At 43.9% G+C, this 72,089-nt stretch overlaps 1 protein-coding gene and 2 long non-coding RNA genes across 7 annotated transcripts; 1 reads left to right on the forward strand and 2 right to left on the reverse strand.

The window, feature by feature from the left end:
• The first annotated feature begins 2,450 nt into the window (after nucleotides 1-2,450).
• rbm45 (RNA binding motif protein 45) lies at nucleotides 2,451-6,485 on the forward strand. Of its 4 annotated transcripts, none has more exons than XR_002840339.2 (11): nucleotides 2,451-2,808; nucleotides 2,917-3,039; nucleotides 3,140-3,266; nucleotides 4,264-4,383; nucleotides 4,507-4,677; nucleotides 4,766-4,895; nucleotides 4,988-5,084; nucleotides 5,173-5,336; nucleotides 5,420-5,629; nucleotides 5,765-5,825; nucleotides 6,071-6,485. XR_002840339.2 is itself a non-coding variant. In XM_023829239.2 (10 exons), exons 1-9 carry the CDS (start codon nucleotides 2,533-2,535, stop codon nucleotides 5,610-5,612), a joined length of 1,401 nt encoding a protein of 466 aa, XP_023685007.1. In that variant the 5' UTR covers nucleotides 2,451-2,532; the 3' UTR covers nucleotides 5,613-5,629; nucleotides 5,765-6,485. The 4 variants fall into 4 exon arrangements, 2 of the variants coding, with proteins under 2 accessions (XP_023685007.1, XP_023685024.1); XR_002840340.2 differs by having other exon boundaries at nucleotides 6,215-6,485; XM_023829239.2 differs by having other exon boundaries at nucleotides 5,765-6,485.
• Nucleotides 6,486-11,227: 4,742 nt separating this feature from the next.
• Nucleotides 11,228-13,523, reverse strand: LOC111852898 (uncharacterized). Its single transcript, XR_011992998.1, has 3 exons — nucleotides 13,363-13,523; nucleotides 12,791-12,875; nucleotides 11,228-11,779 (listed from the first exon to the last, which is right to left on the reverse strand). It is a non-coding gene; the product is annotated as an uncharacterized lncRNA (long non-coding RNA).
• A 49,701-nt stretch (nucleotides 13,524-63,224) lies between these two features.
• Nucleotides 63,225-66,331, reverse strand: LOC111846229 (uncharacterized). 2 transcript variants are annotated; one of them, XR_011983096.1, is made up of 4 exons: nucleotides 65,276-66,331; nucleotides 65,110-65,177; nucleotides 64,717-64,894; nucleotides 63,225-64,012 (listed from the first exon to the last, which is right to left on the reverse strand). It is a non-coding gene; the product is annotated as an uncharacterized lncRNA (long non-coding RNA). The 2 variants fall into 2 exon arrangements; XR_002838844.2 differs by having other exon boundaries at nucleotides 63,225-64,894; nucleotides 65,276-66,106.
• Nucleotides 66,332-72,089: the final 5,758 nt, after the last annotated feature.

Consider the following 72,089-nt stretch of genomic DNA (forward strand, 5'->3'; position numbering starts at 1 on the left):
TGGTGCCAGACGGGCCGGTCTGAGTATTTCACAATCTGCTCAGTTACTGGGATTTTCACGCACAACCATTTCTAGGGTTTACAAAGAATGGTGTGCAAAGGGAAAAACATCCAGTATGCGGCAGTCCTGTGGGCGAAAATGCCTTGTTGCTAGAGGTCAGAGGAGAATGGGCCGACTGATTCAAGCTGATAGAACAGCAACTTTGACTGAAATAACCACTCGTTACAACCGAGGTATGCAGCAAAGCATTTGTGAAGCCACAACATGCACAACCTTGAGGCAGATGGGCTACAACAGCAGAAGACCCCACCGGGTACCACTCATCTCCACTACAAATAGGAAAAAGAGGCTACAATTTGCACGAGCTCACCAAAATTTGACAGTTGAAGACTGGAAAAATGTTGCCTGGTTTGATGAGTCTCGATTTCTGTTGAGACATTCAAATGGTAGAGTCAGAATTTGGCGTAAACAGAATGAGAACATGGATACATCATGCCTTGTAACCACTGTGCAGGCTGGTGGTGGTGGTGTAATGGTGTGGGGGATGTTTTCTTGGCACATTTTAGGCCCCTTAGTGCCAATTGGGCATTGTTTAAATGCCACGGCCTACCTGAGCATTGTTTCTGACCATGTCCATCCCTTTATGACCACCATGTACCCATCCTCTGATGGCTACTTCCAGCAGGATAATGCACCATGTCACAAAGCTTGAATCATTTCAAATTGGTTTCTTGAACATGACAATGAGTTCACTGTACTAAAATGGCCCGCACAGTCACCAGATCTCAACCCAATAGAGCATCTTTGGGATGTGGTGGAACGGGAGCTTCGTGCCCTAGATGTGCATCCCACAAATCTCCATCAACTGCAAGATGCTATCCTATCAATATGGGCCAACATTTCTAAAGAATGCTTTCAGCACCTTGTTGAATCAATGCCACGTAGAATTAAGGCAGTTCTGAAGGCGAAAGGGGGTCAAACACCGTATTAGTATGGTGTTCCTAATAATCCTTTAGGTGAGTGTATCTTGGAAAGCTGTATGGTCTCTAAGAAGATTTTTTTGTGACCAAGTCAAAGAAGTTACTTTCTAATTAATCCTTAAAATCTACCCCTACAATTTCTTTTCTAGATTTATTAAGTATATGGACACCAGCTTTTTGTAGGTTGAGTGTGATACTAATTTGCATTTATTTTGACTTGTCACACTGTAAAATTTTGGTCTGACATGCTTAATTTTATTCATACATATTTTGTACAGTACTTTTTCCTTTACCTGTAAAGATCTTTTTTGGAGTGTTTGTTTTTGAAAGAAAAGATGCAAATACATATTTTAACTCTATATTTAACTCTATTTTTTTTTTAACTCTATATGTTGGCAAATTTTTTACATTCACAAATGTAGGCTTTCTTTTGTTTTTTTTTCACAGTGTATTGTTAAATTATCCCAAGGCTATTAAAACTGTGCTCTTATTTAAAAAAACACTTGTATTTGAATACATTTTGAAAGTGCCTGTAATTCTTTATTTTATTTTTTTAAATCCCCTTGACCCTTTACATGCTGTTTTTGCCCATAATTGTATCTTGCCATTATTTGAAAGTAATAAAAAACTAATTTATAATTATTGTTGTTATTATTATTTTTATGCATATAGTTAATCAATATGGAATACTGAGTCAACACACCTTTTTTTCTTGTTTAGGGTGACCAGATTATCAATGTCAATGAGGACACTTTCAGCTAGGATAGGATTTGTAATCTACTAGTTCAATTAAAAGGACCTGGATTTCACTTAAGCACTGAGTTCTTGCTGTGTGCCGATTGGTCAGTCTCCTAAAATCATGCATGTGTCACTAATGTTGATGTGAAACAGCTGGATGAGTCTTTCAGTCAAGGAAACTATTAAGTACAAGGACATCACAATTATTTAGCCAAGCACAGGAACCTTTCGGTTTTAAAAGTAGTTCATAAAACTGGAAGTAGCTCAAAGTGTCCTCTCTGACATAGATTATCCAATCACCCTAATTAAACCTAACTTTGTGAATAACCTGTTAGGCCTATATCAGGTGACCATATGTCCTCTTCTTTGATGCCTGGAATGTGCAGGGTTTCACTTTGTTTCATGTTGATATCTGCATGTCTGTTACCACTGGGTTTTACAGTTTTTGATAGCTTTTACCAAAATATCCATCCATTCATACAATAACACAATGACTGAATGCGCTATTCCCCAACTCTAAATGTTTAAAGTATGCGTTCCTTCACTGCATGCATAGGAATCAAAGGCAAGAGTGGTATTCGCAGTTGTGACAGCGAAACCACTATTCGTTCTACACAAATAATATTTCACATACACTGGAAAAGGTTTATTTTAGAAATCTATACACATGCCAATGTGTGTACGACCGCCTCGCCGATAGGTGGTGCGCTTGAAATGCAGACGCACTTGCTTTGATGATTCTGGAAGCCATTTCCTCTCTGCGCCCGCGGTTGTTCTGCTTCGGGAACAGCAAGCGTCGGCTGAGCCTGACGCTATGGAAGAGTACACGTTTAGGCCGTCCACCGATAGCCTGGACGACCCGCCGAATAGCCGCTTGTTCCTGGTAACAAGCAAGTCGATCGCGGAGGATGTGATCCGGGAGCATTTCAGCATCTACGGGGAGATCCAGGACATTTGGGTGGTGAAAGACAAACAAACGAAGGAGTCCAAGGGCGTTTCCTTTGTCAAGTTCGCCAAGTCTTCACAGGCATGCAGAGCCATGGAGGAAATGCACGGGAAGTGCCTCGCCGAGGGAACCAAGCCCATCAAGGTGGGAGCGTACCTAACCCGGCGTGGTGCGGCAGAGGTGCCGGTGCGCGACGCCGGTGCGGATGCGCTGATATCCCTCTTCCGTCCATCTGCTGTCTCGCTCCTTCAGGTGTTCATCGCGCAGTCCAGGGCGTCGGGGAGCCACCGGGACGTGGAAGACGAGGAGCTCACTCGTATATTTGTCATGATTCCCAAGAGCTTTACGGAGGAGGACCTGAAGGAGACGTTTAAGGTGACTCACGTTAAAAGCTCCCGTGACTGCTGCGAAGCCGTGTTTGTCAGACGCGGACAATCCGTCTTTTCTGTTACCCGTCTGTCCCTACCTACTACAGGAGTTTGGTGACATAGAATACTGCATCATCATCAAGAACAAAACCACCGGGGAGAGCAAAGGCTTGGGCTACGTCAGATACCAGCGGCCATCACAAGCCGCCACGGCCATTGAGAATTGTGACAAGAGTAAGTGTCTGTCATAGAGATCCATGAAGACACTGCACTCTGGGCCACAGCTGTAACGATGAATGTCATTATACCTGAGTGCCACTTTGTAGTGCATGTGTTCAGCCCTGTGCTGCCATTTCCTGAGGTTTAAACTTTTCGGCCTGTATCCAGCCTCTGACGCACATGATGGTGCTGCTTCTTGCTGAAGCGAAGGGCTGTTACCTTTGAGATGTAGAATAAAGCCAAAATTTCCTGTGGGTCATTCCATGTCAAATCATCACACTTTCAGACCTCATCGTCATGGATTTCAACAGAACTTGGCATGCTGATTTGGTCACATGAGTAACTCATGAAACTGAAATTGGCCGTGTCTGGGATCAATATTGAGGGAGATTTAAGCGAACAAAGTTATAATTTTCTTTTTGGCGGGGGGCTGTGACTTTAACTGGCTATATTTACCTTAATGTAAGCTGCACAGAAGTGGTCCTTATATTGTTTTAAAGCTATTGTCCAGCTCTGTAGATTGAACAAATAATATGCCATCCCCATATGAATAATTACTATGTAATAACCGATTAAATTATTTTAAAAAAATATTAAAGGTTGATCACTAACAGCATTGTAAGGTATTGTGGTTCTGATACACACTTCAGATCTCAGCAACAACTCAAAAATCAAAGACCACATTTTCTGAAGCTCAGTATCAACTCTCCTGTGCTGGGCATAGTTTCGTCAACACATCCTAGCCACCAATTATCATCATATGCAGCCACGACATAACCTTTGATGCTTGCAAAGTCGAGTGATTCCCTAAGTGTGCACTTACACTGAACCGATTTGCACACCTCACCTCTGATGAATGCAGGGCATTTATTAGCCATATTTACTAGCCATGTGGGCCTTTCCAATAGTATGGCAAGTACAGTTGTCTACAATGACATTAATGAAGCTTCCATAAACTTTATTGTTCATTGTGTCTCCTGTTTATCATTTTATGTCCCCCCCTCCCCCCCAGCATTTAGGGCAATCCTTGCAGAGCCTAGAAACAAAAATGTATCTTCAGAAAACGAGTACTTTGGTAATTCTCGAGCAGACCACGGGGTAAATGATCCGGGAATGAGTGCCTACCCCTTTGGTGAGTTTCCACATACCCTGCATGGGGGGGGATGGTGGTGGTGGTGGGGGGGGTGGGATGCCATCCGGCCACTTGCATGTCAGCTGTGCCTGTTTCTGCACCCACCCCTGTTCTCCAAGGCAGATGGCAGTAACTACTCCATGGGTGATGTGCGTGGTGCTGACATCATCACACGGTGCCTCATGGTGTCCTCCAGAGCGAGCATCACACAGGAGCAATTATATGGCCTTTTTGACCTGATCCCCGGCATGGAATACTGCGAGGTGCAGAGGGACCCCTATGGCTTCAGCAAAGGTAAGCATGAGCTGGCGGGGATGGCGGTACCCACCATTTTTTGAGGAGGGGGGGGGGGTTAGCAGAGTAACGTCTTCCTTGCTCTCAGGTCAGGCCATGATCCGCTACAATAACCTGGGCTCGGCCATTTACGCCAAGGAGAAACTGCACGGCTTTGAGTACCCCCCCGGGAACCGGCTAGCAGTGTCCTATGTGGATGACGGGGAGGACCGCTCCAGGTAGGTCCCGTGAAAGATTTCAGGGTACCCAGTCTGCGCTGCCTGACCATGCGGGTGCTTCTCATAGCCTGCTGGGCTCTTTCCACCTACAGCCCGGTGGGGAAGATGGCCATGCAGCTGGTGGCAGCACAGATGATGTCAATGGTGTGGAGCGGCCCAGCTGGGGCCCAACTGATGAAGACTGGCGCGGTGAGGAAGGCCAGGGGTGGGGGCCAGATGTGATAAGTGCAGCCCTCCCTTCCTGTGGCATGTGCCTGACCCCACCTCCTCCCTGCAGGGCTACCCACCCCCTGCCATCCCGCAGATTCCCCGTGTGCAGACTGATGTGGCCCTGCCCCCCCCTAAGAAGATGGCACCCTCCGATAGCCGGGTGAAGGAGCGGCTCTTTGTGGTGTTCAACCCGGCACCACTGCCTGTCGATGTGTTGGAGGATGTGTTCTGGTAGGTTCCCTGCAAGCCAGCCAGCGTCGGGGGTTAGGGTGCTCTGCCACCCTGGCAGCTGCCACATTTGTCCTCCCCCGCAGTCGCTTTGGTGCCCTCCTGGAGGTGTACCTGGTCCCAGGGCGTAACGTGGGCTACATGAAGTTTGCTGAGCGCAAGAGTGCCACTGAGGCCATGGCGGCGCTGCACGGCAAGGTGGTCAATGGCGTGAAGATGAAGGTCATGCTGGCTGACCCACCCAAGGAGGAATCCCATAAGCGACAGAGAACCTACTGATGAGGCTCCACTGAACGGTGAGTATGGCGTCATGTGCTGGTAAGCTGGCTGGGTGTTACCTCACCCTGTTCTTCCTCCTCCTCTTTGTACAGCTCAACCCCTCACCCCACCCCTCCACACCCCACCCCACCTCACCTTCCCCTCCCCCCCAGGTGCAGGGGAGCTGCAGTGCCACCCGGTGGTGTCTTGTGTCTGAATGGACAGCTGTGACAGGTGCCCTGTAATTTCATCATGTTCATTATTATGGTGGACAGATATGGCTGCAGTTGTTTGTGCATGTGGAATTCAATGTCTTGGCTGTGGTGAAATATTTCTCAAGGTAAGGCTAATCATTTAGAAGAATATTTCTTTGTAGCTCTGTTCGAGTGAGATGAGAAGTACAGTTTGCTGGTGGGTGTGTGTATTATACACAGGGAATCAAGCTAAAGGGTAATGTTAAGTGCTGCTTTCCCCCTCAGAGCTGTGCTGCGTGCCTGTACTTTCATCACAGTGTGTGGGGTCTTCCTCCAGCAGGGGGCGCCTGCGTGCCCCTTGGCTCATGAGTGAGCAACAGAGACGAGCTTGCTGCGTGCATCTTTACGGTTTTGTTCTTGTTTCTGCAGAGAGATAAGTGACATGACCCTCAGCATGACTGGACATAGAGACGGTGACGCAACCGGCTAGCGACCGACAGTGACTGCATATCTTTGTGTAACGCTGCTGCTGACTGCAGCCATTTGTTTGCTATGAAAGTTTCTCTCCCTCTTTTTTGGAGTCACCAGCAGTATCCCAACAAGATGGAAAGTGGTTCTTTAAAATAATTTTGGGGACAAACAAGTTATTTTGTTATGTATGTTTTCTTGATTTTCTGCAATTAAAATATGCTTAAAGATCTTGCTGTGGTGGGTGGGTATCTGTTCATTCACCGTCCACATGGTGGCCCACTGAGCCTCCTCTGCGCCTGACTGAGTGATATTTCCCAGAATCCTTGGCACTCATTTCCTGTGCTTGGGTTCTGGCTGTAAATGGACACTGGTGATGTGTAGGGTCATGTGTGTTGCCTCCTGTCCTGCATGCCCCTCTTCCACACTCTGTTTGTGGGGTTTTATGCCCCTACATTTAACTGGGGGCATGGGGCGGTTTGAATTTTGCTAAGACCTTTTTACTTTGTTTCAGGAAACAAAACTTGGCAAGCTTTGCAATTTTAATGATTTTTTTGCTTTTCAAGATTGATTAGATGATGTTTAGAAAATCAGCTGGTTTATCGCCACTGCTTTTGCATGAGCTCTATGCATTCTCTGAGCCACTCATAATCATTTTTATCCATGCTGTTTAAATCATTCCTAGATGGGAAAATTTATTTTTAACATTTTTGTTATAAGTATCTCAGTATTTAATGGAACAAAATCACAATGCAATATTTGATTTTTTTTCCAGTATTGTGTATCCCTATTATATTATAGCAAATACTTTATTTCTTTTCATGCTGTCTACATCTTGTTGAATCTGTTATTCCAACCAGATCACATGTAAGACTTGGGCTGCTTCATTTGTCCAACCATCCATTATTACTACTTAGAGTTTTTTTTTTTAACTTTGTTTTCCGAGTTTGTAACTATGCTTTTTCAGGATAGTGGATGTATTTTCTGTTTGTGAGGCAGATTATTTGCATAACCAATGGCAGTAAACACGTTTGCAAGTCCCACCACAAAGAACAAAAAAGTACCCCAGCTGTACTGGTACTTTTCAGTGTTCAGTGGAAAAGGGAAAGTACATTATTTGCAGTATCAAAGTTATTGGACAGGTTTTTGTGGTCTAGAGATGCACCAATCCCATATTCAGGATTGGTATTGGTGCTTATCCATACCTATTTGACGGATCGGGTATCGGCCTCATGACAACTCTGTCCCATTTTTGTTGTGTTTTGCGTGGCATTCTAGCTGAGTGTTAATGCTGCCATTCAGTGTATTGGGTGTGTGCAGTAACTTGCACCTACTGTGCAATGTCTGTTTTATTTTGTGCAGTATAGTGCATTTTCACAACATTACATGTGCATACCCTTTGTAGTAGGAGGAGAACATCAGATAAGTGGGTAACGATCTGGAAGTATTTTAAGCTTGGAACAACAACTAGTAACAGTGATTTGCAATCTTTGTAAAAACAAAATTTTGAGAGGTGAAAGTACTTGCACTCGCTCTCCCTCTCTCATGCACAGCAATGTGCAGCACACACTTGGAGACTCTGCTTTTTAGTGATGGTGGGGGGGAGAACTAAACGTTGAAAAGTGTAATATTTCAATAGAGTTGATGCTGGCTATGCCTTTTGCATGTAAGGGCAGAAGCACCAGCAATCTGTCAAAACATCTAGCAGAAGTCCATAACGGGCATATGGAGAAATGCAGTTTTTGACTGCCTAGCTCGTAGTTTGTCTGTCGTTACCTCAGGTATGTTACTTTTGCTAGCGGGCTGGAGCCCACACGTGGTGTTAAATTGTACGAATATAGGTTAACGATTAAAAGTAACCATTAGCTGGCTGATTCCTGTGCAATAAAATGTGATGATGCAAAATGAAGAGGAACTGCAAATTAATGGAGAAGAACTGGTATCCAGCATGAATTGTCTACTAAGTTATTAATGAAAGGATGTCTGACCACTAGAGGGCAGTGGGATGCTTTGTAAGACAGATAGAAGACTTTAGACCCAGGCTGCATCGCAACATCTGGGGTCTGGGTAAAGAGTTTGTAGGTCAGTAGTTCGCAATCCTTTTCCTGCCACCCGCCTGCCGGAATATTTTCATTCCAACCCATATTGCGTTCAACCTGCCACATTCATTATTAGCCTATTAAGTACCATATAACCATGAATATGGTACGATTGGAATAAAAACATTCGGGGGGGGGAGGGTTGCCAGGAAAAGGTTGGAAACCACTGTTGTAGGTGAATCTTCAGAGATGTTTTTCAACAGGGTTGAAGTAGAGGTGGGCGATACATCGACTTTATCGATTAATTCGAATTTCCGATTAGCGGAAGATGATGGATGGATGGATGGATAGTTCAGGATGATGTGTTTTTATGAAAATCGATTTTATTACTTATTTTACATGAGAGCGCCAAAAACGGAACTAAAGCGACGCACCATTCTTCACAAGTAAATTAGCACCCAGCGAAATGTAAATAGCCGCAGCACCAGCACAACATCCAAAGTTCAGCAAGCAAGCAACCGTCCCTGACACGTTTTCGAACTGTGTGCCATATGATAAAAATGGGGCATGGTGGAAGGCGATAAACGCTGTCGCGATGTATACTGCAAAAGACATGGTGCCCATACATACGGTACTGTGGAAAAGCCGGGATTCATTAACATGCTAAAAGTTTTTACAAGTTTTTAAAAGTGTTTACAATGACATGGTCTGCTATCTCACTTACAAGCATCTTTTTTGGCTTGTCAGATTGCACTTCAATGTAAAAAAAAAATAAAAAATAAGGTTAAAACTTGTTTTGAACCATTTATTTGTCATCTGTAGTTTGATTTTGAGTAGGGGAGGGGAAAATCGATTAAAATTGAAAATCAGATTTATTGTGAAAAAAACAGAGATTTTATTTTTAGGCCATATCGCCCAGCTCTAGGTTGAAGCCTGGATGTTGAGTACTGTTCCGGTATCTGTAGGCATTGCAAAGCACCTATGCTGGACCTTGCCTATGGAAAATTGATTGAATTAAGCAAGTCGATCAGGGGTCAGGGGTGGAGGGGATGGGTGGTGTATGCTAAATTGACACATTTGAATAGGCTAAGAGTATGTCAATGTGTGGGTCACCTGGGAAACCTCAGGAGAGCCCATGCCATCCCATCACTGGTGATCAGGCCTCCCACATCATGGCAAGTCGTCAAAACCTACAATTGATTTTAAGTTTGTGTGTTTAAATGTTCTAGCTGCAGAAATGAGCATGTGGCTTGTGGTTGGGTCGCCAACATCATCTCTTCATTTAATAACCAAGTGTAATGAAGTGTTTGTGAGATGAATTTTGACCTTGATAAAAGCAAAAGTATTGTACCATTAAAAAGTTTTTGAGCCTGTGAACTATACATGCCTCTGACCCCCTGAAATAATAATAACAATAGTAATAATAATAATAATGACACTTAATTGATCCTTTTGGGGAAATTCTCTTTTTACTTAGGAAAGGTAAGCTACTTGCAGCGGTGCCTGTGGATCTGGGGGTTAGGGTTAGCTCAAGGGCCTGCAGATATGAGTACTCTACTGAGGCCAGGCTCAAACCAGCAACTTTCTAATCACAGTAACAGAGGCTTAGCTAAATTAGGAAGTGAGAAATTGGGCACAGCATTAGGTGAATGAGTGTGAGGTTCAGTGTGCTGTTCATGGACACACTGGCACATTTAAGGTGGTTAAGCACTCGACGAGGTCCCAAAAAATGTGGAATTATATATGAAGGTGCTACTTCATGAAAATTCGTAATTTATGAATTGCATTGACTGGAAGAATAATTAATTGTGTAATACATTTATTTTATAGATGATGGGTGTATGGAATGAGCTTGTTTATGTATGAATGGGTGAAATATATTTTGTATTACAATAACTAAGTGGAAAAAAAACTGGACGTTGGTTTACCTTCTCTTCATTGCAGGTATCAAAAAATGATAATGTTTTTTTTTACTTTTACTATTTTGCTATTTGTTTACTATTACAGCTACCATGCTCAACTATAGCTCACTGGAGAGTACTTTATCAAAGTGAAGTTACTGTAATTTCAGTGTAAGCTTCTAGCCTTGTAACACCTACACCCCTTTCAGTTAATTTAAAACACATTTTTTGTTGTTTGAAAGCAGCTAAAGAGTACTTTCTTCTCAATAAAGTTAAATAACTACCCCTCCCCCATATGCTTGTTTCGAGGCTCGATAATAATAATAATTATTATTTTAAAAATGGTACGCTGGACCAAGTACGCTTTGGACCAAGTAACAGTTCGATGTTTTACATAGATGTAGTATGCATACATATGTATTTCTTCATAAAAAATTGCACTTATAACCAAGAGGGCCTGGCTGCAGACCTCCACCAAGAGGACCAGAAACGCATGATCCTCCACCAGGAGGATCTCCACTAGAGGGCCAGAAACATGCGATCCCCATAAGTGAGTCTGCACATGACGTTATGCAAACCTACGCCATGGAGGCAGTACCAGATATCACATGACCTCCACACACAGCCTGGATTTTAACTCGACCAAACAGTAATCGAGTCCTTTAAAGTATATAGTTCTTATTTCAGTGATCGATTTCAATTAGATTATTAACATTGGAAACGGATATTAATAATGTATTTTAATTCTACAAGAAGGGACGTTAATAGCATATGTTCATTTTAATATTTCTGTGTGAAATTCTCACCATTTTGTAGCTTTCGATATGAAAAATATCTAACTTTTTAATTTAAAAGGAAACAAAGTGCAAACAGACCTTTAAAGCATGGCATGAGACATGACATAAAATGTCCTCATAGCTCATTCAACCACACAAGTAACCTTGTAGAGGTTTTACCAATACCTCTACAGTTGCTTGCATTAAAGTTTTGCCAAAGTTTTTAAAGGTTCTAGCCTAAATATGTATCCATTTGCATAGGGTTGGAAAAGTATCAGCTTTATTATTATATAAACATATAAATATAAACAATTGCATAAATAACTAGAGATGCTTTTCTGCAAAAAAATGTAGTGTCTAAAAAAAGAGTGGAATTCAAAAAATAAGAATAAAACGTATAACAATATGTGATTGCTCATTACAACCACATAATAAACTTAGGAAACCAACAAACAAAACTGGCTCAGTCTACTTTGAACTATTTTATTACAATAATAGAATAATTAATAAAAATAACTTTAAATGAAGACTAGTGATGGGCACTGTGACTCATCTCTAAGGCAATAAACATATAGTGTTGACCCAGAGGTGTCAACACAGTTTTTAAGAAAGTGTTCCATATCTTCTTTGTACTGAAACACAAAAAGAAAGGGACCGAGGTCATCCAGGTCATCATTCTGTTTTAAGTTTGTCAACAGCTTTCTGGAAGTCCTGCACATCCATAGCTAGAAACTGCGGTGCAGTCACATGTTTTTCATTGGACTGCACCCACAGCATGGCAACACGTAGGTTCCTTGCAACTCCTGGCTCCTATAAAATGTAACAAAAATTTTATAAGCAAACCAAGTGAGACCAAAAGGATCAGTCTTTGTCAAATAAATTCTGTACAGCAACTATGTTGTACATCTATTATTTTTTATACTTTTATTGTTATTGTGTTTTCTTTTAATCATACTCTGTATAGTACTCTGGTAAGTGCAAGCTGTGTCTAAATGTGCTTTATAAATAAATCTTATTTACTATATGTTAGTATAGGATCACACATGCACATATCACAGGGCCTAAATTCCAGGTGGCCTGAGACAAGGCCGAGCCTGGTACGAAAGGCACCAAAGGGGGGTTACACACATAAACACACACACACAGATAACAAGGGAGACCAGCACTCCAACTTTTATTGTCCAAAGATTTAGGGACCTACAGACAAGCAGAGTGGACCTAATGGACAGAGGTCCCTTGACTTGGCACACAACCCCCTCCACATACACTCTGCCTTACATATCACTCACCCAACAGACGAATACCCTAAAGGAAATTTCATTTAAGTTTGGCTTTTGTATACCCTGTATATTGATTTACCCACAACTACTAGTCTCAATATACAAATAGGTTATGTTTGTATGTGTCCTTAGACAATCTTAGTGTTTTGTGTGCCACCCTTATAACCATGTTCACGGAGTATCACCTATTTTACCCCTTTGCACTTGAACACATATAAATTTAAATAAATAGATAGGTATAGCTACCATTGTATATATGTTCTCATGGTATACCAGAAGAATCTGGAAAATTAGTGTAACCAATGTGTCCTAACTTTTAGAGAGTCTTCTTTGTTAAACCCCCCCCCTTCTCTTCCAACATTCCTTTGTGGTCCTTATCTGATCTTGGTGGACCGTCACCATTAAGTTTCTTTGTTCTAACATGCTATGTTAAAAGAACTGAATTAAGGTGTATCTTATCCATTCTGGAGAAGATGAATTGGCATAAGCCACACCAAACAAAATATGTTGTTTCCAGATGTGCAACTTATATTGATATTACCTGTAGCATTCCCGGCTGAACATAAGCACTTTACTCTCTAACTGATGTTTGATAAGGGTTTTTAATATCCAAAACACCGTAAGAGCTGAATGAAAACAAAACAAACAATAGACATTTGCCTGTAAATGGTATGAATCATCACCAATGTTAGTAATAAACATATACAATAATGTATACGTATTTACTATAAATTACATTACAATGTCATCCCCTTTTTATATGCATTAAATTATATCCTTGCCTTACCACTGTACAATATTTTAAATAGACTTATTTTAACAATGATAATGTATTTTTAAATGTATATAAAGCATTTATAACGACAACGAAGTATATACGTAATATATTTTAAACATTGACAACCTCTCCTTAGGTGCTACCTGTATGATCTTAATTACAATCTTAACAACCTCCGATTAGAGTGCGATTAAGAAACATAAAATATACCAATGATCGAATAAACCCTGAACTACTGTAAACAATATAACTTATAAGGTAAAACTACAGTGCTGATAAGGCAATATGTTTAAACAATCAAATTTACCACACAATATAATTGCCAAAAACCGTACCTTGTGCCCTTTATCAGCCAGGAGCTGAGAGGTAGGAGAAAGCCTTAAAACATGCAATTTAATATATGTATGCTCCTTTCGCACACCAGCCAGAAGCTTATAACATGAAAGTACATATAAAGTGCGCGAACATTCACAAACAGCGCCACTGCACTTCCTTGTTAACTTTTATAAGCCATCAATGGCAACACTGCCCTCTATCGCTGGAGGTAAAGATGACGTCCCACTTCTGTGCTTGGGGGTTTAATGATCATTTACACTCCCACCAAATCATGAGGGATTTATATGACGTTGAGGAATATAAATTACAAGTGATTTTAAATAAAGCAAGAACAAATAACCTTTATCTCTAAATTGAACAAAAGTGTCCATACTACGGTGATACTAGAATTTAAGTAATATGATAAGGATACACTTGGTTGCTTCCGAAATCAGCTAGATGGCCTCTAGCAACAGGATCAGCTTCTGGACTGGGCGTTCTATGACAGACAGCTTGTTGAGGCGACGACCATCCCTTTCCAGATTCCGGTCACCAAAGCATACCTTGACTCTCCTCACAAGCCCATCTTTATCTGTTGTAGTCTCTGTAACTCTGGCCAGCCGCCACTCACTTCTGGGAAGATCATCAGCCCTTTCCATGACGATATCTCCTACTTTCAGGTTTCTCTTTGCTGTATGCCAGCGCTGTCTGATGGCAATATTAGATAGATATTCCCTTCGCCAACGACTCCAAAACTGCTCTGCGAGGTACTGAACATGACGCCACCTTTTCCTTGCATAGATGTCTTCTCTAACAAATCTGCCTGGTGGTGGTAATGCTGGAGCAGGCTTCATGGTGAGTAAGTTATTAGGGGTGAGAGGTACCAGACTATTGGGGTCGTTTAGGTTGTCAACTGAGAGTGGTCTACTGTTTACAATTGCCATAGCTTCATAAAACAGTGTTCTCAGTGACGCATCATCCAGTCTGTCAGAAGAGAGTGAGAGAGTTGAGCGAAGAACATTCCTCACTGTTCTGATTTGTCTTTCCTATACCCCACCTGCATGACTTGAATGGGGTGCATTTAGGACAAAGTCGCACTGCCTTTCGGCTAAGAACACTAGATTAGATTAGACTTTATTAATCCCACAATGGGGAAATTCTTTGAGAAAACAGCAGCAATAATGAAAAAAGACAGTACAAAAAAAGGACAGGATCCATAGGATCAGCAAAAAAATAACAATACAGATAATAAAAACAATAGAAAACAATTTCTAAAACTGTAAAAATATATAAGTAAAAATGTAAGAAAAAAAGAAACATATACACAATGCTAGGTATATGGATAGCAGCTGCTGAAATATATATATATATATATATATATATATATATATATATATATATATATATATATATATATATATATATACATACATATATACACACACACACAGATATACATATATTACACACATATGTACATATACAGGGATTATATATATATTGATTATGTGGTCACTGCAGTGATGTGTTGTAAAGTCTAATAGCTGTGGGGAGGAATGATCGACGGAAGTGCTCCTTCTTGCACTGAGGGTGTAACAGTCTTGTGCTGAAGGAGCTGCTCAGAGCCTCCACAGTGTGGTGCAGGGGGTGGGAGGGGTTATCCATAATAGATGACAGTTTTAATAGCATCCTTCTGTTCGCCACCTCCTCGATGGTGTCCAGTGTGCAGCCCAGGACAGAGCCAGCTTTCTTAACAAGCTTGTTAAGTGGTAACAAACGATCCGCATCAATTTCCTTGAGAGCATTTGTCAGCTCATTTTTGGCTCCTACAAAGTTGGTGCCTTGATCGCATTTGATTTGGCGTACTGTTCCCCGTAATGCAATGAAACAGCGCAGGCTATTGATGAAGGCATCTGTTGACATGTTATCTAGCATTTCTATATGAATAGCTCTGGAGCTGAAACACGTGAAGAGGAGGCCGTACCTCTTGTGCTCCTTTCGACCCTTTTTAATAATGAAGGGACCAAAGCAGTCCATACCGCAGTATGTGAATGGTGGGGATGGACTAGTGCGCTCTGAGGGTAGGTTGGCCATTCTTTGTTCTTCTGTGGGTCTCCTGAGTTTTCGACATGTCACACAGTGGTGTACATGGGATGCCACTGCTCTGCTGATTCCTGGAATCCAGTAGCCTTGTGCTCGGATCTCATTAATGGTGAGTCCCTTCCCTTGATGCTTGACATTCTCATGACATTGAGAGATGATCATCTTTGTTATATGGTGATCTTTGGGAATGATTACTGGGTGTTTGACTGAGCTGGGTAGGGGTGCATTGCAAAGCCTTCCTCCTACCTTGAGTAACCCTTCTCGGTCTAGGAAGGCATCAAGATGATACAGCTTGCTGTTAGGTGACAGCTGGGCACCCTTGCTCAACAGCTTGATGTCCTTGACATAGGTGTTACTTTGTAAATCCTTAATGATGATACACGTAGCATGTTCTCGTTCAGCTACTGTACTGTAACTGCTGGACTTATTTCCTTTTGCTCGGCGAATGAGGCGAGCCACAGCTTGGACAGCTCCAGACCATGAAGATAGCTTTGACAAGTGGTCTGAGAGGCCGATTTCTGCTGTCTCTGCACTCAGAACCTGAGCCTGTCTCACTTCAGGATCTCCAACGTTTAGTGCTGTGTCAATATCTGCAACAGGAGGTATATCCTTCTTCCATAAGAAACTCGGCCCTGTCAACCAATTGGTTTTAAGAATCTCATCAACGTTTAAACCTCTTGACGCATGGTCAGCAGGATTTTCATTAGTGGGAACATATCTCCACTGTTGGGGAGTAGTGCTGAGATGTATCTTCTGCACTTTGTTCGCCACGAATGTGTGAAAACGACGTGCTTCATTGTTGATATATCCTAAAACCACTTGTGAGTCAGTCCAAAAGTAATTTTGTATGTCTGCATATTCCAGCTCCTGTTTGAGCATATTGCTCATGACAACTGAGATGACAGCAGCTGTCAGTTCAAGCCTGGGAATAGTCTGGACCTTTATGGGAGCAACTCTGGATTTACCTATGACCAAGGCACAATGGATGTTTCCTTCTTCGTTTGTGAGTCTCAAATAGGAACACTGTCCATATCCTCTGTTGCTGGCATCGGAGAAGTGATGCAGTTCTCTTTCGCTCACCCTTCCAAAGTTGGCAGGTACATAGCAGCGGGGTATATTGATCTTTTCCAACTTCAAAAGATCAGCCTTCCAATGCTCCCACTTTGGCTGCAATTCTCTAGGAAGGGGGTCATCCCAGCCTGTTCCATGTCTGCACATTTCCTGAAGCACTAATTTTCCAGTGAGCAGGAAAGGAGCAATAAAACCCAGAGGATCATACAGGGATGCAACTGTCGATAGTATGCCACGGCGTGTAGCTGGTTGGGTTTTGAGGTCAACAGAGAATCTGAATCTGTCAGAATCAACATGCCAGTGGATCCCTAAAGCTCTCTTCAAAGGTGTGCCGTCAAAGTTGAGGTCAAGCGATTTTACGTCAATAGCTCGTTCAGACATTGGAATGCTATCCAGGACACCTCTGTCATTTGAGACAAATTTGTGCAGTCTAAGACCACCTGAGGCACACAATTGTCTGGCCTCCCTTGCTACCTGAACAGCTTCCTCTGTGCTGGCTACACTGGTGACACCATCATCTACATAGAAATCTGTTGTGATGAATTTTTGAACCAAGAGGATACATACATTCATTCTCCTTAGCGAGATGTTTCAGACCATAGTTGGCGCATCCTGGTGATGAAGTTGCACCAAAAAGATGGACCTTCATGCGGTATTCTTGTGGGTTTGAGGCTAAGTCTCCGTTTTTCCACCAGAAAAAGCGTAGATAGTTTCGATCTACTTCTTCCACATGAAATTGGTGGAACATCTTTTCAACATCGCACATGAGGGCCACAGGATGCTGCCTGAATCTTACAAGGACGCCAGTCAGATTATTAATTAAATCTGGGCCTTGAAGCAAGTGGTCGTTAAGGCTGGTTCCCTGGTACTTGGCTGAGCAGTCGAAGACAATGCGGAGCTTGTCCGGTTTCTTAGAATGATACACCCCATGATGGGGGATGTACCACTTTTCTCCCTCCTTTCCTTCATCATGCACTTCTTCTGCATCACCTCTCTTAATGACCTCTTCCATAAATGCCACATAGTGATCCTTGTACCTTTCATCTTTTAGCAATTTCCCTTTAAGATGATTGAGCCTTACAATGGCAAGCTGCTTATTGTTAAGCAAGTGAGGTCTCTCTTTGAAGGGAAGAGGCATCTCGTAATGCCCGTGGTTGTTCTTCCTTATGCACTGCTGTAGTTTAGTCAAGAAAAGGATGTCATCCTGTGACACAGTTCTATTATCTTCACTAGCATCTTTGAAGTCAGATTCCAATACCTTGATAACATCTGCTGGAGTCACTGGGGGGAGTTCTTTAATGCTAACTCTATGACAGATGGTGTTGAAGCTCTGAGATTCATGGTGTGAAGACAGGCGACCAACAATGCTCCATCCAAGATCTGTATGGACTGCATAAGGTTCGTCGTCTCCTCCGAAAATCACCTGTTTTGGTGCTAAAGCCCTTGGACAGCTGTAACCTATCAGGAAACCAACCTCACATTCTTGAAGAGGTGGAATTTTGTCCACTATTGCAGAGAGATGCATCCAGTTTCGTGCTGTGTCACAGGTAGGGATGTGAGTGTGGTTCACAGGAATGGAGTCCTTGGTGTAGGCAGGACGCAGATTGAGAACAACGGGAGAGCTGTAGCCTCTTACTTTGAGCCCTGTTACCCTTTCACTTGGAATGACAACATCCTTTCCAGTCATGGTTGTCAACTTCAGTTTCACAGGACAGGAATCAGCTTGTAACTTGTTGCTCAGCTCTCGGTCGACAAACACAGTATCGCTTTGGGTATCAAGCAGAGCATAAACAAGTGTTTCGGAGCCTGGATTCCTATCGGTCGATACCCACACTGGTACGATCATTGACGTATTAGTGGATTGCTCATTATTTGTAACCTTGAGAGATGTAGAAGCAGCAGTCTCTGTGTTACCTTGGTTTGAGACTGGTGTAGAGTTGACTTTCCTCGTGTAATTTTCATCATGCAGACATGTTGGGTGTCTACCCCTACAAGTGTCACAGGATAGACGGTAACGGCAGTCTTTTACACTGTGGCCTGATTTCATGCACCCATAGCAGAGTTTGTTCTCCTTCACATAATTTCGTTTCTCTTCTAAAGATTTAGCTGCAAATTTAGGACAGTTGTAAATCTTATGTTTGTTATCTTTTCAGAAGAAACACATTTTAACATTTGCTTTAGTGTGTCTTTGCTCATTTTCATCATTTTGTTTATTTTCTATATCTGCTTGAATGTGAAAGACGTTAGCTATGTTCCTTTTACGGTCCTTAAGGATCCGTTTTTCTGAAGTGGGGTCAGAGGCATGAAGAGCGCTAAAGGATGTGACCGGATTACATGCAATCTCGGCTTCCATTGACATAAAGGTCACAAAATCTTTAAACTTTGGAAAGTCATGAGTCTCAATCAGTGTCTGTGTGACCTGGCGGTTCCACCGCGCCGCTGCCCAATCTGGTAATTTGCGTACAAGTTTTTGGTTCTCATGACAGTCATTCAGTATTTCAAGCCCTTTGACATGTGGCATAGCTTGATGACATGCATTTAAGAAGTCAGAGAGTTCTCTGAAACCTTCTGAATCCTTAGGTTGAATCTTGGGCCATTTGGATAGTTTTTCTCTAAATGCCTTCTGTATGACGAATGGCTGCCCATATCTTTGGTTCAGCTTGCCCCATGCATCTTTATAAGCCTCATCATCATTCCTGTAGAAGATGCCATCAAGAGACTTACGAGCTGGTCCGCCAACATACCCTTTTAAATAATGCAGCTTGTCAGCAGAAGAAATGGCCTTTCCATCAATGAGTGATGTAAAAGCAGCTTTCCACTCAATGAACTGGATAGGATCACCACTAAATACAGGCAGTTCTTTTGTAGGCAGCCTGTTCAGAGATATGCTATCCTGTACAGCTTGAGCAAGATGAGATATATCAGATTTTAGAGATGAGGATGTCGCTGTGTTGCCAGTAGGACGTTGAATGGGACTCGGACCCACATGCTGCGGTATTACACCTGTTGCATCCTGCTGTTCCCTTGTATTTAAGTCCAAAGAATGAATACTGGCTTCCTGAGCTATTTCTTGATCATAGGCCTGCAGTCTGGCTCTAGCTGCCTTTAGATCCTTCTCTGCCTTTAGCTTTTCCAGTTCACATTTCCGAGCTTCTATCTCTTGTATCATTGAGTATTCTGCTTCTTTGGCTGCTAATTCAGCTGCTGCATCTGCTCGTTTAGCTGCAATGGATGTAACTGTAGACCTTGATGATGTGGGGCGCGATACTGTGGATCCATACACAGAGCGGGCGTAATCATGATGAAGTAGCTCACGAAGGCTATGTTTGACATTTTCTTGTTCAAAGTCCTCACGGCATGCCATTCTGTTAAAAACGATCTTTGAAATATCCTTCGTTACGGCTTCACAAGTATCAACTCTGCGTCTAGTGTCACTGGATGGAGCATTATAATCTCTAATTTCCAAATATATGTGCATAACCTCATCCCTTCCCTTCTCCAGTGTATTGATAAGCGTTACCAAGTGACCTTTACTAACATCTAATTTTAGCTCCTCTCTTGTGCTGCGAGCTAGGTCCTTCCATTGTTCGTATAGCTGAATGAATCTTCTCTCTTTTTTTATGGCCTCCTCCTTCTTATATGCACGCATCCTTTCCGTCAGTTTACGTTGCCGACCAGAAACACGAAACTCCTCCTCTTCAATTCCATTATGAGGGGCCTCCAACTGCTGGTCAGGGTCCATATGTTCAGAAGCGTCCATTTTTTGTTTTAAATTTTTTTTTAATTTTTTATAGGAGTACCACAGACTTAAATTATGACAGCAAGACCTTTGATGCTCATTAAACAAGTTTAGGATGTGTGAAAGGACTAATGATGTGAAGCTGTTGGTTTTCTATGTAAAGCGCTTACTCTCCAGAGTAAGGTGAAGCTCTTACTGTAGCATTCCCGGCTGAACATAAGCACTTTACTCTCTAACTGATGTTTGATAAGGGTTTTTAATATCCAAAACACCGTAAGAGCTGAATGAAAACAAAACAAACAATAGACATTTGCCTGTAAATGGTATGAATCATCACCAATGTTAGTAATAAACATATACAATAATGTATACGTATTTACTATAAATTACATTACAATGTCATCCCCTTTTTATATGCATTAAATTATATCCTTGCCTTACCACTGTACAATATTTTAAATAGACTTATTTTAACAATGATAATGTATTTTTAAATGTATATAAAGCATTTATAACGACAACGAAGTATATACGTAATATATTTTAAACATTGACAACCTCTCCTTAGGTGCTACCTGTATGATCTTAATTACAATCTTAACAACCTCCGATTAGAGTGCGATTAAGAAACATAAAATATACCAATGATCGAATAAACCCTGAACTACTGTAAACGATATAACTTATAAGGTAAAACTACAGTGCTGACAAGGCAATATGTTTAAACAATCACATTTACCACACAATATAATTGCCAAAAACCGTACCTTGTGCCCTTTATCAGCCAGGAGCTGAGAGGTAGGAGAAAGCCTTAAAACATGCAATTTAATATATGTATGCTCCTTTCGCACACCAGCCAGAGGCTTATAACGTGTATAAGTGCATATAAAGTGCGCGAACATTCACAAACAGCGCCACTGCACTTCCTTGTTAACTTTTATAAGCCATCAATGGCAACACTGCCCTCTATCGCTGGAGGTAAAGATGACGTCCCACTTCTGTGTTTGGGGGTTTAATGATCATTTACATTACCACAAACTAACGGCCACGCCTATCTATGTATAATATGTGCTGTTTGTAATATGAATATTTGATGTAATGTCTGCACAAAGTGCAACATCTGTTGAGGTGCAACCCAAAACACCTGTATCCTATACTGATGTTAATCAGTCACATAGATGAAATAATTAATTGTTTAATCAATTAATACAGATGGTATGAGGTATGTACCTGTGAAGCTGGTATGGCATGTTTGGTGTCAAACTGATTGTTAATCACCCCTGATTCCAAATCAAGTCAGTGATTACCATAAAAGTGGATGTATCAAAAATTATAACAGCTTAATGAAAATCATCAGTAAAGGGAGAATCAGTCGGGCCATAAATCCCAAAAGGACTGATACAGACCTCCTTCCGAAAGCCCGCCAAATGGATGGCCAGCCATTGGGCCAGGAGTCGAATTCCTGGTCATCCCTATTCATGAACTTTAGACCATAAAAACCTGGACCTCAGAACAAAGGTGCGCAGAAAACAACATCAGCCGGGGCAAACAGATCATCAAGTGTAGAGAACAACCAGCAGCAGTGCAGAAAAGACCATCAGCCCAGGAGACGAGAAGCCCACAAGAAAACCCTCCGGTGAAGGCCCAGCTGAACAGAGAACAGCACCCAAGACAAAGCTTCACCAGGAGAGAGAATCTAAAGGGGCTCCACTCCACTGCTTCAAACGCCGCGCCTTCCTGAGTGCCATCGGCTCAGCAGCTCTGCCATCAACTGCCAAGACCCCCCCCCCCCCACACTCTTCAACCAAGTAAACCAACATCCTTTCATTCTAACAACTTAAGCTGTTCTGTTAACCTGCTATAAGACTTTAGGGTTGTGTTTCCACAAACTGTGCTTGCTTTGCAGAACAGTATTTCCCATTTAAGGTTACTCATTTAAATCCAGTCATTGCATTTTCATAATTACATTGTTTGTTTTATTCCGTTATTTCGTGTTTGTTGTTTATGTTAGGTGTAATGTCTGTCTTATGTTAGTTGTAGTGTTAGCTAGGAATAAATGCATGTCTTTTACACAACTTTAGCCTCCGTCATTGAGTGTTCCACAATAAGTTCCTGCCTTTGTGCGATCTTGCTACACGCTCTGAACCTCAAACTCGCCTGAAACATCGCGAGACTCTCTCTCATCGGCCGTGAGGGGGGCTTCGCTACCAATTGTTTACATTACCTGGTGACGCAGCTCGGTGGACGAGCCTTCTAACCCAGGTTACTAAGTGATACTGGTAATTAGGAAATCCCATTTAAGTCTCACATTAACAGACTCATGGGGATACCGCAATCGAGTTTGGAGGAGCCGATCATTCGACATAACAATTGATTAATAATCAGCATTAAATAATAATTAATTAAACTTTAATTAATTCAAACATATTGGTGGAGATATTAAAATTTACCTGAGCTAATAATTCCTACATTAGCAATGCATATTATTATTTGGTTTCAGTGGAATCTACATTCAATACTGACCTGACAAACCTCTACCTGTTTTCTTTTTGGCAGCCTGAAGACTGGTACATGATTACCCTCAAGGAAAGGCTTAGACTTTTCGGTCCAGTGTGCAAACAACCTTCCCAAGCTTGGAAAAAAAAAGTTGTGTTAACTATTGTAACAACACCCGAACCTCAGGGTAATTTTAAATAGGAAAAAAATAGACACCAGTCCAGTTCAAAGTTTTCCATTAACAACACACATCACCATTTTCACAAAGTGGGCCAGTATGCGGCATTCTGTAAAAGAATCATTTCAAAAATGAAAATTCGTATTATTTGCAAATTTTCTATTGTGTGATGACAGGATTACATTTTTACTTTATTTTAAAGCTACTTATTATGGAGTAGTCAAAGGTGGCTTCCAATGCCACATACAAAGCAGACTGCAGAAGAAATATCTTTTAAAATCAATTATCCAACATTTATGCCTACAAACGTTAACCAGCATGTCTCACCATCAACATGAAGATTCCACAATCAACTCCAAAGTTTTGAATTGGAAACCCCTGTTGTTATAACAGGAAAAAGGACAGTGACTGTAAACTGGCCTTTCTCAACTAAACACTATAGGCCAGTTTCACAGACAAGGATTAAAATTTATCCTAGATTAGCCTTCAGTTTCAATGGTGAATCTTCATTGGTAGTGCAGTTTAGTTCAAGTCTAGGCTTAATTCTTATCTGTGAAACTGGCCCTATATGTGTGAGTACAAGTTAGTACATATACCTCCAAGTCATAGCCATATCTCTCAGACCATTTCCAAGTATTATGGTCACAGCAAGCTTCCTGTTAATTTGAGGTAGAAAGTTATTGTACTTCCATCAAGTGAAGTTTAAACAGCCTTATACAGACAATATGACCAACAGGTCAAAAGAAAACGTGCTTCACATGCTCTCAGTGCAATGTAAAGGGTTCCATAGCTCAGTAATAGCATTGACAAGCAGTCAGATTGGTATATTTGAGTTATATAAATTCAGTATTAAAGTCACTATGCAGAGCATTTACACCTTCTATCAAGCATGTGAACACACCTTATAGAGATCATAAGAATGTGACCTCAACATCAGAGAAACCTGCAACACTTATGTTCTTATGAACATGTTGCAATAACAGAACTCATTTTTTCAAAAGAGCCACCAAACCATATACTGTACACATACCTAACATACACAGATGTATAATACAAAAGGGATATGCCATCTTTCCAGGGGCAAGCCAGCCAAAATAACAAACAGAATCCCCAAACTGCTCCCACCCAACACACACTACACTCACCTACCAAAAGAAAGAAACAAAAACACTTACAACTACTCCCTGACTACGCCAAAACAGGTACAAAGGAGGCACACAAAGGAAATTGCACTTACCCCCTTCCAGCAGTGGTGGGCAAAAATGAAAAAAAAAGATACAAACAGTATTTGCAAATACATCCCCCATGTTTCCAGTGGGACAAACACAATCAACCACACAAAAAAGACAGTATCACAATAGAATAGCACAGCCCCACAGTTTTATATATATAAATAAAACCAGCACAGAAATATCTCTCCTCTCCCCCTTCAGACTCCTCTTGCTGACACACCTCTCCTGGAGCCGGCACCTTATCATGGTGGAGGGGTTTGCGTGTTCCAGTGATCCCAGGAGCTAAGTTGCCCAGTGCTTTATGCCCTTGGTAGGGTCACCCAAGGCAAACAGGTCCTGGGTGAGGGACCAGACAATGTGTGGATCATTAGACCCCTTATGATGAAAAACAACATAGGTTCACGTTTTCCCTCAACTGGACGTGGGTCACTGGGGCCCCCCTGGAGCCTGGCCTAGGGGTGGGCCTCAATGGCGAGCACCTAGTGGCCAGACCTGCACCCATGGGGCCTGGTTGGGCACAGCCTGAAGAAGGCACATGGCACAATGGGCTCACCACTTGTAGGAGGGGCCAAAGGGGTCAGGTGCAGTGTGAGTTGGGCAGTGGCCAAAGGCGGGGACCTTGGTGGTCCAATCCTCGGCTGCAGAAGCTAGCTCTAGGGACATGGAATGTCACCTCTGTGGCAGGGAAGGAGCCTGAGCTGGTGCACGAGGTTGTGAGGTTCCGACTAGATATAGTCGGGCTCACCTCGACGCACAGCTTGGGCTCTGGAACCAGTCTTCTTGAGGGGGGTTGGACCCTCTTCCACTCTGGAGTTGCTCGCGGGGAGAGGCGCCGAGCAGGGGAGGGCATACTTATTGCCCCCTGGCTGGGCGCCTGTACATTGGAGTTTACTGCGGTGGACGAGAGGGTAACCTCCCTTTTCCTTCGGGTGGGGGGCAGGTCCTGGCTGTTGTTTGCGCTTATGCACTAAATGGGAGTCCAGAATACCCACCCTTTTTGGAGTCTTTGGAAGGGGTGTTGGAGAGCGTTCCTCCTGGGGACTCTCTAGTTCTGCTGGGGGACTTCAATGCTCACGTGGGCAATGACAGTGAGACTTGGAGGGGCGTGATTGGGAGGAACGCCCCCCCCCCCCGATCTGAACTCAAGTGGTGTTTTTTTTATTGAACTTCTGTGCTCGTCACGGATTGTCCATAATGAACACTGTCAGTGGTGTAAAGTACTTGAGTAAATGGACTTCGTTACTGTACTTAAGTATTTTTTTGGCTACTTTGTACTTGTACTGAGTATCAAAAATATAAGCAACTTTTACTCTCTACTCCACTACATTTGTGACTGAATATATGTACTCTTTACTCCACTACATTTGAACGGACGCTTACCGTTACTCGCTACATTGTGATTGCGTGCGACAAGTCAGGATCTTTATCTACCACGGCTAATTTCTTCAAGTATGTCTGGCTGCAGCCTGCAGGAGGGCGGGGTTGGACATCCAACCCCGCCCACATCCAACCCGGCCCATTCGTACCGCGAAAGCCACGCCCTTGTCCAACACGTCTTAAAGCGGAAGCCAAAGCGAACTCGCAGAACGGAATCGTTGTAGTACCTGTTATGTCATTAAGTTAAAAATCTTTAGTATCCCAGTGTAATAACAGTGCTATCTATTATTTATTATTTTGTTTGTTAATGTTTCTGCTAGACACACTATTGACTGTCAATTACTGCACAAAGATTTTACTGTGGGACCCGCATGGTTGTTTGTGGTTGTTTTGCTGCTGGTTAAACGTTTCCATCAGTTAGCTGACTATCTAGCCGACTCACTACCAAAACTATGGTAACTAGGTAAAGACCTTCTTGCTGATAATATAGCTTCCATGTAGTTAACAAGACTTGACACTTAAAGACTTTGTGCGTCATCAGATATTACTGTCTGCTCAAACGACTGTTCAGCTTGCTTCCTATGGGTTACTAGTTATTAGCTAGTTAGCAAAGCCACTGTGGTAGCATCCATTAAGGCTGTGCGATATAGCAAAAATATTTTTATCATGATCATATCAAACGATATTGATAATTATCATGGTGTAATTCAAGTCATTATTTTATTACTAGGAGTGCTCCATTTTTGCTTGAAATACCCTTAAGAATTGCCCTTAAGAATTGCCCTTAAGACACCATTAAAGTCAGCTCTGAATTTGTTTTTTTATTAGTTTTTTTATTGTTTTACCTTTTTTTTGAACATTTGAGTTTGACTGAGACCGACTTTTTGTTCTATTTTCTTCTTCTGCCATTTTGAAACATTGAGGTGTTCAATTTAATGTCTATATTAGGAAATAAAGCCTCATAAATAAATAGTTCATTGTTTTCCACATTTCTTGGTGTTCTTTGAGCCTACATTCAGTACGAGTAAAATACTTAAGTTCTTTTAAAATTGGATACTTTACGACTTTTACTCAAGTCTTATTGGAATTGGTGACTTGTAACTTGTAATGGAGTAATTTATACAGTAAGGTATCTGTACTCTTACTCAAGTATGGTTTTCAGGTACTCTTTACACCTCTGAACACTGTATTCAAACATAAGGGTGTCCATATGTGCCGCAGTTCAATGATCAACTTTGTGGTCGTGTCATCAGACTTGCGGCTGCATGTATTGGACACTCGGGTGAAGAGAGGGGCAGAGCTGTCAACCGATCACCAAGGTGATTTAAGCAATTTTGAGCGTGGCATGGTTGTTGGTGCCAGACTGAGTCTGAGTATTTCACAATCTGCTCAGTTACTGGGATTTTCACGCACAACCATTTCTAGGGTTTACAAAGAATGGTGTGCAAAGGGAAAAACATCCAGTATGCGGCAGTCCTGTGGGCGAAAATGCCTTGTTGATGCTAGAGGTCAGAGGAGAATGGGCCGACTGATTCAAGCTGATAGAAGAGCAACTTTGACTGAAATAACCACTCGTTACAACCGAGGTATGCAGCAAAGCATTTGTGAAGCCACAACACGCACAACCTTGAGGCGGATGGGCTACAACAGCAGAAGACCCCACCGGGTACCACTCATCTCCACTACAAATGGGAAAAAGAGGCTACAATTTGCACGAGCTCACCAAAATTGGACAATTGAAGACTGGAAAAATGTAGTCTGGTTTTTTTTTTTTCTCCCTCCTCCACCCCCCCCTCTGTGGAGGACTACTTTATTTGTATTTTTTTTTTTTTTTTTTTAAATTTTTTTATTTTATATTTTTATTTGGTTCCTCAAAAGAAGGAGCGGGAGGGGGGGGGAACAAAGGATTAGAAGGGGGGAAGAGAGAGAGAGGGAGAGAGAGGAAAAGAAAAAAGAAAGAAAAAAGAAGAGAAAAGAAAAAAGAACAAAACAGATAATCTGCTTCCATGTCTGCTGAAAAGAGAAAGACAACATACAACACCTGTACTAATCACAACAACCATCAAACGTTAAATGTTATTGAACAGTACACACAACCCGCATTACCACACATGCCCAGAAGCAACAGCCGGTCAAGACAGTGTGTGTCTGTGAGCACGTGTCTGTGAGCACCTGTGTGCACACCTGTGTGTGTCAGCGCGCTGGTGTTCCTAAGGTTTCTCCATGTAACTGTCTAGTAGTGTGTGGGGAGCCACAGCCCCGCCCACCCAGGACATGAAGCCGACACGGAGGAGACCCGGGCCCCAGACATCCAGAGGCCCCCCAGGGCATGGGAACCCCAGGAGGACCACCGCAGGGACAATTGCAGCCCCCACCCAGAAAAAGGCAGAGGAGCGCTCCGGAGGGGGGCCATCCAGCAGCCACATCGCAGGAGCCCCAGGGGGCCGTGGCGGCGAGCACGCAGGCTCCGTCGGCGGCCGGCCACACCAGGGCAGACCGGACCCCGGGCCCAGAGGTCCAAGGGCCCCCCCACCCCCCAGCCGGGACCCGACAGAGCCGGAAGGACCAGGCCCGACAGGCAACCGCCGAGAGTGAGTCAGCACACACCAGAGCATCCAGCCCCGGACATCGAGAACCACCAACGCATCGGCAGCCGGGGGCCCCATCCACCAGCAGGGAGTATGGTGGGGGGCAATAGAGCCAGAGATGTTATTTCAGGTCGAGTCTAAGACCCAACCTGACACCTGCATATAGACAAACAGGCACACACATACACAAGCATACGTTCCCACCCTCATGCACACATAATCAAATATTCGCCCAACATAAAGACACACAGAAATGAACGCCGTACACACACTCACACTCCCCATATATACTCTATACTCCGAGATCCAGGCACCACCACCCCCAGAGGGGCAATCTGTCGCCAGACCTTGGAGATGGATCCCTTTTTTCCTCTGGCATAGGGACAAGAAGACCACCCCGGACTCCACCGCAGCCGAGAAGCCCACCAGCCCAGACCCCGACCGGACGGCCAGCCCCCCCCAGCCCCCGGCTCCAGATGGCGAACAGAGAACGGGGGTGTGAAAAGACCCCATGCTTCCCTCCGCCCGCTCATATGTAGTGTTGGTGCGTGTTGTTCTAAAGTGTTTTAAAACAGGGGAAGGGCATGGTGCTAACCACCCTCTGCCAATCAGCAGCTGGTGTCAGCTCAGCCCCTCCCCAGAACCCTCAATGTCTATGTGCAACTTAAGGGCACTGGCACCAGAGGTAAGGCTGAATGAACAGACCGACCTCTGGACGCCATTCCGTGTGCCCACCCCCAAGGCCCTAAATGTATGTGTCATGAGAGAGTAAGTAATGAGAGTGTCTAAGTTGTGATGTGTGATTGAGATACAGGTGGTCACGGGGGGACAGAGGAGGAATACCTCCCCTGCATCCCAGCGACGCACCTGCACCTCAGAGCCCTACGTGTGTGTTGGGGTGACAGAGCGGGAGGAGGGAAGCATTTAGGGATGGGGAGGAAAGGATCGGGGGGGGCAGAGGACCCCCCCTCTGGAGCCAGCTCCCCCGCTGACCCCCATAAGCACCTCCGTTCTCCTGAAATTCATCCTGGGCGGGAGGGCCCAGGCCTATCCAATCCGGGGCCCAGAGCAGCGGCACCACCGGGCACTATAGAGCCCGGGGCAGCCAACCAGACCCCACCATAGAGGAAAAACTACACCCACCCCACCATTCAGTCAACTCCCAAACTACATAAGACAATAGACACCCAGGTTGGGTCCATTCTCCTACTCTATTGGATTCCCCCCCACCCCCGCAGAGAGGATACCCCTAAGGCAGGGACCACCTGCGGACAGATGGTAACAACCTCCCCGCCAGCCAAAGAGGCCCCCAGCCCCTCCGACGCGCCGAAGGCCCCCGCGCCGGGCTGGGCCCCAGTGCATGCGCCAACCCACACCCCGGCGATACACCCACCAGGACCCAAGCCCCCCCAGCCCAGCCGGATCCCCAGCCCGGAGGCAGAGCGCCCCCAGAACCCCAAGCCCGCCCCGGACCCACCCAGGAGCAGCACAGCCGCCAGGCCGGCAACCTACGTCCGCCGGCACAGGCTACCCCAGCAGCGCTGCATGCAGCCGCCAGAAAGACGCCACCCAAGAGCCACCAAAGCCCCATCCAGGCCATGACCGCAGTCCCAGCGCCGAACCCCCCCAGAAACCCCCCCCCCCCCCAAGGGAACCCCCAGACGCCCCAAGCCCACATGCCCCCCCCCCCCCACACCAACCACAAAAACCGAAGCGGGACAAACCTGCGACCCCCCACTGCCACTAGGTGATGGAGCTGATCTAAGGAGCCCAGAGAGATTGGTCTAATGTGGCGGCAGAAGCTGTATCAAGACTAATATGGTCCAGCAAACTCTCTCTATATTGGTTGATATTAAGGTTATTTTTATTTTTCCAGTTCATGAGGACAGTCTTCTTAGCAATGCATAAAGCGGTGAAAGCCATGTGGGTTGTGTTAATCTCTGTAGTGACACCATCTAGGTCGCCCAACAAGCAGACTGAAGGAGAGGCTGGAATGGTACATTTCAGACACTTTGATAAGTCCTCACGAATCCTGCGTCAGAACATCTGAGCAGGTGGACAGAACCAAAGACCGTGGATGTAATTGTCAGGTGTATCCCCTTGACAGTGTGAGCAGTTGTTAGAAGACGTAAAACCCATCCTGAACATCCGATGCCCTCTATTCTTGTTAATCCCATGTCTTTTAACTAATAAGTCAAAGGGGATAAAGTCTATTTCTTCGAATATATGTTCCAAGTATTTAATACCTTTACAACTCCAATCCGGGAAATTTATCATATTATTGTTTAGTAGTATGTCAGGGTTGTTCCAGATGGGAGTACGTTTGCATGGGATTAATGAAGACTCAGTCGTTTTTAGAAACTCCCACCATGCTGTCAGAGAAGAGCTGATACTGATGCTTTTGAAGCATTCGTGTCGTTTAATGTTTGAGCTAATGAATGGTAGATCCGTTATCTCTATGTTATTGCATAGTGCCTGTTCTACGTCTAGCCAAGGTTCATCTAAGAGGTTATGTTTTAGCCACCCTGAGATGTTTTGAAGCCTGTTAGCTAAGAAGTAGTGGTGAAAGTTAGGCAGATCTAGTCCTCCTTTGTCCTTAGTCCTTTGCAGCGTTTTTAAGCTAATACGCGGTGGTTTATCTTTCCAAAGGAATTTAGAGATGGCAGAGTCCAGAGATCTAAACCAGTCAGGTGATGGTTTGCTCGGGATCATTGCAAATAAATAATTAATTCTTGGCAGTGTAGCAGCCTCAATCCAGTAAGAGGTACTGAGGAAGAGGAAAAAAAAGAGAGCTAAACATTGTTTCTTTTAGTTAAAGGGTTAGGAAATTCAAGCAGTCTGTTTCTGGGCTCACTCACAACTACACCAGCCAGTCCACTAGGTGGCAGCAGTACAACAGGAACGGAGTACTCCAGCAGGGAGCGCAGAGTAAAGCGCATTCAGAGCTGGTGAGACACGTCTGTTACGCTGTTGCCCTGATGGCTATTTGTTGTACTTTGCAGGTAAGCTGGTGTCGTTATCTGGTTTTAGTGGGGTTATAGTATAAAAATAACATGTAATATAGTGCAAAATGTAACGCTAGACGCTTCCCTTTCGTCTAATGTAACGGTGATTATGTTTCGTGTGTTAGCTTAGCAGCCCGTTTATATCGTTGCAAGTTGGTATATGTATGTGTATATATATATATATATCCTAGTTTCCCCTCCGTGTCGGCTCTCGTGAACAGACAAACATACGATGGATATAATTTGGATGTGACCGCAGGAAGCGCAGAGTAAAGCGCATTCAGAGCTGGTGAGACACGTCTGTTACGCTGTTGCCCTGATGGCTATTTGTTGTATTTTGCAGGACTGCTAATAAATGAGTGTGACCTCAAGAATTTTGTGAGTCTGCAACATATTTTGGCGAGCTAGCCAGGAGGAAAGCTGTGCTAACATAGTTGATGCCCAGTTTCCAAACAAGCGACGAACCTAGAAAGAGCAGGAAGTAACAAGGAAGAATGGAGGAGTTGCAGGATAAAGTTAGTAAAACATTACTTACGCTCGGGAAGTCAGAGCTCATGTCAGTGTGTCAGTCATTAAAGTGTGCGGAACCAGGGATGGGAGGGGGGTTCCAGAGTCTGCCAAGGCGCGCCCTCATTAGGTTAGCAGAGAACACTTTAGACGACATTGAAGGGAAGGAAGATGCTGAGGTGTTCCTGCAATGTCTGACAGATGTCCTGTCCTTCATGGGGACTCTTCAAATAGAAGGAGCAGAAGAGACAGTCCCATCACCACAGGACACTTCCGAGTTAGAACAGTTAAAGCAGAAATATGTTAAACTCCAAAAAGAACAGGCGGAAGCGCTCCAACTGCTACAGGGAGAGATTGAGGCAGCAGGAGAGCGGGTAAAGACTATGATCACTTTTGAAGGCAAAAGCGCATCATCAGAAACATCAAAGAAAGCCCCGGAGGTGACCTTGAGAAGGGAGTTCCGAATCTCAGGACAGATTGGGGAGGCCGGACAGAGAGAGAGGTTGTCATATACCAGTCTCATGAATCAAATAGAAACGGGGCTGAGAAAAGGCCATTCAGAGGCAGAGATTATCGAAGCTGTCATTAGAGCCGTCAGTCCAGGCCTGCCCCTCAGGGATTTGTTAGAAATTAAGAGAAATCTCACACTAGCCACAGTAAAAACAATACTACGGGGCCATTATAAAGTGGATTCATCCTTGACCTCTTGCACAGGCTGATCACACTGTCACAGGACTCAAAAGAGTCAGCACAGAATTTCCTTTTCCGAGCAATTGAGTTGAGAGAGAAATTGTACAAACTGGGAGAGGAGGACGAAGGAGAAAAATTAAGCTCAGATCTGATCCAGAGACGATTTGTACGGTCATTGGAGACCGGGCTGATCAGTGATGCGGTGAAGTTCCAGCTCAAGCCCTACCTGTGTGATCACCATGTCCCAGATGAGGTACTGATAGAACGTGTCAATGAGGCAGCAAACCTAGAGCAGGAGAGGCAACAGAAGCTAAAAAAAACAGTTGTGCAACGACCCCCCAGGATGAATGATGTACAGATAGAAGTACCCTCTAATCTTCCCCAGTCTGTGTTTAGAGCGGGTGCTGAGCCACAACATTCGGCGACAGACATGGAGGATAAAGTAGAGGTCATCAGCAAAAATAAGAAATGTCAGGCTCTGTGCACAGAACCGAACATAGACTCTAGTAAGCAAATTGAGGATCTCAGGGCCGAAATAATGGAGATGAAAATGGTGGTCCTAGAGACTGTAGGGGCCAGTACGAAATCACAACCAGTAGCATTCAGGAACGCCCCCCGGCAGAGGCTGCTTGGGTGTAGATCCTGCCAAGAAGCACAAAGGGGTGAGTTATGTCGCCACTGCTACAAGTGTGGTCAAGAGGGACATCTCTCCCGGGGCTGCAGGCAGAGGAGGGAGCAGGGAAACGGGAGGGGGCTACTAGTTCAGGACCGCCAGTAGCCTTACACCAAGGGTCCCCAGACCATCATATAGCCAACCCACTAGCTGCTATGGGCAACACAAACCTTAATTGGGTCACCTCCTCCAGGAAAACCCCCACAGTGGAAAACACTTCTGTCAGCTACCTGCCCCCTCATCGCAAAGCCAAGCTGTTAAACCTGATCGGCGAGAGATGCCTGGTACAGTGCCTGTTTGACAGTGTGGCTGTGGAAGCACTTTGGGACACGGGTGCGCAGGCCAGTCTCATCAATGAAAAATGGAGAGAGACCCACCTGCCCCATCGCGCCGTGCGCCCTATAGAGGAGCTGTTAGGGCCAGGTACTTTGGTAGGCCTTGCTGCAAATCAGACTGAGATACCCTTCCTAGGTTGGATAGAGGTAGAGTTCAAGTTAGCTGAAAGCCCACACCCATCCGATCCCCTTCTAGCCCCGATATTAGTGTCCAGCGATCCAAATGTCGCCGAGCAACCTATTATTGGTTTTAATGTAATCCCAGCAGTAATAAATGGGAGCGGCAAAGGACAGCCAACAGCACATATGATACAAAATCTGAGACAGGCTTTCTCCGTAACCTGTAAGACAGCAAAATTGATGGTGAAGCTGATAAGAGATGATTCGACTGGTGAAGTTGGGATCGTGCAGACTGGTAAGAAGATTACTCATCTGCAAGGAAAACAAATGACCACTGTGAATGTCAGAGCTTGTGTTGGAGCACAATTCAAGGGCCAGAGCCTGCTGTTTGTCCCCGGGGACCTCCCTGGCATGCCTGAGGGTGTAACTGTAAGAGAAGGGTTGGTTACAGTGACAGCAGGACAGTGTATGCACGTGCCAGTTCCAATTATGAACGCCAACAGTTACGACATCCAGCTGAATCCACGCACAATCCTGGGTCACCTACAAGCAATAAAAACAGCATATCCAATTCAGTCAGAACAGCCGCGTTTCTCCGAAAACGGACTCAGGTCTCAAATCGACCAGAGGAATACGGAAACAGACAAGAAAAATAGTCGAAACCCGAGCCAGTGGGATCCCCCAGTTAACCTGGACCACCTAGAGCCACGACAGCAGGAGCGGGTAAGACAGTTGCTTCGAGAAGAGTGCCATGCCTTTGCATTTGACGACGATGACATTGGGTGCATTCCGTCCTTGAACTTACACATCACACTGCATGACACCACTCCTGTTAAGAAAACATATATGTCGGTGCCCAAACCCCTGCATCAAGAAGTGAAAGAATACATTCAAGATCTACTGAACCGTGGCTGGATTACTCAATCAAGATCACCATATGCCTCACCAATAGTTTGTGTAAGAAAAAAAGATGGTAGTCTGAGGCTATGTTGTGATTATAGAGAATTAAATAGAAGATCAGTCCCTGATCGTCACCCCATCCCAAGGATACAAGATATGCTAGACTCTCTTAGTGGTAGCTCTTGGTTTTCAGTTCTAGACCAGGGGAAGGCCTACCACCAAGGCTTTGTAGATGAGTCAAGTCAGCCCTTGACTGCTTTCATTACGCCTTGGGGATTATACCAGTGGGTTCGTATCCCCTTTGGGCTTAGTTCAGCTCCCGCTGAATTTCAAAGAAATATGGAGGAGTGTTTGATTGGACTTAGGGATGTCATGTGCCAACCATACCTGGATGATAACCTAGTCCACAGCTCCAGCTTCGAGACCCATCTTCAGTGCATCCGAACTGTGCTACAGAGATACCAGAAGCATGGCGTGAAATTGAGCCCACGCAAGTGTGAGATGTTCAAGAGGAAGGTACGCTTTCTGGGACGCATGGTTTCAGGTGATGGATATACCATGGACCCTGCCAAAATAGCCCCCGTACTTGCCTTGAAGGACAAGGCACCCACAACGGTAGGAGACTTGAGGAAACTACTGGGCTTTCTCTCCTATTACAGAGCTTACATACCCAACTTTTCCCGGCTGGCAAAACCTCTTTATCAGCTCTTATCATCCAGTCCTGTCAAACAACCATCCGCATCAGGGGTAAGGGGCAAGGAGAGTGGAAATAACAGACACAAGGGTAACCTTTCACCAAACCGCCCCATTGACTGGACACAGAGTCATCAAGATGGACTAAACTCTCTCATCGACAAGTTAACTCTTCCCCCGATCTTAGGCTACCCGGACCTTACAGAACCCTTTATACTCCACTGTGATGCATCACAAGAGGGGTTAGGGGCGGTCCTCTACCAGAGGCAAAAGGGCAAGATGGTTGTGATAGGTTATGGCTCACGAACACTGACCCCACCTGAAAAGAACTATCACATGCATTCGGGTAAATTAGAGTTCTTGGCCCTCAGGTGGGCAGTCTGTGAGAGGTTTAGGGATTACTTGTATCATGCGCCCCATTTTACGGTCTATACAGACAATAATCCCCTAACTTATGTCCTCTCCACAGCTAAACTCAATGCGACGGGCCATCGTTGGGTCGCTCAGCTTGCAGACTTCAATTTTTCCATAAAATACCGCCCAGGTAGATGTAATGCTGACGCTGATGGCCTCTCTAGGATGCCTTTAGACATCGACACTTTCATGCAACAGTGCACAGAAGAGATCAGTCAAGAAGCCATTGGTGCCTCAGTTGAAAGTGTGTCAGTGCAGAAGGAGACCCACCCCGCATGGGTCAGTTCAGTAAAGGTGGAGATGTTAAGCTTGCTGGCCGACCCCTCCTCAACAGACCTGAGAATGCCATTGTCCTCTAAACAGCTTCTGGAGAGTCAAGAGAGAGACCCAATGATAGGGCCAGCCTTGCAAGCGAAAAGAACAAGCCAGGCTCCAACAGCCCGATCTATGAGCTCAGAGCATCCAGATGTGAAAGCACTTCTTCGTCAGTGGAGTAAACTGTATCTCAGCCCAGACGGTGTGCTCTACAGACGGTCAGGAAATCGAAACCAGCTGGTCCTCCCCAAAGAGTACTATCAGACTGTGTTTAAAGAATTACATAAAGAAATGGGACACCCAGGAGTGGACAGAACAGTGGACTTGATCCGAGAGAGATTCTATTGGCCCCGGATGCAAGGAGATGTTGAGCAGTTTGTTACGCATGTCTGTGAGTGCCTGAAGAGGAGACGACCACCAAAGCAAACGAGAGCACCACTCATCCCAATTTGCACAACACGCCCATTTGAATTAGTTTCAATGGACTTCCTGCATCTAGAAACATGTAAGCATGGCTATGAATATATTTTAGTGATGGACCATTACACACGGTTTGCACAGGCTTATGCCACGAAGAATAAGTCGGCTAAAACCGTGGTGGAGAAGGTCTTCAACAACTTCGCCCTCTGCTTTGGATTTCCCGAAAGGATGCATCATGATATGGGCAGAGAATTTGAGAACCAGTTGATGGCCCAGCTACGGAGGTGTTGTGGAGTGCGAGGTTCTCATACAACCAGTTACCATCCGCAAGGAAACGGACAGGTGGAACGTTTCAATAGGACACTTCTGTCCATGTTGCGTACCCTGACTGATTCAGAAAAAACAGACTGGAAGAACTCTTTGGATAAGATGGTGCACGCCTACAACTGCACACGCAGTGAGGCGACTGGATTTTCCCCTTACTATTTGCTCTTTGGTCGTTCCCCCCGTTTGCCCATTGACACCCTTTTCAACTTACCACCCACTGAGAAACAAGAGAGTTACACAGAGTATGTACAGAACTGGCAGGCCAGAATGCGACAGGCATATGAGATTGCTTCAAGAACGGCTGCCAAGGAAGCTGCAAAAGGGAAGTTGTGTTATGATAGGAAAGTCCATGGGACTGATCTGCAGCCTGGAGGATGAGTTCTAGTCTGGAATCTGTCAGAAAGGGGAGGCCCAGGCAAGCTGCGGTCTTATTGGGAGGATAAGGTTCATCTGGTGGTGAACAGGAGAAGTAATGGCAGTCCTGTCTATGAAGTCATGCCTGAATGTGGGGGAAAGACCAGGGTGCTCCACAGAAACCTACTACTCCCATGTGACAGCTTGCCAATTGATGAACTGGAGGCAGACAGACATCACAGGGACCAGAGGAAACCGAGGGACACCGGCACCTCAAGAGAAAGACCCATAAGAAGGGTAAATAGAATGTGGACAAGACCCACTGAACACACAGACAGTGAAAGTGACAATGAGTACCGGGTAATGACAGTGGAGGATGTGTCAAGGGGGCAAGAGGCCATGGATAGGGTGCTACCGCAGACGGGTGACCAGAACAGACCGGAAGATAGGGTTCCAACCCTGGGAATGAGAGCAGAACCAGAGCCACTGGGACAAGAGGCAAGCGATACAGCCTTACCAGAGACAACGGGCCTGGACATACGGGAAGAAACTTTGGATCCTGAAAGAGAGGACCAGCCAGACTCGGCGCAGACATCTGATGAGGAGCCTGATCGGCAACCTGTGAATATTCGCCCACTGGACTGTGATGGACATTGATGCCCGAGGGTAAAAGTTTTATTCTGTAAAAAAAAAAAAAAAAAAAAAAAATTTATGGAAAGAGTATTCTGTTGAACTTCATTTCTCTCATGTAGAGCTTACGGCAGATAGAGGTGTAAGTCAATATGTTAGTCCTATTAACAGAAGTTACAGAGAATGTTTGTGAGGCTGTGAGTGTTCGACAGGAAGATGGTGAACTCCCCCAACTGATTAGGAAAACTTCTGTCGATTATAGTGGTATTTTGCACTGTGTATTAATAACTTAAGGAATATATATATAAAGGGAAAATAGTGGGCATACACCACTTGATATCAAAACTCTGAGGCTGTAGGCCTAAATGGGTAATGAGGGATTTCTTTGAAAGTAATGGAGTGTTGAGGACATTCTAATTGGAGTGTAGCAGCCTCAGTCCAGTAAGAGGTACTGAGGAAGAGGAAAAAAAGGAGAGTTTAACATTGTTTCTTTTAGGGTTAGGAAATTCAAGCAGTCTGTTTCTGAGCTCACTCACAACTACACCAGCCAGTCCACTAGGTGGCAGCAGTACAACAGGAACGGAGTACTCCAGCAGGGAGTGCAGAGTAAAGCGCATTCAGAGCTGGTGAGACACGTCTGTTACGCTGTTGCCCTGATGGCTATTTGTTGTACTTTGCAGGTAAGCTGGTGTCGTTATCTGGTTTTAGTGGGGTTATAGTATAAAAATAACATGTAATATAGTGCAAAATGTAACGCTAGACGCTTCCCTTTCGTCTAATGTAACGGTGATTATGTTTCGTGTGTTAGCTTAGCAGCCCGTTTATATCGTTGCAAGTTGGTATATGTATGTGTATATATACACTCACCTAAAGGATTATTAGGAACACCATACTAATACGGTGTTTGACCCCCTTTCGCCTTCAGAACTGCCTTAATTCTACGTGGCATTGATTCAACAAGGTGCTGAAAGCATTCTTTAGAAATGTTGGCCCATATTGACAGGATAGCATCTTGCAGTTGATGGAGATTTGTGGGATGCACATCCAAGGCACGAAGCTCCCGTTCCACCACATCCCAAAGATGCTCTATTGGGTTGAGATCTGGTGACTGTGGGGGCCATTTTAGTACAGTGAACTCATTGTCATGTTCAAGAAACCAATTTGAAATGATTTGAGTTTTGTGACATGGTGCATTATCCTGCTGGAAGTAGCCATCAGAGGATGGGTACATGGTGGTCATAAAGGGATGGACATGGTCAGAAACAATTGCTCAGGTAGGCCGTGGCATTTAAACGATGCCCAATTGGCACTAAGGGGCCTAAAGTGTGCCAAGAAAACATCCCCCACACCATTACACCACCACCACCAGCCTGCACAGTGGTAACAAGGCATGATGGATCCATGTTCTCATTCTGTTTACGCCAAATTCTGACTCTACCATTTGAATGTCTCAACAGAAATCGAGACTCATCAGACCAGGCAACATTTTTCCAGTCTTCAACTGTCCAATTTTGGTGAGCTCGTGCAAATTGTAGCCTCTTTTTCCTATTTGTAGTGGAGATGAGTGGTACCCGGTGGGGTCTTCTGCTGTTGTAGCCCATCCGCCTCAAGGTTGTGCGTGTTGTGGCTTCACAAATGCTTTGCTGCATACCTCGGTTGTAACGAGTGGTTATTTCAGTCAAAGTTGCTCTTCTATCAGCTTGAATCAGTCGGCCCATTCTCCTCTGACCTCTAGCATCAACAAGGCATTTTCGCCCACAGGACTGCCGCATACTGGATGTTTTTCCCTTTGCACACCATTCTTTGTAAACCCTAGAAATGGTTGTGCGTGAAAATCCCAGTAACTGAGCAGATTGTGAAATACTCAGACCGGCCCGTCTGGCATCAACAACCATGCCACGCTCAAAATTGCTTAAATCACCTTTCTTTCCCATTCTGACGTTCAGTTTGGAGTTCAGGAGATTGTCTTGACCAGGACCACACCCCTAAATGCATTGAAGCAACTGCCATGTGATTGGTTGATTAGATAATTGCATTAATGAGAAATTGAACAGGTGTTCCTAATAATCCTTTAGGTGAGTGTATATATATCCTAGTTTCCCCTCTGTGTCGGCTCTCGTGAACAGACAAACATACGATGGATATAATTTGGATGTGACCGCAGGAAGCGCAGAGTAAAGCGCATTCAGAGCTGGTGAGACACGTCTGTTACACTGTTGCCCTGATGGCTATTTGTTGTACTTTGCAGGACTGCTAATAAATGAGTGTGACCTCAAGAATTTTGTGAGTCTGCAACAGCAGCACCATCATTTTTATAGAGGCGACCCGTCCCATGAGTGATATGGGTAGGGACTTCCATCTAACCAGCTCATCCTCTACCTTCTTTAAAAGTGGGATGTGGTTTAATTTAGTTAAATCTGCCAGCTTAGGTGAAACATTAATACCTAAATATTTGATATCTCCAGATTGCAGTGGAGTGGAGGAAGAATTCTGAAAGGAGCAGTTAATTGGAAGAGCTGTGGATTTTAACCAGTTTATCGAATAATCTGAGACTCTTGAGAAAGAGTTAATTAATGTAATTACCTCAGAGAGAGGTTTGTGAATGTTGGAGAAAGAGTAACACATCATCTGCATAAAGACTGACCTTATGTTCCACATTCTTGCATTTTATGCCTTTAATCACTATAGCCTGTCTAATTGCTGCTGCTAGTGGTTCAATAAAAATTGCAAAGAGTGAGGGGGAGAGAGGGCATCCCTGCCTGGTGCCCCTCTTGAGACAGAAGCTAGAGGATGTTTGGTCATTTGTCCTAACACATGCTGTTGGGGAACTATATAATATTTTTAACCAGTTTATGAAAGAGGTTCCAAAACCAAATTTGTGTAATGTTGCAAATAAAAAACTCCAACTGACTCTATCAAATGCTTTTTCTGCATCTAGAGACAATATTGTGATTTGAAGGTTTTTATTGCACGAATAGTCTATCAGATTGAGTAATCTACGTGTGTTTGTTGATGAGTGCCTCCCTTTTATGAAACCAGTTTGGTCAGGATGAATTATGTGAGGGGTTATCTTCTCTATTCTTTTTGAGAGAGCTTTGCAGATTATTTAAGGTCAACATTAATAAGGGATATTGGACGATAGCTGGTAGGCAAAATAGGGTCTTTGCCTGGTTTTAGCAAGAGACTAATGTTGGCAGAATTCATATTTGGTGGTAGTCTACCATTTACCTTGGTTTCCTGCAACATTCTGTAGAATGTTGGTGACAGAATTGTCCAGAATTCTTTATAGAATTCTACTGGAAATCCATCTGGACCTGGAGCCTTATTATTGGGCATACTGTTCAAAGCTTCCTGGAGTTCACCTGGTGTCAGCGTAGAATCCAGTGCCATCGTTTGATTATCTGATAATTTCGGAAGGGTTATACTATCAAGAAACTGATCAATTTCGTCTTTAGATGGGTTTATCTGTGGTGAGTATAAAGATTTGTAAAAGTCCCTGAAAATGTTGTTTATTCTTTCAGGGTCATATACTGTATCCCCAGTCTTTAACAGCACATATAGTTGTTTTTTCTTTATTTATTTTTAACTGGTTAGCTAGAAATTTACCTGATTTATTACCATATTCATAATTTTGCCAGCGAAGTCTTTGTGCTAAGAATTGTGTTTTTTTATGAATAATTTTATTTAATTCTAATTTTGCTTTACGTATTTTGTTCAGCATTTCCTGTTCCTGGGATGATACATAAGCTTCTTCTAAGGATTTGATGGTTTCTTCTAATTCCTGAATATACTTGTTTTCTCTTTTCTTTTTATGTGATGAGAATGAGATTATTTTACCTCTCATCACAGCTTTGCCTGCTTCCCAGAGAACAGATGCTGATGTTCCAGGCAGGTCATTATAGTCTAAATATAAGGCCCACTCTTTTTTGAAATAGTTAATAAAATCTCCATCTTTAAGCAATGATGTATTAAATCTCCAGTTTCTAATTGGTGGAATGGCTTTCTTATTTATTAGGGTTAAAGATACAGGAGCATGATCGCTGACAGCTATAGGGTGTATCTCAGTGTCTGAAATGTCACTCAGCAGTGAGCTACTGACTAGGAAATAATCCAGACGGGAGTACAAGTGATGGACGTGTGAGAAGAAAGTATATTCCCTACGGTTGGGGTGAAGAGAACGCCATGCATCGCAAAGTCCGTGGTCGCTCATGTACTGCTTAACTATATTTATGGATTCCCAATTGCGCTGAGCAGCTGTACTGAGCCTGTCCATTTCTTTATTTAGTGCGAAGTTGAGGTCGCCCCCAAGAACGAGTGAGCTATCTAGGTGTTCAGAGAGTGCGGTAAAGAAAACGTGGAAGAATGAAGGGTTATCAACATTTGGACCATATAAGAGAGATGGAGAATACCGATTCTTTCAAAAAGATTTATGACCCAAAGGTCAAAAAGGTCACGGGTCAAAAGTTCACTGGATGGGCGGGTCTGGGGCGTGACGTCACCTGGCTGTGAGCCAGTTGAGCGTTGGGAGAGAGGTTTATTTATATATAATTTAATTATTTATTTATTATTTATTTATTATTATTTATTTATTATTAATTAATTATTATTATTATATTTATTATTATTTTATTATTATTTATTTTTATTTGAGGAGAGTGAATTGTGTGCTTATGAGTGGGTTTTTGTGGGAATAGCCCCGTGCTACGAGGGTGCCGAGGACGGAGCTGAGGACGGGGGCTTAGTGGGTCGGTTACCTGATGGAGTGTGAGTGTACGGTGCCTGTGGAGCGGTACCTTGGGAAGGTCCCAGTCGGTCCAGCGGAGCGTGTACTTGGGCATAGCGCAAAGGCCTCGGAGAGAGCGATGCTGTGTCTGGTGCGGTACCGTGGTAAGGTCCCATGGCTTTGGATAATCCGCAAAGGACTCGGAGAGAGCGATGCCGGAGAGCTGAGAGTTGTGCTGCGCGAGACTGAAAGAAACCCTGTGAGAATGAACAAGTTGGAGCTAAGAATGAGAGGAGGAGGAGGAGGAGGGTCTGGGTCTGACGCTATCCTCCTCCAATGAACGCTTAGCGGCAGTTTGGGGGTGTGTGTTGACACCCCGTGCAGCAGCAGCATCAGTTTTGCCTTGTGTGGTAGCGGTTTTCAAGTTTGTGTTTTTCGTAATGCAGCCGTTGTATTACATCAGCGTAGGTCAAATCCCGGTCAAACTGTAATTTGGGCCACACATCAAATTGGACATTTTGTATTTCAGTAAATTTTGTTTGAAGTTTTGGTTTTTCCCATGCACCTGTTATGTACATCCCCGTAGGTCATCCGTAATAATTTGGGCCACACATCAAATTGGACATTTTGTATTTCAGTAAATTCTCTCCCGACTCTCCCGTTATGTACATCGTCTGTGCAGTTAAAACGTACATCGAAATAGACTTAGGAAAATCAGATAAAACTTGACAGGCCGTATATTTCTCCTTAAAGAATCCTAAGAAGTAACCAACCGCAGATATTTTTAGTATGCCGAGCAGGGTTTCCCTCCTTTGGTAAAGAGACACAAGTAGGCTACCCCACTGGAAAGAGAAAACTACACGGGACATGTATAGAGTGAGTATATTATTTCTTTTATACACATGATAAACGCTATACATTAAAATAACTATAATTTGTAAATAATTTTTTTATTTATTTTTAGAGATTCAGCTATTCTGGGTTTTTTTTTTTTTTTTCTACGGGAGACGCTGCGGATAGAAAACTCCATATAGTGAGTATATTATTTCTTTTATACATGTGATAAACGTTATACATTAAAAATAACTTATTCTAATAATAGGTATTCTCTGTTTTTTATGTACAAGAGAGACGGCGCGAACCGGTCAAGAGAAAATCTACGCAAGACCTGAATCAGCAGGTATGGACGGAGCAACACCCCCTCCTATACCCGAAGCGCTATTAAATGAAATAGACAACATCAACAACAGTAATAATGATGAAAATGATGCGGTTTATCAACACGACTCGCCACCCGCAGCGTCTGGTGAAGCGACGGCCCAAGAGCCCTGTTTCCTACCATTGCTTGAGACATTAATAAGCATGTTAAATGAAAGGGGCTCTGAACCAGAAGCGGTGCTGCCCGACGACGAGGCCGCATGTTCCCCCGCGGATTCTGAATTGTGGGAAGCCTTGTCAGACATAGAATTTCTTCTCGATGCCGAGGAGATTGAAAATGACTTGGGACTGGGACAATTTGAAAATGTTGAACAGGAAGGAGGTGGTGACGTGAATCCCCAGCCTGACGGGGTCGTGCATCGCCGCAGATTCAATAATGTACAGATTAGGCGGATTCTAAATATTCCGCAACCTAGAAACGAAGCCAATTTCCGCGAGTACTACGAAAATGTAATCGGGGGGTTTCAAAATATTGTGAATGAGGCGATACCTTACGCCGCATGGGGAGCTTATATACAGGTCACCCTGCGCGGTGACTTTTTAAATGACGAGCTGTCACAGATTGTACGGTATGGGGAGGGGGAGCTGACAGACTTGCAGCAACTGCTGGATCACCTGGTTCAGTCTAATCAAGAGATTTTAAACGATTCCAACCTAGAAGTAATCGTAGACGAAATAAATATCCCACGCGGAGGCGGCGTTGGAAACAAACGTAAACTACTGACCATGTTAGCTTCAGAAATAATTTCTAAAAAAGCCAAACACATGTTTATCATTAAACAAAACGACAGCAGAGCGTGTTTCGCCATAAACTTGGCGCATATGTTCCACGGAAACCTCACTGACGCCGAGGGTGAAAAGCTCGGCCTGGAGTTACAGGAGAAAGCGGGTTTCACCCATGATCATGCTGTCTGTTTAAATGACATAATCAATTTTGAGAAATTCATTGATTGCAAAGCAGTGGTGTATTATCAACAACCTTATTCAAACAATCTCCAAATTTACCAGACAGCCACACCTACCGACAGTAGATGGGTGGTGTATTTCTTTTTACACAATCAGCATTTTTACGGCATTAAAAGCGCCAAGGGCTTCTTAGGGGCCGGTTACGTTTGCACAAGCTGTTTCAAAGGGTACGACTCGCCTCACACTCATCGCTGCAAAAAATTTTGCAACGTCTGTCAGACTAATTGTAGAGAAGGTGAAATCACACCGGGGATAGTGTGTGAGCGGTGTAATCTCAGATGCTTAAATAACATGTGCTTCGAGCGTCACCGTACGCCGAGGGTCTGCCCCATTAGGGGGGAGATTGTTAGCCCCTGTGACAAGTTCAAAAAATGCAAAGCTTGCGGGCTCAACTACTACCTAAGTCCCGAGAACCCAAAACCGCACTCGTGTAAAACAGTAAAATGTAATATATGCGACGCTAAGTTGCAGTCAGCAGAATCCGACATATCAATCCCACATCTCTGCTATCTTAATCCACCCGAGAAGCCTAACAAAGGGAAATCGGTCGCCCAAAGCGGTGAGGGCAGTAAAAAGCCCCCCAAATATGTGTTTTTTGACTTTGAAACATCCCAGAGCTCGGGTACCCATATCCCGGTTTACGTGTGCGCCATCACCGATCAGAATGAGACAATGACCGCCGAGGGGCCAGACTGCGCGCTGCACTTTCTCAGACATTTCAGGACGCCCTACTTTACAGGGGCGTGTTTCATTAGTCACTATGGAAAGGCGTTCGATAATTACATCATACTGAACGCTATGGTGAAGGAAGGGGTGGAACCGCGTGTGGTGTCACAGGGGAATAAAATCATTCTCATCGTGGACAGCGTGTTTGAGCAAAGGTACATCGACAGTCACTGCTTTCTAAGCAAGCCGTTGAGAAAAATCCCCGATGCAATGGGATGCTCGACTCAGATGCGAAAAGGCTATTTTCCGCATCATTTCACAGACATGGGAAACTTTAGTTACGTAGGGCCCTACCCCCCTCCCGATCAGTTTGGGCCCGATCAAATGGCCGGCAAAGAACGCGACAAGTTTTACCGATGGTACGACGGTGTAAAGCACCAGACCTTTAATTTTCACAAAGAGATGATCGCTTACTGTAAAAACGATGTGGACTCAGGACCGGTTTATTACCGGGGTTGCTTCCCGTCCTCTGTCTACCAGCGAGCCATTGATTTAACATTACTGAGCCATGTCCGAGCATCTCAGGAAACACCTGCCGACCCTTAAAGTTTTACAGAGGATGAGGGGGGTGAAACGTAAAAAGATTCTTTCGGACCCATCTAATAACATAATTTTGGCTCTCTCCGAAATCTGTCTCAATCTTATAAGAGGCCGTATACCTTTATCCGTAGCTCAATTTAACAAGCTTAAGAAGCAGAAAAGGCTGATTTAAGCTTTTCGCCTGTAAGAAAAACAGCGTCGCGAGGAAACGCAAGGCCGTGCTTCAGAAAGGAGGATTTTTATTACCGCTGCTGTCAGTGGCTCTGCCATTTATCACAAGCCTGTTCACCAGTAAGACGGCTAACTAGCTTTTTTTTGTTTTTTCCACCACCAGCATGAGCGAGGTAAAAAAAATGTTCCTGTTGAGCCCCCAACAACTCCGTATGCTGACCCAGAGGGCGACCCCGCATACCACCATCGGGGAATCGGCCCTGGGTGAACTTGAAAACCAGATGCACGGTTTATTAAATCAGCCGGGTATGAACTTGCACGAAAAAGTAAAGAGATACAACCAATTGCTACAGAGGTATCTGAATTTAGTCCGAAAAGAAGAAAATCAGGGGCGAGAAATTATCCTTACCGAGCGGAAAGAAAAAACGGATGAGGAAAAGAGAGATGTGCCGGGGGAGGAGGAGGAGGAGGAGAGACAGCCCGGCGGCGCGACTAGGGACAAATCTGTACAGGAAGTTGTCCAGCAAGTGGCGCCGAGGCTAGAAAGAACGTGGGGTACATCATGCAGAAACTGCTTGATTCTGACGGGGCAGTACGTTGGACCCAGTCGGGTGAACTCATCATCAGAGATAGACCCATTAAAGGTTCCCATATTTTGGATTTGATGAAAACTTTATCCCAGCCGGAATCCCAGGCCGTCGGATATCCTAAAGGCTGGGAACCCTTTTTAAACGTAATATCCGAATTAAACATCCCCCTCACGACCGTCGGTAACATTCAAGCTAGGAAAGCCCTAAGCCATCTTAAAGATTACGGCGCTAGAAACGCCACGGCGAGGGGTCACCCGCCACCCTCCTTCCCTCCTGTGAAAAAGAAGCGCAAGAGACGTGCAAAATTTAGTACGGACGACTCTCCGCTTGTGGGTACCCCTCACACCCCGCGTGATTCCTCCCCTGAATATCGTTTATGGCCTTTAAAGGGTACCCCTTATTCTCCGTGGATAGATTACAGCGATTAAGTGTTTTATGCGTGTGGAAAAAAAAACGCCTGTAACAACGAAAAAGATGGTTAATAAAATGTTGAATTTATTGAATAAAAGGTGTCACGGTTTTTGTTTTCCCGACAATAATCTAACAACTATAACAATCTTTAAATAGTTTTAAGGAACATACATTTTGCGGCTTTGAAAGTTTATCGGCATTAACACGGCTAATACACTTGCAATATTTCTTGATAAACTTGGATACTAGAGCGTCGTTTTTCCTCAAGTCATCAGAGTACAGCATCATAGTCTCTTGAAATGAAAGTCCCTTGAAGCGCTGGTAGAGGAAAAAGGAGACGTGGGCCCCGCACGTGGAGGAAAAGTCGTGTTGAACTTGACGCGTATTATACCTTATTTCGCTAGCGTGCCTCCCCAAGAAGCGCATAAAACTTTTAGGATAGTAAGGGGAATCGGGGGGATAACCGTAAGAATCAAAGAAGGAGGCTTTCCCCTCTTGGGGCTCCAAAATTATCCCGATCCAGTGTTCACCCTCTCTATTGCTGTCGTGCATGTTTGCGACCAGAAAAGTGGGCCTCGTCTGTACGCTGGTGGGTAATAAATCGCTAGGCCACACACCTCCAAAAGCATCCCCCAGCAGGGGTCGTAAAAGGCATTCCAGCTGGTGAGTGTTCATGGTTAAAAGTCCACCAAAACCTGTCTCTTGGAGTTTATTTCAATCACGGTGTCGAAGCAGGCGTAGACGATGAGACTCATTGTTCGAGGTAGTGGGGCTCTGAACCTTAAATCCAGACGGCACGTGCCGCTGATGACGGGTGACAGGGCACCGCCGTCCAGCTCGTCGTCTCGGGAGAGATTGAGAGCAAATAGCGAGTATCCGTTTTCAAAATCCTCACGGTTAATGCATAGCGCCGAATCCCTTAAATGCCTGTTTGTAGCCAGGAAAAGGTTGTAAAACTCTCTGACCGACTGCCTCGCGTTAAAATCGGGCTGGAACGGTTTGCTGGGTATGTGTCGGGCGTTTATAGAGAGACTCAGAAATTCCAGGTCACAATGCTGAAACCTGAATGGGTTTCTGTTTCGCGTGCCCACGAACGCGGCGTGGTCCACGATCCCCAAAACGATGTAGCGCGGTAAGTTGCCCAGGAAAAGATTGTCCTGCGGGCAGACCCGCGACTGCGCCAGCAGCGTGTAATTTTTAACGACTACCCTGCTTATAGGGTACAGGGCGTTTGCTTTCATGAGAGCGGCCGAGTGACCCAGTGACACTGCCGGGGAGACGTCCACTTTTTTCACAAACAGGCTGGCCCTCAGTATTTTCAGTTCATAATCGGCATCATTTCTACACATGAGACTAAAATCGCTTTTAGCCTTTACAAACTTTAAGCGTATATCCACATTGTTTAACAGCATTCGTTCGCTGAAAAAAATATCAGCGTGTATAGGGCCTATCAGAGAGAATTCCCGAGAGTTTCTACAGAAGGCAGCTTGCTTCTGCAACCTCACGTTAGGGCCCTGGGGGGTGATGTCCACGCTATCCAAGTCGGCTCCGCCGTCTTTGTACCAGAGCCCTGCCGAAAACTGACTCTCTAGCGTATCCATAGAAAAATTGAGCAGGGTCTCTATGAATGACCTATAGGGGTGCGTGGCCGATGAGGAACTGATCAGGACGTCGTTCAGACTCACGTCCAGCTGAGAGAATATACAGTTTAGTGGGTACTGTATAATACCGCAGGGGTCAGCGTCAACCAGGGGGGCGCCGTCCGCCCTAACGATCTTGAGCCTTAGATATAGCAGTGTAGAGTTGAGGTCCAGATAGAAATTGCCCGACCCCGGTATTAGGAAATCCAAAACATCCTGATCGGTAATGGAATTTAATGGGTTGATTTCTACATAATTGGTCTGATCTATGGATAATTGCGTCATAGGGGCCGCAAACAGGTCCAGCTCAGATTTGGTGCATTCAGCAGAGAGGCGGTGAGCTAGAGCCATTCTTCCTTACCCTCTCTCTTAAAATATGTCCCCGGGGGGTTTCCTGTTTCTCTTTGAAGGTCGAGACTTGGGAATCCTGACAGCTCTGCTGCTGCGAGGTTTTTTATGACCGTGCTGCCTGGGTAAAGGTGCTGGGGCTCTCTTCCTACCCCTCTGAGATAGCAACAGCAGACCAGAGCCTTCCTGCTTGGGGTCACCGGTGTTTGTAAAACGGCCGCTGACTACAGAGCTGGCGAGATCCGAAGCTATTCCTTTGGCCGCCGATTTCAAATGAGGTTTCGCTAAATCAACTCCACGCTTAAGAAAGGGTAAAACGAATCTAAAAGCCCTACTGAGCATGGAGCCCAACCCACGCCCGTACATCACGGGGCTCCCCGCAAAACCGGGGAGCCCATGTCCTGCCTGACTGGTGTAATACTGAATAAATCTCTGCGAATTGTGGTACGCCATGCTCTCCCCCTCCGCTTTCTCTCTTTTTTTTTTAAACGGGGATCTTTGGCACTGGGCGAAAGTGTAGCTTGACGATCGTTTTTCCGTAGGAGAAATTAATCAGAGTATTCTGATCGTTCTTTATCTCAATATGCAAATTCTGGAGGCTCTGCTTGTTCACCGGTACGTAGTGCAGCTTGTGGAACGGCAAAGTGACTACGTCGCCGAACCCACCGTCTATTTTAATGGTTCTCAGGAGCGGCACTACAAATTCCCCCACGTGCTGCGGATCCACGATGTTACAGTAGACGTACATATTATAGAATCCAGAGTGAATGTCGGACGGGTAGGGTGAGGTTGGCATGGTACCTCCTACGTTATACCAGCCACCCGGCTCAAAGCCCAGCATGTAGGCCAAAGTAGGTTTAAATTTGATCTTGTATTTCTGATGTCCGGTTATATTAACCCTTCGTGTAATCTCGTTGTATGCGAAGAAAACTTCCGTACCTAATTTTTTTAACGAAGCGTTGATTTCTGACACAATCTGTGAAACGGATTCATAATATCCGACTTTAATTTTCCGAGGGAACAGGTAAGGCTAGAGGATCGGCGTCTCTTCTTGCCTCCACCTCCGTATCCCGCAATTCAAAAGTATTTTCGGGGTATGTAATATTTCGCCACGTGTAACAATACATGATTTCAGCCAGTCCTACTTCGTAAGGCCCCCGTAGCTCTATAGGTCGCGAGAGCATCACGGTGTAATCCGAACTCTGGTTATCGGGGAAGATGGAGAGACAAGAGTTTGACGGCAGCGTGAGGTAAAAAGAGGGGCGACCCTCCATTTTTTTTTCCCCTTTTCTTTTAAAAATAAAAAATTAAATCTGTATCAAGTCCGACCGCGGTATCCACGAATCAAACCTCGAGGGCCAACCCTGCCAGCGTACTAAAATCCAATTTTTCCCCTTTTCGTCGGTCTTTGAGCCTATAACCTTCTCGACCTTGAACGCACGTTTCGGAGATATTTTGACTTTCTGCAGCTCAGCTTCATAGAATGTCCCCTTGAGTATTTCACCGCGCACGTCCCTCAATTTATACACCGGCGGCGATCTGGGTACACGTTCGCATATGACAAAGTACTCATCAGTAAATGTCTGCTCGTACTTTTTGTCAAATATCTGACTGTGCTTGGAGACTCTCACAGTGTCCCCTATGTTAAACTTAAAACGTGGCCGTCTGCTTTTTTTCTTCTTCAGAGGACCGTATAGATTATCAAATACTAGATGAGCATTATCGGTCGTGACCTCGGAAGGTTTCATTTTAATAGCGCTGTGAAATGACTGGTTGTACCCCTTTATTAGATCGTCCAACACATCCACGTATCGTCGAGTGTTTTTAGCCGTAAAGTACCTGTACATCCTCTCTTTTAACGTTCGGTTAAATCTCTCTACGACTGAAGCTTTAAGTTCACTACCCGTGGTGAAATGGGTGATTTTATGACTTTTTAAAAGTTTCTGAAAAGTCCCATTTAAAAACTCCTTACCGGCATCCGTCTGTAACTTGAGGGGCACACCCCCCTCGGTTAAAATAGAATCAAAGGCCTCCGTTACGGCCACCCCCGTCTTGTTTCTTATCGCACGCACATAGGCCTTTTTAGAAAAAACATCAATCACTGTAAGGAGGTATTTTAACCCGTCGTTGTACGTGGCCAGCCCTTGCATGTCGCATAAATCGGCCTGCCACTGATACATGGCTCTCGGTACAAACACTCTGTTCCTGGGGAAATTCTTTTTAGCCGGTTTATGTAAAGTATAACTGTCTTGCATAGACAGCCACTCTCTGATGTCATCAGAAGCCACTTTTTTCCCCGTATCTTGCTCCACGGCTCTCTGCAGTCTGGAGACACCCCCGTATGACCCCGGCTGGCTGGGGTCATAGTACGAACGGCTCAAGACACGAGCTGTAGTCTTGGCAACAGACATGCTTTTCACACAGTGAGTGGGGGGTGAGAGCAGGGATGCGGCATTTATAGCTGCCTGGGGAGGGTTTTTTTTTTATTGTTGACAGACTGAGTGAACACATTAATGAAATTGTTGTTTTCTGCATTTAACCCATATGTGTAGAGTTTAGAAAAGAGTTTTAGCTGGGGTGAATGTTTAAGATCCATTGGATCTTAAGTCCAACGCCTTAACCACTCGGCCACCCTGCTGAACATGTATATACAAAGACTATTGCAATGCTATTCAACTCAATTTTATTGCAAGGGCATACATTTAGTGAAAGATATAGTTTAAAAACGTTATTACAAGGGCACACATTTTGTGAAAGATATAGTTTAAAAACGCTATTACAAGGGCACACATTTTGTGAAAGATATAGTTTAAAAACGCTATTACAAGGGGTATACATTTTGTGAAAAATATAGTTTAAAAACGCTATTACAAGGGCACACATTTTGTGAAAGATATAATTTAAAAACGTTATTACAAGGGCATACAATTAGTTACACCCGTGACAGTTGTTGAGGTAGATTAGCGATGTCACATGCAGTAAGGTCCGTATAGAGGCCTTTTCAGCGATGCATGTATGCAGAGTAGAAAGCATCTGATTAACATCGAAAGGCTGCTTATTATGAAATTTAAAGGCAACTACATCTACGATTAAAGCATAAAATATAAAAATGTGATTACAGTCAAATTCATCGTTGGGAATACAAGATAGACACGCGCGTATGAGACTTTCTGACGATTGGCCTTCTCTCTCTGCCATCGGCTGAGTAAGTAAAACTATTCCCCGCTGATAATGTTCTCCGATTTGAGCAATCTCAAATATCAGTCTATGAAAGCAGCAACAAGTATAATCATCCCGACAATCGCTTTTCTTTTTTTCAATAGCATGCAACAACAGTGGACTAACTTTTTCTAAAAAAACATTTAACATAAACCGCCGTAAAGCGCAGCCGATACCGTTCCCCATTACAAATTGCTTTTTGTTTTAGTCTTGGGCCTCCCAATGAGTCAGAAATTCTTCTTCCAGGATCTGCTTAAGCGCGGGGTTCTGTTCAAACTGATCCTGTTCCAGTCGACTGATTTCCAGCATTCCGTCGCGGGCCTCGCGTAGATCATACAGGATAGCTTCCACGGTCCCCTCCAACCTGCCGATGGAAGCTTGGATGCCCAGGGTCCTCAGAACGTGAATCAAGGCGGGTGTCAGCCGGTCGGTCCAGAGGTCACGCAGCACAGAGTCAAAGTGTATGTAAAAGTAATTCCTGCCGGCGGGAAACAGGCAAGGGTGCTGTCTTTCACTGGGATGATCCACCTCGCAGCCGTAGCAGTTTTTCTGCTGATGCTTCCTGATGACTGAGGCTAAAAGACCCACTATCATGGCTTTTATGCAGTTGAGCATCCCTCTGCACAAAGCGGGTCTGGAGAGAAGCGTGCAGATCTCAGGGGTCGGAGGGACCTCTCCAGGAACAGAGGTCGGTGTCGGTGGAGGGGTCAGAGGGAGCTCTCCAGCATCAGAGGCCTGTGATGCTGCTGGTGAAAAGGCCTCATTCTCCCCGCTTTCGTCGTCGTCGGAGAACACTTTGTTGCTGTAATTTGCTGCTGCTGCCATGATGATGGTGATGTTTGTGAAAGGGCTTGTAAAGGCGTCCACTTATATACAGGCGGAGGGTGAGGGGAGGGGGGTGGGGGGTGATCCTTACGGCGTAGGTTTTTGCATCTCCTTACGTACCCGACTGTCCTTGAACAGCGCTTGGAAGTAATCGCTCTTTTCTTCAATCAGCCGCATCCAAATCATGTACGGAATTCTCATTCCACAACAGTCGCATTTAGGCAGCTGCCATATATTCACCATTCTCTTGTCCAGCTCCCCGGTCGCGTCCCACTTCATAAAGGTGCTCCGATGTTTACCACTGGCAGCATCTCTATAGTGCATCTCCATTCTAGCGGTGTCTGTCTGAAAGTCGGGGTCGGTGCTCTCCTTCATCATCGGGATAACAAGAGTCTTCAAGTTTCCCCATTCCGTTTCAGAAAAACACGCCAGATGCGGGTCATCTTTCCCCGGGTCTGCGGCATCTCCGGTGACCTGAAAGATGCGTAGTTCCTCCGCAACATTGTCAAAGAGGCAGACCACTTTATCCCCATTGGGCAGCTCCCAGGTAACTCTCAGGTCTCCAGACGGCTGCATCAAAAGTACCCGTCTACGCCTCGTAGGAATCTTCTTCTTGGGAGGGAAACCCTGCTCGGCATACTAAAAATATCTGCGGTTGGTTACTTCTTAGGATTCTTTAAGGAGAAATATACGGCCTGTCAAGTTTTATCTGATTTTCCTAAGTCTATTTCGATGTACGTTTTAACTGCACAGACGATGTACATAACGGGAGAGTCGGGGGAAAAAACAAAACTTCAAACAAAATTTACTGAAATACAAAATGTCCAATTTGATGTGTGGCCCAAATTATTACGGATGACCTATGGGGATGTACATAACAGGTGCATGGGATAAACCAAAACTTCAAACAAAATTTATTGAAATACAAAATGTCCAATTTGATGTGTGGCCCAAATTACAGTTTGACCGGGATTTGACCTACGCTGATGTAATACAACGGCTGCATTACGAAAAACACAAACTTGAAAACCGCTACCACACAAGGCAAAACTGATGCTGCTGCTGCACAGGGTGTCAACACACACCCCCAAACTGCCGCTAAGCGTTCATTGGAGGAGGATAGCGTCAGACCCAGACCCTCCTCCTCCTCGTCCTCTCATTCTTAGCTCCAACTTGTTCATTCTCACAGGGTTTCTTTCAGTCTCGCGCAGCACAACTCTCAGCTCTCCGGCATCGCTCTCTCCGAGTCCTTTGCGGATTATCCAAAGCCATGGGGCCTTACCACGGTACCGCACCAGACACAGCATCGCTCTCTCCGAGGCCTTTGCGCTATGCCCAAGTACACGCTCCGCTGGACCGACTGGGACCTTCCCAAGGTACCGCTCCACAGGCACCGTACGCTCACACTCCATCAGGTAACCGACCCACTAAGCCCCCGTCCTCAGCTCCGTCCTCAGCACCCTCGTAGCACGGGGCTATTCCCACAAAAACCCACTCATAAGCACACAATTCACTCTCCTCAAATAAAAATAAATAATAATAAATATAATAATAATAATTAATTAATAATAAATCAATAATAATACATATAATAATAATAAATAAATAATAAAAAAATAATTAAATTATATATAAATAAACCCCTCTCCCAACGCTCAACTGGCTCACAGCCAGGTGACGTCACGCCCCAGACCCGCCCATCCAGTGAACTTTTGACCCGTGACCTTTTTGACCTTTGGGTCATAAATCTTTTTGAAAGAACCGGTATTCTCCATCTCTCTCATATATACTAACAATACATAACTTTTTGTTAAGTATAGATAATTTAATGATTATAAATCTACCTTCTGGATCTATAATTGTGTTGAGAAATTAACATTTTTATGTATTAAAATTGCTACTCCCCTTTTCCTAGAGTTATAACAGGCTGAGAACACATTAGGAAACTCAGGTGTTTTAATTTCATCTGTAGCTGTGGCAGGTCTATGAGTCTCTTGTAATAAAACAACGTCTGCCTGTAGTTTTTTAAGCTGGTTAAATATTTTTAACCTCTTCTCTCTGGAGCCAGCTCCATGCACATTCCATGAGACAAACCTTAGTGTGCCCATAGACATGTGTGTGTAGCTAATATTGCACGTGCAAATGAGTTAGATATGAGCAAGCGTGTGAGCGCTTGTGTGCGTGTGTATCCTACATGTCTGTGTGCACTATAAGGTCGGAGTGGTTGTGGTGAAGCTGAGTACATATGTACATGGTCGTGCCGTGCAGATGTGTAAAAATCGAGGGTGTTGTGAGTAACTGAGTAGAGATTTAAAGCAGGTGATCGGTGCAGGGAAAGCAGGGAGAAGTGAATAAGACATACTGTACAAAGGGGCACGCGAGTAAGGGTATAAATAAGAAACATAGAAACGAAAACATTGTTAGGACTGAAGCCCTGCGGAGACTGACGGTAGTGTATTTGTTATGACATAACATTAAATTAGCGAATTAACATGTATAAGCTAGATTGATGTGAACGGAATAGGATTAGGGAAAAGAAGAAGAAAAATATAACGGGTTCTTATCTGGAGTGGCGTTAATATAACCAGGGAGTGATGAGTGATGTTAGGGTCGCGGTAGAGCTGCCCATCCACGTAGAGCCGGTTCACGGCGATGACAGCTCGGGAGCCCTTCTGAATGGAGCTGCGTCGGATTGGGAACAGAACTTTGCGTCGCTCCAGAATCTCTTTGGGGAACTGGTCGTTTACGCCAAAGTCCGTTCTTTTCAGCTCCCTGCCGCGACTCTTCACCTGCTGCTTCTGCTTGAAATTCCCGAATTTGGCCACAATAGGATGCGGTCTCAGGGCACCAGGCCTCTTAGCTCCCAGCCGATGGACTCTGTCAAAGCAGATGTTTTTCACAGTGTCCTCTGGAAGCTTCAGGTGGGTCTTGATAAATGTTTTAACCGTAATTTCTGCATCCTCTTCAGCAGATTGCGGGATGCCTGAAAACACCAGGTTATCTCTCATACTACAGGCTTGGAGATCGATGACAGTCTCTTTTATTTTTTTATTTTCTTCTTTTAGATTGGTCACATTCTCAGGCTGAATTCCAAAGACTCCGTCAGGGATTTGAACTCCTGATGTAAAATCTCGACCAGAGATAACCTCGCGTCGAAGCTGGACAATCGCTTGTCGATTGACTCCAGGATGTCGGTAAAGTCTTTACTGGTCGGCAAAGTTGTTCCGGGGGAGTCTGCCAGGCGACTTCTTTTCGATGACGGCGTCTCGCTTTTGCCCGGGGAAGATGTATTTAGATTCTTCTTCATGACTATAGCGTCGAAGTACCAGTCAATGTATTCTTCGAGTGAATCCAACTTCCCTTCGCTGTCCTCGCTGTTCATTCAGGTTTTCCGCCAAGTCTCCGGCGTCTGACGTCACTTACAGCATTTCCGGTCAGATGTAGCCTGGTCTGATGAGTCTCGATTTCTGTTGAGACATTCAAATGGTAGAGTCAGAATTTGGCGTAAACAGAATGAGAACATGGATCCATCATGCCTTGTTACCACTGTGCAGGCTGCTGGTGGTGGTGTAATGGTGTGGGGGATGTTTTCTTGGCACACTTTAGGCCCCTTAGTGCCAATTGGGCATCGTTTAAATGCCACGGCCTACCTGAGCATTGTTTCTGACCATGTCCATCCCTTTATGATCACCATGTACCCATCCTCTGATGGCTACTTCCAGCAGGATAATGCACCATGTCACAAAGCTCGAATCATTTCACATTGGTTTCTTGAACATGACAATGAGTTCACTGTGCTAAAATGGCCCCCACAGTCACCAGATCTCAACCCAATATCATCTTTGGGATGTGGTGGAACGGGAGCTTCGTGCCCTGGATGTGCATCCCACAAATCTCCATCAACTGCAAGATGCTATCCTATCAATATGGGCCAACATTTCTAAAGAATGCTTTCAGCACCTTGGTGAATCAATGCCACGTAGAATTAAGGCAGTTCTGAAGGCGAAAGGGGGTCAAACACCGTATTAGTATGGTGTTCCTAATAATCCTTTAGGTGAGTGTATATACACACACACACACACACACTGTGGACTCCATTTCTTGATTTAAACCCAAGGTCCAAAGGTCAGCTCGGGTGAGACATGCTTTTGAGGTTTTAACAGTCACCTCATCTTTGGGTCTGTTGATGTCCAGGACATAATTAAGCTGAAAAAAAAGATAAAAACCTCCTGCATTCCATCTTTTAGAGTCAAAAACAGCTTCAGAAAATGTGGTCTAAATTGTAGACTTTTGCATACCAGCTGTTCCTGGTTTGGGCACACCATGATGACTCACTGGCTAACATACTGTAGTTTCAGGTTTGGTAAGCAGTTCACAGTGAGGGCCACACTGGACTATGAGAGTAGCATTATCCGGCTTTGAAAAGGTTTCCCTGTCCACAGCTTCTTCTAGGTGCTTCTCTGAAATTAAAGTTTGACAGGATTACTTCAATACATTTTAAATGTTTAGTTTGATGTGAATTCATTGTAAAAGCACTACAGTGGGATTTCAGCTGCAGTTGATATTGTTACCTCTCTGGAAAATGTCATGCTGCTTATTAGAGGGTTGTCCAACCTGAGCTGGCAAGAAAACAGGAGATTTTTAAAACGCACCAGTAAAATGAATAGCAAAAACAAAAATAATAAATATAATAACTTTGTATTCAATGAAAACATTTATGTAGCATTCACCTATTGCAGCTTGTCCAAGGGTAGATAAATTAATGTATATAATTATTAAATTAATTAGCTGTATGCAATTAATACAAATTAAACATATTTATTAAAAATATTTAACAAAAAATAAATTATGTAATTTACCAGAAGCTCCCCAGATGCTTTGAAGATCTTGTCATATGTGTGATGACTTTTCATTTTTTTCCTCAGGTTTGTGATCAGATTTAAATGAGATCCCATGAAGTTCACTTTGCAGGCTTTGCAAAGTTTCCTCACAACTCCAACCTTATTAAATTTATACATATTGTAGATGTTGGCTGAGTCTTTTTAAGTTCTGTATTAAGTACAGTGTCACCTTTACGTGTTTCATTGCCAATCCATGGGGGCCAGTGGTCGTAACATGGATACTGTACTGTAAATGGCAAGTAGATTTTTTGCATTACCTAAATATATTAATATAAATTTAAAATTGAAATGATTACTGTCACGGTCGGGCGAAAGGCAATCAGGGAAACAGGCAGACGGAGTCAGGAAGTAGGGCAAAACCGGGGATTTATTGGAAGGAACGGGACCGGGGAATCACGACAGGCAACATTAATGACGAGTCTGGGGAAGACTGACTCAGACGAGGACCAAATACAAAAGACAAGCCACGGATAACAAGCCACAGATGAGAACAATCAGGGCGAAACAGGAGGTAATGAGGTGGGCGTGGCACACATCGGGAGCGGACGGAGCGGGGCGTGACAATTACAAACAAATCATGCAGCATATCCTAAAATACAAATTACTTTTAGGATTTTAGCATATCCTAAAATACAAATTATTAACATTAACAAATTATATTACTTACTCTGAAAAAACCCATGGCTTATTTCCAGATGAGTGGAGTTCCAAAAATCTACAATGTCATGTTTGCCTTCGAAGCCTCCTGGGGGCATTCTGAGGTCACTCACTGTAAATGTCATAATGTTCATGCAAATGCATTTATTACATGCATTCTTTGCATACTATTAAAAAATGTTAAGGAACATAAAAAGGACTTGCCTGACAAGTTGAAAACACCTTTTCTGTGTAGATCCATTATTACTACAGCAGAGTGAAATCCACAGTTGACACAGGAATAGTTGTAGTCGATGTCTCAAAGTGACAATATGAATGAAACATGCTGTCCCTGGCAGGAAACTTCTCCTGCCGTAAACCCTCCAAAGAGTTGAATACCCTCGACACAGATACATGATTCTTAAAAATAGCAATTATTGTGGTCATGCATTAAATGTTTTTGTGTCAAGGTAAAAGACAATTCATAATAATCACAATGACAGTTTGCTAAAGTATATATATCAAGTGTTACAAAATTGGGTTTAAAAATAATCACATTAAGCTTTATTGTCTATACAACAGAATATTATTCACTAACCTGCACATTTTGTCTGAGAAAAAGACAAAGTTCCAGTGTGTCACGATCGGCTTGCAGGCGATCCGGGAAGCAGGGAAACGGAGCCAGAAAGTCGGGTAAAACAGGGGATTTATTAAGGATAGACAGGATCGGGGAAACACGACAGCGAACATTAATGACAAATCTAGGGAGACTGACTCAGACTAGGACTAAATACACAAGACTAGGCAAACGTAACAGGCAACAGGTGAGAACAATCAGAAGTTGACATGAGGTAATGAGGGGGCGTGGCACACACGAGGATCGTTCGGAGCTGAACGTGACACAGTGTGACCACAGTGCGGTTATCATAGTTGTGAAGCCCATCTTTCCACTCTTGGTACCTGTAGATTACGTAGCACTGAGGACACCTTCTGCATATCTGCATTGTGAAATTATCGTACATCATGTTTTCAAGTTTTAGTTTTAATTCAATGTTAAATATTGCTACAATTTATGGACTTACTGTCAATCATTCCCATCATTCCAACAATCCATGCTTTGTTTGTAATCTGTATAGCATGGTCGAGTGTGGAATGACCTGGGCACAACTTGCACACCGTTTCCAGGGGTATCAACTTTGTTGGGTATGCCATTTTATCCTATGTAACTACATCTTTTGGCAGAGTGGATGGATTTTTTTTTCTTTGTATATTTACTGGACACTGCACTTTACAACATTAAAAGTCTAGATATGTTGAGCCCTGTTGACATGAAATGCCAGGATGTGATGGCAACTCTGATTGGAATAGATGTTTCTGCGTTCAGGCTGCAGCTATTGACTCTCAAAAAAACTTCATAGGCACCATTTCCATTTAAACAGCTTCATCAAGAGTCAGCTCCACTGTAGTTTTTTTACAATAATCAAGTGCCGGGATGTGTTCACATAAACTGTGGCCTAACCCACTCCACAGAGCCAGCAAATGATATTGATGACAATCTTCTAACTCACACAAGATGTGATGGTCTCTTCCCAGGACTTTTTTCTGTATATGTACAGGCACCGAAAATCCATGACCACTTTTCTGGACAGCAAATATACTATTTTTGCCATCCACACACACACTTTAAATTAGATATTTGCGTGATGTCTTTTATTACGCACATGCTTCCTTAAGATGTGTGTGGACAGGTTCTTCCAGTGTAATGTAATAGTGCAGTGAGGGCATTTCACTGTCTTCGCATGCACTTCAGTGATAGTTGGTAATGGCAGAAGGGAGTATGAATGATCTAGCATAATATTAGAACCTGTAGATGGCAGTTGGTTTAAAACAGAAGGCAGAGAGTGTAGTAACACATCTGTAGAAGGGGCAGAGGCCTCAGGTGTAACAGCTGTAGAAGGGCCAGAGGCCACAGATATAACGGCTGGAGGAGGCCCTTGGCATGATATTAAATTACTTTCCATATCCGTTCGTCGTATAATTGTCTTTTGACAGAAAGGGCAGTGGTAATGGCCTTCTGCATGGCATGAGAGTATGCACCGACAGATGCATGTCTGTAAGATTTTTTTAATGAAATATTAGATATAGCAACGTAAATGAAAGTATATAGTAAAGAAAGCAAAGTAGAAAGTTGAATGTGTACATTCAATTATATGACATTACTAAGAGATTAGTAAGAGACTAAGTGCCTAAAAACATTGTGCCTAAAATTATACAGCACATGCAACATTTGTAACAGAGCTGCTCAGTCCACTAAAGCTAAACAGATTCGGTGCTAAATAAATATTTATAAATATATATATAATTTTTTTAAATTTTACAGTAGCAAAATCTGTATGGCATTAATTAGAAACTACAAACTCTCGAACAGGGGAGTTTGTGAACACAGTGAGTCTAAGCTTACGTAACCAATTTAAAGCTAAATTTGGAAAAAAAAAAATGCTCCCAACAACTTTAGCGACACGTTGACATCAAATATACATTTTAAAAACAAAGCTAAACACTCTTCCACTGACAAGTCCGGGCAGTGTGTAGAGAGCATGTGATATCTGGTACCGCTTCCATGTCGTAAGTTTGCATAACGTCATGTCCAGACTCGCTTGTGTAGATCACGTGTTTCTGGCCCTCTAGTGGAGGTGTTTTTTAATATCCAAGTGTAATAAAAAGTGTTGTTTGTGAGATGAACTTTGACCTTGAAAAAAGAAACAGACATGCAAAAGTATGGTACCATAAAAAGTTTTTGAGCCCATAGACTATAGTTGAGCAATATAGTTTTAAAAAAAAAAAAGTTATAGCACATAATAAAACACTCTGAATTACCCATGGTGTACAAAAGGTGCTATATCTCAAAGGTATTTCTTATTTCTGGAAGGTATGCCTGATTAACATGCCAGATTTTGTCATCAAATATGGGTATGTAAAGGCCATTTGTTGAATTAAAACGAAATGACCCAGCATTTTTGACAAGTTTGCAGTAGTACCTGTAGGGTTTGAGTCAAGTGTCAAATGCATTACCTTTTCATTTAATGTGTAACAGGCCCGGCCACGGTGAGCATGCAAACAAATTCAAACCATCAACAATCAATAATTGATACTTTATTGATCCCCATGGGGAAATTGTCTTTACGCCTCCCTCAACTTGCTCTTTGTAGGGTAAGCTGTCTGCGAAGGGCAGCCACCTGTTGGGGCACCCAGGGAGCTGGGGGTTAAGGGACTTGCTCAAGGACTCGCAGACATGCTGAACCAGGGACCTTCTGATTACAGGCACACAGGCTTAGCCCACTGAGCCACACCCTGTCCCAAAGTAGTTTAAGATATCTGAAAAAAGGTTAGGTGGTACAATGGGCGGAGCTTAAAGCTCCCCCCCTTCTATGATGTCATCACCAATGATTGACAGGTCCAGCAGCATACCCCCACCCAAACGATGATTGACAGGTCCAGCTGCATACCCCCACCCCAACGATGATTGACAGGGCCATCCATACCCACCCCCCGTTCCCCCACAACCTAGCTAAAATTTAAATTAGTCATTTAAAGTTTGTATTAAAACAATGGTTAGATTTATTAATTACGTTTTAAGGAATAATAAAGCGTGTAGTAGACTGAATGTAAGCTAGCGCATACACGTTGTATTTTAAAAGAAAATGCATGTAATCCTGATATCATCATATAACATTCTGCTTTCCTCTGCAGCTACATTAGGTGCTCTATAGCAAACCCTGACAATTAGGCCATTTGAGTTTTTAGCATCAAGTTTTATCCATACAGCTTCTGTACTTTTATTTTTATCAGTGAGCTCCCTTGCCTACAAGTTTTCTTTTACGTATACTGCAACACCACCTCCCTTCTTGCCTATCCGGTCTCTACGGAACATCATATAACCATCCATATTATATTCTTCACCATTTTAGTCACTCATCCATGTTTCAGTTATTCCTATAATGTCGTAAGTGTCTGATGAATTTAAAGCCTCTAAATCATTAATTTTGTTTCTAATACTTCTAGCATTTAAATACAGACCACAAATGGTAGGCCTTTTACAGTGCCCACTTTTAGTATTTATTTGGGCTTTCCGTCTCTCCCCACATAAATTCGTAACTAACCTCCCTGCCCACCTAGTACCTAGTTTAAACATTCCTCAACTACTCTACACATACGCCTCCCCAATACACTGGTTCCCCTATGGTTCAGATGCAACCCGTCCGGCTTGAACAGGTCCCACCTGTTCCAGAAGGTCTTCCAGGGCCCCATAAACCTAAACCCTTCTTTCCTACACCACCATTTTAGCCACGCATTTAATCCCCTTATCTCAGCTAACGTAGCCTGGCTTGCACATGGCACGGGAAGTATTCCAGAGAATACCACCGTGGATGTTCTGCTTCTAAGCTTATACGTGACTTCTATAAATTTATCCTGCAGACCTGGGGAAATGGACTCAGACGTGGACTAAATACATAGGACAAGCCGAAAATAACAGGCAACAGGTGATCACAATTGGGAATTAACACGAGGTAACGAGGGGGGCGTGGCACACAGGAGGATCGGACGAGCAGGTCATGACAGTAAGTGTAATTTATGCAAAGGAATATAAAGTTATCGAGTGATTTATTTAAACAAAAATATTAGGATAATTCTCAATTTTATACTTAAAAATAAATATGTAATAATAAAATAAAACAAACCAAATTCAGTATCCTTTCTAGAAAATATTTAAATTAAAAACATGACTGGACAGGGCTGGCAAGTCTGCAAACATAAAAAAAAATATTTATACTCAGCAGAACATGAATAAAACTAGGAACATGTATAAAATATACATAAAGTGACTGCATAAAATAAAACCCATAACAGCATTTTCCTTAACATTAAGAAAATATTATGTCACAACATTGCCATTGTTCTTAAGAGATGACTCAGTAGATCTGTGGATTACAAGGTTTTGGTTACATTCACAAGAAAAACATTTAAAAACATTGCATTCTTTCAGACTACTTATGTGAATTCTAAATGCTAAACTGGCCAGGTGTGTGTGTGTGTCCTGTAATAAGCAGACAACATTTCCGGGGTGTCCCCTGCCCAGCAACGCAGACATTACTGAACTACTCTGACCTTGAGAAACAGGGCTAAGTGCTTTGGAAATGTGTGGGTGTGTACACAACACTATTTTCAAGAAAAAAAGGTTGGCAAAAGTTGTATTTTTTTACTGTGTGACCATACTAAATAGACAAGTTAGTAAACTTTACATAAAAAAAATGGCATTCCCTTACACTTCCTTACTTGGATTGTGTTAATTTAAAGTTTTAGAGTTGACAATGAGGGTCTCTGTTTGTTATTCTTTGCTAGGAAACAATGTATTTTTCTTACCATTCCTATGCTGTATGCCACTCAAAATCTGCTAGTTTTCGTAGAAGAGAGCCCACACGTGGATTAAGGGATGCAGACTTTTTTTGGACCACTCTTCCAGACATTTTGCTCATAACTTTCCCATGGCAGATTTTGGAACCACTTTCTGGATTGATGCCCAGAAAACATCTATATGCAGAAGTCAAATAAATATAAAAATCAAATAAGTATAAATAACTGTTGTCTATAAATGTGTGGCGGAGGATTTTGATTTACCACCAGGAACACTTTTAGCGGGTTCACTTTATAGTTTATTCACTTAATGTTTCCAAAATAATGTTTTGTTCCGCAAATACACGCGGTACAATACGGCAGTGGGAATACGTTGGATGGTCTTAAATATGTCCACGGTTACGGGGAGTGCGTGACTCCCCTCGCACTGCTCGCTACGCGTCACTTAAAAAAACCTCTGAGGGCGGGAGGGCATGCGTATTCCCCAGGTGAAATCCATACAACACCACCTACTGACGACTCCAGGGAAATACAGGTAGTCACTGTCTGTTGATTTCACAATTCACAGAAAGCAGCAGACAAGGTAAAATAAGTTTGACCATGCAAGGAGAGAAACCAACTTCCATAGTTTTTACCACTCGGTTACAATTGTTAATCTACAAAAACAGTATATTGCTGTCATAATTATTTCCCAAATTACATTTAATGTAACTCAACATGCGAGGAACAAGATTTTTGATAAGAAAAAAAAAGTTCTTTCAGAATAGCATAGCATAGAATAAGCTGGACCAAACAGAAAGAGAAGTAGTAACAAAACTGAATACTTTTGGGACCCCTGAAAAGAACAAATATACTTATATGAAAGTTGAATTTTTTTGTACCTTTGCAGAAACTCAAGGGTTAATTCGGCTTCTTCTTGATATTCCAAATTAAAGTTGTAGAAACTTGTGAAGACTGCTGCAATTCCAGATACAAGGGATGTGGGTGAACCTTGCTCCTCACAAACCACTTGGCTCTCAAGGCTTACCATCCACTTCTTCATGGCCATCAGTGTGTCACCTAAAACAGAAATTAAACATATATTGTTGCATTTTACATTATGTCAAGTAAGAATAGGCACCCATAAAGTAAAAAAACTAACTCCAATATTAGGGTTTATTCATATTTAAAGTATGGTGAGTATGTTTTAGTTTAAACAACATATTGGATTAATCAATGCTTAAGCAATTATTTTTATAAAATGCCCACTGTACTACGAATGGTAGGCTACATACCAAGAACAATCAGTCAGAGTTTCTGGCAGGTTGAAAGTCGTCTCTACCACAGCAGGAGTAGCAGAAACCTGCAAAACAGAAACTACTTTAGGATATCTTAAAAACAATAACAAATAGGCCTACAGTACCATTTTGCATTGAAACAAGCACCATAACCTTTACTTACATCTGCATGGATGCAAAAGTGCATCACTCTTCTCCTTGAAGTATGCCATTAGGAGCATTATGACATATGGGGCCAATGCATCTTCTTCAACCTGGGAGCGGATAGTCTTTACATCATTTGTTGGGTTGGCTCTGAAATACTGAACAATATTCTTCCCCTTTTCATGGAAGGACTGTTCCATCTTGGACAAAACTGGAATATCTGTCAATAGCTGGAAGTGCCTGTAAAGGTAATTTTGAACAAACAAATATGGCCACCTTTTCTTAAGTTCTGATATGGAGGGAGCAGGTTTGGCATTGATCTCCCTGCGCTGAACAACATAGGTGACCTCTATTAACCTAGACACCACTCTCCTGTCTGCCCCCGATGCTCCATCATGTAAGTACAGACTTGTCATCTCTTGACGTTTTTCTTCCAGTCTTTCATCATTTTCACCAAGTGGAAGATCAGTGGGCTGCCACCTAACACAGCCATAGTTATCCTTTGGTCCTCTTGCAACTAGTGTGTTTCCTTCTGAGTCAGTAGAACTGTGTCTTCTCCCTTTTCTGTGACGTGCCAGTGTGTTATTTCTGTTTAAGTATTCAACTCGAGTCTTGAGTTGAGAAAGAAGTGAGGAATAACCATCACCTATTTCTGTTTCCCCATCCTGCAGCACATCAGGTCCTCTTCATTTACAAACGGAAGGTCTAATTTACTTTCCACTCGTTGACTACTTAGTTTAATAATAATCTGCTTCACAATTTCAGTGGGGACATTTGGTAAGACAGCTGTAATAGCTCCCCTAATCTCTTCACTTGGGTCAGACATCTACAAGCAAAGAATGGCATGATGGAGAACTATTAGTGACAGGTCAAACACTCTGTATTCAGAAAGAGGACTGTAGTCTACCAAGTCTTTTTGGTGGTGGAAAACAGCTGCCTTCACTCAAGTAGGCCTGTAAGAGTTGGTGCCGCTCTGCTAACATTCCACACAAATTTTAGAAATTTTGTGATCCCCCTATAGTTGGAACACACCCTCCGGTCTCCCTTCTTAAAGATGGGGACCACCACCCTGGTCTGCCAATCCAGAGGCACTGCCCCCGATGTCCACGCAATGGGGCCAATGCATAATTCTTTTAACATTAACCCATCGCTAACGTGTCAAACAAGACAGCCCCGCAACATCCAGAGCCTTGAGGAACTCCGGGCGGATCTCATCCACCCCCGGGGCCTGGCCACCAAGGAGCTTTTTATCCACCTCAGCAACCTCTGCCCCAGAGATAGGTGAGTCCACCCCGAAGTCCCCAGACTCTGCTTCCTCATTGTAAGGCGTGTCGGTGGGATTGAGGAGGGTGTTGATGCTGCACCGCTTTCCCGCACTGAGACGCCGGATGGTGGACCAGAATCTCCTCGAAGCCGTCCGGAAGTCATTCTCCATGGCCTCGCCAAACTCCTCCCATAGCCGAGTTTTTCCCGGGGACACAGGCGTCGGGCCCGGTTCCCGTCCGTCCTGCCCCCTGGCTCACCCATTCGGCCCCTGGCTGTGGCTCGGTGGCTGCCTGTGGGGCCTGCGCCATCGGGTTGGCGGTTGCCTCCGGGCCCTCTGCGTTCCGCTTAGCCTGCCGGTACTCATCAGCTGCTTTCGGAGTCCGACAGGCCAAAAAGGCCCGATAGGACTCCTTCTTCAGCTTGACGGCGCCCCCTGCTGGCCGCACACCCGAGGTGCCCGCGGCCCTGCCTGATGCCGCCGCTCTGCCCGCGGCCCTGTCTGATTCTGCCGCGCTGCCCACAGCCTTGCCTGTCCCGCCCGGCTCGCCTGTCCAGCCCGTCCAGCCCTGCTCGTTTGTCCTGCCCTGCTCGTCTGTAGTTGAGGCTGCACCACAGGCAGCCACCCCACCCACGTCCTCGCCGGCCGCCTCCCAAGGAGAAAGAACTCCTGACCCCCCAGCACTAGACCCAGTCCCCGAGGAGGTCCCGGACAAACAGGACCCAGCTCCTTTCTCCAGTGAGGAGGAGGAGCTTGAACGCTCCCTCACTATACGCTTGGGCCTGCCAGGCCTGGCCGGCTTCCTCCCCCAACAGCGGAGCCAACCCACCACCAGGTAGTGATCAGTTGACAGCTCCGCCCCTCTCTTCACCCGAGTGTCCAAGACATGCGGCCGCAAGTCCGATGACACGACTACAAAGTCGATCATCGAACTGCGGCCTAGGGTGTCCTGGTGCCAGATGCACATACTGTATGAACACCCTTATGCCCGAACATGGTGTTTAATATGGACAATCCGTGATGAGCACAGAAGTCCAACAACAGAACACCACTCGGGTTCAGATCGGGGGGCCGTTCCTCCCAATCACGCCACTCCAGGTCTCACTGTCATTGCCCACGTGGGTATTGAAGTCCCCCAGCAGAACAAGAGAGTCCCCGGTGGGAGCGCTCTCCAACACCCCTTCCAAGGACTCCAAAAAGGGTGGGTATTCTGAACTGCCATTTGGCGCATAAGCGCAAACAACAGTCAGGACCCGTCCCCCCACTCGAAGGCGAAGGGAGGCTACCCTTTCGTCTACTGCGGTAAACCCCAATGTACAGGCGCCCAGCCAGGGAGCAATAATTATGCCCACCCCAGCTCGGCGCCTCTCCCTGTGAGCAACTCCAGAGTGGAAGAGGGTCCAACCCCCTTCGAGGAGACTGGTTCCAGAGCCCAAGCCGTGCGTCGAGGTGAGCCCGACTATATCTAGTCGGAACCTCGCAGCCTCGCGCACCAGCTCAGGCTCCTTCTCCATCAGAGAGGTGACATTCCATGTCCCTAGAGCTAGCTTCTGCAGCCGAGGATCGGACCGCCAGGGTCCCCGCCTTCGGCCACTGCCCAACTCACACTGCACCCGACCCCTATGGCCCCTCCTACAGGTGGTGAGCCCATTGGAGGGGGGACCCACGTGCCTTGTTCGGGCTGTGCCCGACCAGGCCCCATGGGTGTAGGCCTGGCCACCAGGCACTCGCCATCGAGCCCCACCCCCAGGCCTGGCTCCAGGAGGGGGCCCCGGTGACCCACGTCCGGGCAAGGGAAATTGTGGACCCATGTTATAACTCATCATAAGGGGTGTTGTGAGCCGCACTTCGTCTGGTTCCTCACCCAGGACCTGTTTGCCTTGGGTGACCCTACCAGGGGCTTAAAGCCCTAGGCAACTTAGCTCCTGGGATCATTGGAACACGCAAACCTCTCCACCACGATAAGGTGTCAGCTCCAGGAGAGGATGATACAAACCACCATCTAAAATTAATTTCCCCTTTCCAGTTATCAGAAAATGGCTTCAGATATCTAGGCATTTTTGTCACAGCCTCACTTAATGATCTTATGAGCAATAATTATATTCCTCTTATAGAGAAAATCAAACTTAACTTGAAAATATGGTGCTTACTTCCAATCTCATTTCTAGGGAGAATAAATGTAATAAAAATTAATGTGCTTCCTAAGCTTTTATATTTATTTCAGTCCATACCTAAATATTTAGCAAGTTCATTCTTTAAGGATCTAAATAAACACCTCTCAAAGTTCATCTGGAATAATAAAAGGCCACGTATTAAATTTTCCAAATTAATGAAGCCGAAAGATAAAGGTGGGATCGGTCTGCCAAATCTTCAGCTTTACTATTGGGCAGCCCAGATAAAAACCATGATTAGTTGGTGTAGTGAAAGGACCAATTCTGTTTGGTATAAGATGGAAGAAACAGTTTGCGCCCTATTACCAATTAGATTGTGATAATATGTACCCGAATTGCAGTTCTCTTGGGATTCATGAGCTCAACTTAAAATTTTTTAATAGGATATATCTTACACCGATGCGTATTAAGAAGATGTTTCAAGTGTAAAAAAGATAAAGGTACATTCATACATTTTTTTTGGTACTGTGACAAAATTTTTCCATATTGGGAAAAAATACATTGGGTAATGAAAGAGCTTTTTGAACTAAATTTTGATATGACCCCAGCTCTGTATTTATTGAATCTTAATGTGAACAGTTTAAGAACATAAGAACTATACAAACGAGAGGAGGCCATTCGGCCCATCGAGCTCGCTTGGGGAGAACTTAACTAATAGCTCAGAGTTGTTAAAATCTTATCTAGCTCTGATTTAAAGGAACCCAAGGATTCAGCTTGCACTACGTTATCAGGAATACTATTCCATACTCTGACTACACGCTGTGTAAAGAAGTGCTTCCTTAAATCCAGTTTGAAATGTTCTCCTGCTAATTTCCACCTATGGCCACAAGTTCTTGTATTTGAACTAATGCTGAAGTAACTATTCGGTTGAACAGAATCTTATAGACCTGGATCATGTCCCCCCTCAGTCTCCTTTGCTTGAGGCTGAACAGATTTAGCTCAAATAACCTTTCCTCTAAGACCAGGAATCATTCTTGTGGCCCTACGCTGCACCTTTTCTAAGGCCGCCATGTCCTTTTTAAGATATGGTGACCAAACCTGCACACAATATTCTAAGTGAGGTCTCACCAAGGAATTGTATAATCTTAGCATTACCTCCCTTGACTTAAACTCCACACACCTGGAGATATACCCCAACATCCTATTTGCCTTTTTTATTGCTTCCTCGCACTGGCGAGAATGAGAAATGGAAGCATCAACATACACACCAAGGTCTTTCTCATAATCAGCTACCTTTAGTAGGTCCCATAAAATACCTGTCCTTTATATTTCGGCTCCCTACATGGAGTACCTTACATTTGTCTATGTTAAATTTCATCTGCCAGGTGTCAGCCCAGTCACTAATTAAATTAAGATCCCGCTGTAGCTGCTGAGCCGCTAGTTCAGTATCTGCTACACCACCCACCTTGGTGTCATCTGCAAATTTCACCAGTTTACTGTATATATTGGTGTCTATGTCATTTATGTAAATTAGAAACAATAGTGGTCCTAAAATTGAACCCTGCGGTACCCCACTATGAACGCAGGCCCACTGTGACATTGAGCCTCTTATAACTACTCGCTGCTTCCTATCCGTTAACCAGTTATCAATCCAGGTCGCTACAGTTCCTAAAATACCTGTCGCTTTGAGTTTAAGTGAGAGCCTCTTGTGGGGGACAACATCAAAAGCCTTTTGGAAATCTAAGTAGATGACATCATAGGCCTTCTTATCATCAACTTCCTGAGTAGCTTCCTCAAAAATCTCCAACAGATTTGTTAAACAGGATCTACCTCTCCTACTGTAAATCCATGCTGGCTATCCCTCAAAATGTTATTTGAGTCCAGGTAATCTACCATTTTCTCTTTGATTATAGCCTCCATAACTTTACCAGTTATACAAGTTAGACTGATTGGCCTATAGTTTGACAAATTACTTCTATCCCCTTTTTTGAAAATGGGCGTTATGTTGGCATGCTTCCAAATCAGAAGGTACCACACCTTCAGATAAGGATTTTTGAAACAGTAAAGTTAAAGGTCGGCAAATAATATCCCTCATCTCTTTTAACACTATAGGTAAGATGCCATCAGGGCCCTGTGATTTATTTATTTTGAGCTTAGCTAGGCTTTGCAAAACATCAGCTTCAGTTATATATATTTTAGTTATAGACGATGCCGGACTAGTAATAAGAACTGGTAAGTTACTAGTGTCCTCAACAGTGAATACCCGTGCAAAACTATCATTGAACTCATTTACTATGTCAATGTCGTTTTCAATTATAAGACCCTTACTATCCTGCAGATTAGTAATTTCAGCTTTTAGAGCTCTTTTAGAGTTAAAATACTGGAAGAAAATTTTAACGTCATCCTTAGCCTCCAATGCGATCTTCCTTTTGACATTCCTTTTAGCTCGTCTAATGTCATTTTTTAATTCAGCCTGTAGATTTAGATACTCTTGCTTTATTCTGTCATCATCAGTTATTTTCCATTTCTGGAACAAAGCCCTTTTCCTCCTTACTTTATACTTTATTTCCCTAGTAAACCACCTAGGTTGCAATTTCCTAGATTTATTCTTGCTGGAAACAGATATGAAGTCCTCTTGTACTTGCAATAATGTGCTTTTAAAAAATTCCCATGCCTCTTCAACAGTTTTGTTATTTAACTTCATCCAGTTCACAGTTTCTAGTTTTAATCTCATACAATTGAAGTTAGCCTTCCTAACATTATATATTTTTGATTTGGACTTTGCTCTTTGGGCACTAAACTTAACCTCAAATTTAACCATGTTATGATCGCTACTGTCAAGTGGTTCTAAAACGTCTAATTTACCAATCCTGTCCTGGTTATTAGAGAAAACAAGATCAAGAATGGCATCTCCCCTGGTAGGGGTGTTAACAAACTGAGTAAAAAAACAATCCTGTACTAATTCCACCATCTCAAGTTCATTTTCAGAAGAGCCAGCAACAATGCCTCACTGCATCCCCGGTAGATTAAAATCACCCATAACTACCACATCATTTTTATTGCTCATAATCCTAATATCACTGTATAACAATCTGCTTTCCTCGGCAGCTACATTAGGTGCTCTGTAACAAACACCGACAATTAGGCTATTTGAGTTTTTAGCATCTAATTTTACCCATATAGCTTCCGTACTTTTACTTATATCAGTAAGCTCCCTTGCCTGCAAGTTTTCCTTTACATATACTGTTTCAAAAAGATGCAATACAGTTATTGTCCTGATATATTTAGCAAAAAAATGCATATTGTTACTTTGGTCTGCAACACAGGCTCCATCTTTCAATATGTGGATATCACAGATTGCCATGTGGTTACCACTTGAAAAACTTACTTATGATAAACATAAAAAATCTGACGAATTCTGGCTTATATGGTCTTCCCTTTGGGAATACATAGGGAGG

The sequence above is a fragment of the Paramormyrops kingsleyae genome, chromosome 1 (assembly GCF_048594095.1).
Source record: "Paramormyrops kingsleyae isolate MSU_618 chromosome 1, PKINGS_0.4, whole genome shotgun sequence".
Classification (NCBI taxonomy): domain Eukaryota; kingdom Metazoa; phylum Chordata; class Actinopteri; order Osteoglossiformes; family Mormyridae; genus Paramormyrops; species Paramormyrops kingsleyae.

Excerpts from the sequence above, each read along its gene's own strand:
- rbm45 (XM_023829239.2), top strand. The coding sequence starts at position 2,533 with ATGGAAGAGTACACGTTTAGGCCGTCCACCGATAGCCTGGACGACCCG. Across the intron at positions 2,809-2,916 it reads AGGGAACCAAGCCCATCAAG|GTGTTCATCGCGCAGTCCAG; the intron begins GTGGGAGCGTAC and ends TCGCTCCTTCAG. Across the intron at positions 5,337-5,419 it reads GTGTTGGAGGATGTGTTCTG|TCGCTTTGGTGCCCTCCTGG; the intron begins GTAGGTTCCCTG and ends CCTCCCCCGCAG.